The sequence below is a fragment of the Nicotiana tomentosiformis genome, chromosome 7 (genome assembly GCF_000390325.3).
Source record: "Nicotiana tomentosiformis chromosome 7, ASM39032v3, whole genome shotgun sequence".
Classification (NCBI taxonomy): domain Eukaryota; kingdom Viridiplantae; phylum Streptophyta; class Magnoliopsida; order Solanales; family Solanaceae; genus Nicotiana; species Nicotiana tomentosiformis.
Window position 1 is genome coordinate 111,433,904 of NC_090818.1, and position 72,089 is coordinate 111,505,992.

The 72,089-nt window shown below is 40.6% G+C and overlaps 3 protein-coding genes across 3 annotated transcripts; all 3 read right to left on the bottom strand.

Annotated features, from left to right (window-relative positions):
• Positions 1 to 24,315: 24,315 nt before the first annotated feature.
• On the bottom strand, positions 24,316 to 26,103 carry LOC138896205 (uncharacterized). Its single transcript, XM_070180992.1, has one exon. It carries the CDS (start codon positions 26,101 to 26,103, stop codon positions 24,316 to 24,318), a length of 1,788 nt encoding a protein of 595 aa, XP_070037093.1.
• A 14,322-nt stretch (positions 26,104 to 40,425) lies between these two features.
• Positions 40,426 to 43,781, bottom strand: LOC104114093 (heat shock cognate 70 kDa protein 2-like). Its single transcript, XM_009624458.4, has 2 exons — positions 43,362 to 43,781; positions 40,426 to 42,334 (listed from the first exon to the last, which is right to left on the bottom strand). The coding sequence occupies exons 1-2, from the start codon at positions 43,573 to 43,575 to the stop codon at positions 40,599 to 40,601; spliced, it is 1,950 nt and encodes a 649-aa protein (XP_009622753.1). The 5' UTR covers positions 43,576 to 43,781; the 3' UTR covers positions 40,426 to 40,598.
• Positions 43,782 to 65,333: 21,552 nt separating this feature from the next.
• Positions 65,334 to 66,542, bottom strand: LOC104114094 (uncharacterized). Its single transcript, XM_009624459.1, has 3 exons — positions 66,478 to 66,542; positions 65,714 to 66,383; positions 65,334 to 65,609 (listed from the first exon to the last, which is right to left on the bottom strand). Exons 1-3 carry the CDS (start codon positions 66,540 to 66,542, stop codon positions 65,334 to 65,336), a joined length of 1,011 nt encoding a protein of 336 aa, XP_009622754.1.
• Between the last annotated feature and the right edge of the window lie 5,547 nt (positions 66,543 to 72,089).

Sequence of the window (72,089 nt, forward strand, 5' to 3'; positions counted from 1 at the left end):
CTTATAAAAGTAGAAAGAAAGACGGTTTATTTTTTAACAATAGAAATATTTTAGAACTTTAAACTAAACTACGTAAATCTTCATATTGGTAAATAACGTTTCTTTACAACAAGATCTAAGGTAACACATTGTAAATACGTGACTAACATCTTATGAACTTCAATTTTCTTACCAATGTGGATATTAATATTATATTTTATAAGATAACTACACTATAGACAAAATCCAACAATCCAGAAAATCTGTCAAACTAGAAAACAACCTTCCAAAGCTATTCATCTGCAAAATAGATCAAACAGAAGATCCAATTTGTAACCTTGCGCCATAAAAGCACAAGAACTGAAAAATGAAGAGCGATATGTACTTCAAGCATAAGCATAAATAGGGTTTTGACTCTCTAATCTATACTTATGTGCAGAGGAACTAGCTATCTAAATTCTAAAACCACGAATATCAATGGACTCTTTACTTTTTAGGAAAAGGGGAATAATTTTTCATATTTTTATAAGCAGCAGGCAATTCCATAGCACCAAAGTAAAAAGAAAAAGAAAAAAGAAAAAAAAAGGGAATGCAAGCTAGGGTTGTCTGGTCATCTCCTGAATTGCCAAGTATAATGATGTACTTGGCAGCCATTGTGGCTGCCCAGTCAGAAAAAACAAAACGAACTTGGGCTTTACCCTTTGTACAGACATAGACCACACAGAGAGCACTTGTGCTGTCAGTGTCCTCGGTGGTGTACTCCGTCATAAGATACTTCCCTCCACCACCTAGTCTCTTCTCGCTGAACTCAAAATTGTAAGTCCTCCTACATCCCACAACATCGTTACCATCTTTTAAAGCCAGTTTCTCATTAGCACTCCACGTTCCGCCAATGGCATCATGCTTGTTTTGACTATTTCTCGAGGCTATCTTGTGAAGTGGGTGAAGATGTACAATTTTTCACCCTCTTCAGCAGGTAAACGATCTGAAAAAGAAAAATGCGGCATGGAAAGAAATTCCACAAAAATGTGCATAAGATAGATTGTACCTAACAAGTTGATCGGAGAAACTACATATAAATCCAAATCATATATAGTGTTACGCGGCGCCTTCCTGAAGTTCCTTGGAAGGGCGACGTAAGGCTAGGCAACCGATATCAGTACGGTTGCTGTCCGCCAACTGAGGTCTCCTCCGTACGCTAGACTAGATTGTCAGTGCCGTACGGGAAAACCAATGTCATGAGCAATTGAAAGAGAGCAGAAAAGAGAATTGAGAATGAAAGAAAGCTTGATTGCATTGAATGAAAGCTATTACAGAAAACAAGACGGTGTCGGGGGGGAGAGACACCAGTACAGAGAATTGTTTGCTTGCTTGAAAGTTTTGATTGCTTGGTCCCCCTTAATAATGCTTAAAAAAAATAAACCAAAGTTACATGACTAGACCTATGAAAGCTGGAAAATCACACTTAAAGAAAATGCAGCAAAACTACTCTATATTTACAATGAAAAGGACTTAGTCTTCTACAAAGCAGCAACAAGTCCGTTGGCAGCAACTTTGTCTTTAGCATCAGGGTCTGCGCGCGCGGCGCTGTTGGCTTTTGCCTATGGCTGGGCGCTGGAGATGGCTATCGGTGGGGCGACAGAGGCACATGCGCGCTTGTCACTTGGAGCTGCCGAGACCACGGGGCCGACCGTGGCGACGGGCGTTGGGAGACTGGCCAGGACGCCACGGGGCGCGTCCAAGGGATCATGGGGCATGGCTGGAAAGCCGCCCATGACATTCTCCCCCACCTGAGTTGGCGACGTCCTCGGCGCCTTCCTTGCAAGGTAATCATCAATCAGGCTCTTGTAGGCTTTGAGGTTTGTTCCCCTCTCCCAAGTATTCTCCTCTGCATCACATCCCTGCCATTTCACCAAGAACTCCTGGTGATCTTTTCTTGAGGCGTGAATCACTCGATCATCAAGAATAGCTTCAGCACGCCTTTTCCCGGTTGAATTGGGGCCTCGAATACTTGGTATTGTGAGTTGGCTTCGTGAAGGATCCTCCATATCTTCCCGAAAAGGTTTCAGGAGACTGACATGGAAAACATGATGGATTTTCCACCAAGCTGGAGTATTCACCCGGTATGCAACTTTCCCAATGCGCCTTTCAATGGACAAGGGTCCAATATATTTTTGCAATAGGCGAGGGTCATGGACCCCTGCAAACAAGTACTGCTTTAGAATTTTGACCATCACTTTATCTCCCACCTGGTATTCCACAAAGCGGCAATTCTGATCAGCATGCCTCATCATCCGCTTTTGGGCTTTAACAAGATAGCTCTGCACTATCTCCAAATTTTGCTTCCATTCTTTTGAGAAGCTAGCAGCCCGAGGAGATTTTGACATGTTTGGTGCGTTCACTGTGTGTGGGAGTAGTGGTTGATGTCCGGTAACAATTTCAAAAGCGCTTTTGTTGGTACTTGAGCTCCTTTGTGAATTAAAACACAGTTGAGCAGCATCCAGAAGCTTCACCCAATTGTTCTGCGATCCGGTCACAAAGTGCCGGAGATATTCCTCTAGCATGCCATTGAATCGCTCCGTCTGGCCATTAGATTGCGGATGAAAACTTGAGCTATGACTCAATTTTACCCGAGGCACTTAAAGAGTTGGGTCCAAAAATTGCTAGTGAAGCATGAGTCGCGATCACTAACAATGTCTTTAGGTAAGCCCCAATATTTGACGACATGAGAGAAGAATAGTCGAGCTGTATCTTCTGTTGATATATATTGTGGGGCTGCTATAAAGGTAGCATACTTGGAAAATCGATCCACCACAACCAAGATAGTTGTGAGATCTCCGACCTTGGGCAATCCGGTGATGAAGTCCAAGGAAACGCTTTCCCAAGGTCTTTTTGGTACAGCTAGTGGTTCCAAGAGCCCTGCCTGCGTCAAGCAGTCTGACTTATCTTTCTGGCATACTAGACAAGTCTTCACATACTGAGCGACGTCATCGACCATTTGAGGCCAATAATATGCACAGCGAAGTAATGCCATGGTGCGTTCCTCGCCGGGATGACCGGCCCACAAAGTATCGTGGCATTCTGCAAGAAGAGTCCGTCGCAGATCTCCTACTTTAGGAACATAAAGTCGGTTCCCTTTCACCTTCAGGAACCCATCTTCGGTGTAGAACTGGCGAGTCTTGCCCTGTCCTACCAGATCAACCAAATACTGTGCAGCAGGATCCTTGATGAGTAGATCATGTATCTGGTCTTTTATGGTGGTGGTTACTTCGCTTCCCTTTAGGGCGGCGAGTACACATATCGATGCTAGGTCAGCTCTCAGACTGAGTGCATCAGCAACATGATTGGTCTTTCCACTTCGGTACTCCAGGTTGAAGTGAAATTCCACTAGGAGTTCCTGCCACCTAGCCTGTCGTCCATTCAGCTTTGGCTGGGTCATGAAATGGCTAACGGCTGTATTGTCTGTCTTGACCACGAATGGGGCTCCCAGTAGATAATGCCTCCAAAGGCATAAGCAATGAATGACAGCCAATAATTCTTTCTCATGGGCGACATAGCGCCGCTCTGCATCCTTCAGTTTCCGGCTCTCGTACGCTACGGGATGCCCTTCTTGTAGCAATACTCCACCAAGTGCATAGTCGGAGGCATCCGTTTGCACTTCGAATGGCTTGGCCAAGTCAGGGAGGGCCAAGACTGGGCTACTAGACATAGCCATCTTCAATGCGTCGAAGGCCTCTGCCCGCTTGGGGCCCCAATCCCACGGGGTGGCCTTCTTGAGAAGTTCTGTCAGCGGCACTGCAATGAGGGAGTAACTTTTCACAAACCGCCGATAGAAGTTGCATAGGCCAAGGAACGACCTCAAGGCATGTATATCCTTAGGAGGCGGCCATTCTGTAATGGCCTGAATCTTCTGCTGGTCCATCTTGATCCTCCCTTCCTCGATGACATGTCCGAGGAAGTCAATTTGTTTCTGAGCAAAGGAGCACTTGGATAGCTTCGCATATAATTCGTGCTCCCGCAATCGGGCTAGGACCTTCCGCAAATGCTCCAGGTGTTCTTCTAGTGTCTGGCTATATACCACAATGTCATCCAAATAAACCACGACGAATTCATCAATGTATTCTCGGAAGACTTGGTTCATCAAGGTGCAAAATGTGGCTGGCGCGTTAGTCAAGCCAAAGGGCATTACCAGGAAGTCGTACGACCCATATCTTGTCACACAGGTCGTCTTGTGCTCATCACCATCTGCAATCTAAACTTGCCAATAACCTGTCCTCAGGTCTATTTTGGTGAATACCGTCGCACCACCCAGTCTATCAAACAAGTCTGCCATTAGGGGAATAGGGTACTTGTTTTTCACGGTGATTTTGTTTAGAGCCCGGTAATCCACGCAGAGTCGTAAACTACCATCATGTTTCTTTTGGAATAGCACAGGGGACCCGTATGGGGACTTGGAGGGCACAATGATCCCTGTGTCTAGCATTTCCGTCAATTGTCTCCGAAGCTCGGTGAGTTCGGGTTGTGACATTCTGTATGGCGCCCGGGCAGGTGGCTTCGCACCCGGCACCAACTCAATCTCATGGTCCACAGTTCGCCTAGGCGGAAGATGCTTTGGCATGTCTTGTGGCATGATGTCTTCAAATTCCAGAAGTAACTCCTTCACGGGTGCAGGAATGGGACCCGAGGAGCATTCTATATCTTCCATGCAGAGGGTAGCCAAGAATGTGGGTTCATGTCTTTTTACCCCCTTCTTCAAATGCAAGGCCGAGATGTTCTCGGCTGCCATCTTCATGGGAATGCACGGAATAATGCAGGGCTTGGCCCCATTTGCCCCCATCATCAGTAGCATGTCTGCATACGGTGCGGGCATGGTATTGGTCTGTCTCAGGAATTCCAACCCCACTATTAACTCAAAGTCATCTATGATCACTACGCGCAGGTTGAACTTTCCTTCATAAGGGCCAAGCTTCACTGGTACTTCTTTGGCTATTCCACCCACTGGTTGAGGTGGTGAGTTGATAGCCTTCACACGACCTTTGCCCTTTCCTACAACTAGTCCAAGACGCTCCACCTGAGTCGAGGCTAAGTAGTTGTGGGTGGCACCCGTGTCTATCATTGCCCGAATGGGCTTGCCATTTACCTTCATGTCAACGAACATTAGGGTCCTCTCTTGATGAGGAGGAGTCCTCAAATTCGCCTTCTTATTTCCTTTCCTAGCAATTGGACAGGGGTCCTTCTTCTTGCAGATACCGGTACTGGTTCCCGCTAAGGGCTCAGAAATAGAGCCAACAATTGCATTGAATGCACCTACTGGCTAGGTCTGGTCCGCATCATCGGCGTCGTCATCCGTCCCATCCTCAAAAGCTTGATGGGCGTTCATCTATGCATGTGGACATTCATTATTCCAATGTGGTCCGCCGCAATGACGACATCCTGAGGGGGGCTTCCTCCCCCGATCATTGTTGTTAGATGCAGCACTATTACTGCCGAAAGAGGGAGCCTTGGATTTGGGTGCACTCCGGTCTCCTCCACTTCTGCTAGGGCCACCAGTGTTTGGTTGGCCCCCTTTGTATCCTCCTCGGACAGGCTGTTGAGGCCTATCCTTCCGGGCTTCCACTTGGTAATCCCCAAGGCACTCTGCTGCTTGGATTGCCTTAGGCAACGTGTCTACCCTTTGTCTCTGCAACTCCATCCGGGCATAAGGTTTCAACCCTTCCAGGAAGGTGAAGAGTTTGTCTTTGTCCCCCATGTCACGGATGTTCAGCATGAGCGCGGAGAATTCCCGCACGTAATCTCGCACTGATTTGGTCTGGCGGAGCTCCCGCAACTTTCTCCTGGCATTGTACTCAACATTTTCGGGGAAGAACTGTAGGCGTATGGCTGCCTTCAGTTCCGCCCATGTCTCGAGGGCATCTTCACCAGCCTTGATGGCTTCGTACTTCACCCGCCACCAGAGTTTGGCATCACCCTGAAGATACATGGCAGCAGTTGCTACCTTCTTAGCTTCTTCTAGGCTTCCCACGGCATCGAAGTATTGCTCGATGTCGAAAATGAAATTTTCCACTTCTTTGGCATTCCGAGCTCCACTGTATGGCTTTGGCTCAGGAATTTTCAGCTTTTGTGCCATGGGGGCGAGGTTCACACCACCCCCAAATTGGTTTCCGCCTCCTCGAAGTAGGCCTTGTAAAGCAGCATTGACAACATTGAGCTGGCCTGTCAAGTTGTCTATGGTTTGTTGCATGGCAGTCACCCTGTCTGCCTCTTGTTCCCTGTTGGCTAAATCCTCGGCACGCTCCTGCTGGAGGACCTCAAATTTACCAAAAATTTCAGCTGCCTCTGTGGCTGCTGTTTGCCGGTCTCCTTCAGAGTCGCGACTGATGTTTTCTATGTCAACTTCGGCCTGGATGAGTCTGCAGTCCAGGTCGTCCAACCTTTATTTGCACTAGGCTGGTCTTTAGATCGGGCACCATTTCCACGATGGGCCGTAATGCGTCAACCGTTCCCTCAAGGGTCGCGATGCGATCCCCATAATTCACCATGGTCAGAAATGGTGGCAATTGTAATGTAATCCCTTGTCCGATGTCGAGCCTAGGCTTTGATACCAACTGTTACGCGGCGCCTTCCTGAAGCTCCTTGGAAGGGCGACGTAAGGCTAGGCAACCGATGTCAGTACGGTTGTTGTCTGCCAACTGAGGTCTCCTCCGTACGCTAGACTAGATTGTCAGTGCCGTACGGGAAAACCAATGTCATGAGCAATTGAAAGAGAGCAGAAAAGAGAATTGAGAATGAAAGAAAGCTTGATTGCATTGAATGAAATCTATTACAGAAAACAAGACGGTGTCGGGGGGGAGAGACACCAGTACAGAGAATTGTTTGCTTGCTTGAAAGTTTTGATTGCTTGGTCCCCCCTTAATAATGCTTAAAAAAAATAACTCAAAGTTACATAACTAGACCTATGAAAGCTGAAAAATTACACTTAAAGAAAATGCAGCAAAACTACTCTATATTTACAATGAAAAGGACTTAGTCTTCTACAAAGCAGCAACAAGTCCGTTGGCAGCAACTTTGTCTTTAGCATCAGGGTCTGCGCGCGTGGCATTGTTGGCTTTTGCCTGTGGCTGGGCACTGGCGATGGCTATCGGTGGGGCGACAGAGGCACATGCGCGCTTGTCACTTGGAGCTGCCGAGATCACGGGGCCGACCGTGGCGACGGGCGTTGAGAGGCTGGCCAGGACGCTACGGGGCGCGTCCAAGGGGTCATGGGGCATGGTTGGAAAGCCGCCCATGACAATAGGTATGCCAGGGATATGCTTCCCCTCTACTTTCCACTTGTAAATCAAATTCAACTCCCAATGTGTGGGACAGAACTTTATTCCCACACCTTTAGGCTGCTGGTGTACATTGGCTCCTTTTTCCTCAGCCTCTAGAAAAATAGAGAATTTTTTCCCCTCAAGAAAAATAGTGATGTATTCATCTACCACCTCAGTCAACCAATGACGAGGAGCTACACCACTATCACTGGATACCTAATGGAAATTCAAAGATTGTGAAAGAGAGAAACCTGAAAAAAACATAGAAATGGCATAATCGATGAATCCTCAAATCAAAGATACCTCTAAGGAAGCCAATGTCCCAAGCATATAAATCTACACTTTACTGTGTTTCAAGATATCCACAATATCGTTTGTTTTGTTCCGAAGCACAAATGCATATAACCTACAAAATTAGTTCGGACAATTTATGCGTCTAAGTTTGACTGGGCACGGATTTTAAGAAAATTTTAAATATTTTAAACTAAAGATATATGTAATGTACCAAAGTGCCCTCAAATCTTGTAGTCATAAATATGTTATGTGAAAAGTTAAAATTAAAGAGTTACTAAATAAAGAAAGAGACATTCAGTTGAAACAGACTAAAACGGAATGTAAGACACATAAATTAAAAGGAGGGAGTATTACCTTTCAAGTCGCTCCATTAGAGGCAGAAGTTGCCTCTTTGTTCTTAGACCTTCTAAGATAGGCGAGACCTTTTCCATCAAAAGGTCTGTCGTATCACTGTTCCAACTTTGAAAATTGAAAAAGAGAAAGCAGGCTAATACAAGTTTCTAATCTAGAACTTAAGAGACTGCTTAGATTATACTTCCCCGGAAGGATAATCAGATATTACTATGGATTCTTTCTTTAAAGTATTTGTTTTAGCAAGAAGAAATTGCCATAATTCTTCAGTTATAAATGACATAAATGGGTGCAATAGTCTTAGGCCATCCTCCAAACAAAGCCTCAAGGTGTCCTGAGCAAATCTTGTTGTATCAACTAATTTTGGATTATCACTAACAAAGTATGGCTTGGTTACTTCTATAAATACATCACACAACTGAAACTGCCACTACGAATATATTGATGTGGCTGCAGCCGGGAGATCGTAAGATTCCAGGGATGAAACAATTCTCACAATGGCCATGTTAAGTGCTGAGAGAATCTACTAGCAGCTAAAAGGCATTTCATCAGTAACTATCAATGTTAGAGGGATGTAAGATTCTCCTAGATTACTTATGGCAACCCTAATGGTATTCCACAACTTATCACACCATTGATGATAACTCACAGCTTTCTAGATATCCAGATTGATTTTATCACCCTGAAAAAGAAAATTGAGATGGCAATAATATCCAAAGAAATTAAAAGAAACATCTTATAAATTTTAAGACAGGGTTTGACAAACCTGGCAAGTGTATGAGACTAGAGAAAAATGAAGAGCATCTGCACCACATTCAGGAATTCCATTTGGGAAGTCCTTTGCCAGTCCCTCTTTAGCCATCTCAAACTATTCCCCATCCAAGTCACCCTCCTTTAGTATCTTAAGGAGACCAAGAGTAATTCTATTAATAACTTCAAGAGGATCAATGGTGTTTCTGTTATTCCTGCCAATATTGCTGTATTTATAAATAATAATTCTGCAAAATATAAGTTAACGTAATGAAACAGTAATTAATTCGAGCCCACTGAATTCACAGTGTTTCCTTAAGGAATTTAATCCCCTCCTTGTACCCAAGGTAATGGATTATTTCCTCCCAGGATAGAACGAATCACACACTGGTGTAGCGGTACTTCAAACCCCAGTGTTTCAGCGAACACAAAGTTCGGTAGCAAATCACACTTACAGTTGCTTTGTTTGAAGTTAAAAACAATGCATAACGAAGGAGTAGAAACTCAAAAAATCGTATGGAAATGCTGAGAGGAAGGAGTGCAATGTATAGCCAAATCTGTTGAGCGATTTCAGTTTGTGTCTTGTGTGTTGTGTGTGTCTTTCTTCAACAGCTGCTGCACATATATATAGCAGCCAGTGTTGAAGAAGAACAATCGTCTACCCTCCATGGTGGAGCAAGCATTAGCTTGTTTGTGGAGCAAGCACAATCATGGTGGGAAGAGCATTAGGCGGCTGCCTTGTGGTCAATACACGAATTGGAAAATATCCGTTATAAATGCGGATAATCTTACGTTAATATTTACTATTAACAAATAAATTTGGTCCAAAAAATTAATCAATCAATCGATCATTTGACCAAATCCAAATCCAAATCCAAATCCGAAGCCGAAGCCGAAGCCGTAGCCGTAGCCGAAGCCGAGCCGAGCGAGCGACGACGACGACGGCGCGAGGCTTGCTTTCTTCTTAACTCTTTAAGAGCTACAAGAAGAACAATTATATATATACCCACCAAAAATTTCTTCCTCTTCCAATATGGGATAATGTCTCATTGTCAAGAGGGGAAAACTTAAAATTTTACTAAAAAATTTTATTTTCCCTCCATTTCCCATTCACCCTCATTTTAAGACTATTTCATCTTAAAAACAAAACCTCAACAATCCCCCACATGAATGGGGAATGGCTATATCACGGAAGTATGCATGGAAAAACTGTGTGATTTACAAGCAAGGATTAATCGCATCTGGATAAGTAGGTTTCCCTTTGAACTTTCCGTAGTAAACTTATGTCGGATATACTCGGTCAATCGGTAGATTTGATATCTTTGAACCGTCGATCTTTGGTGTATACCTAGACAACCATAAGTCACACAATCAACCCTTAACCGTCTTTGGTTCTCATTGTTGTGTTCGTTTCAGCCATGAACACCGCCTGGTTTCATAAGTGCGTAGAGAACTGGCCTTACAAAGTTCTCCTTGAAGCGGCTAACACTTCACACTTACATAGGTAATTCCTAAACGTGTCATCCTGTAGATACACTATTTGATATACCCCGTATCAAATTTAGAAATCATTAAAAAGCCTTAATGCTTTATCCTTGGTACTGAACATTGTCTCATCACGAGAACGGATTAAAATTTTATTTGACAATGTTGAACCGTCATTAATGACTTTGTTTGATCTCCTTGAACCTAGATCTTGGGATCTCCAGTCTTCTAGGTAGAGTTACTGCCACAATGACTTGTTCTCGGCCATAGCCCCATTCCCCTTGATGATTTCTCAACTACCTCTCTAGTTAGGCCTTTTGTAAGTGGATCCGACACATTATCACTTGACTTTACATAGTCAATCATGATAATTCCTCTAGAGAGTAATTGCCTAACGGTTTTATGTCTTCGTCGTATATGACGAGATTTACCGTTATACATAACGCTCCCAACCCTTCCAATTGCCGCTTGACTATCACAATGTATGCATATTGGTGCCAACGGTTTGGGCCAAAATGGAATGTCTTCCAAGAAATTTCGGAGCCATTCAGCTTCTTTACCGGCTTTATCTAAGGCTATGAATTCAGCCTCCATTGTAGAGCGGGCAATACGTGTTTGTTTGGACAACTTCCAAGATACCGCTCCTCCATCAATAGTGAATACATATCCACTCGTGGACTTAGAATCAGTTGAACCGGTGATCCAATTTGCATCACAGTATCCCTCAATCACCGCAGGGAAATTACTGTAGTGCAATTCAAAGTTCTGGGTATGTTCTAAATATCCCAAAACTCATTTCATTGCCATCCAATGAGATTGGCCTGGATTGCTCGTATATCGACTCAGTTTACTTATAGCACAAGCTATATCTGGTCGTGTACAATTCATGATATACATTAAGCATCCCAACACACGAGCATATCGAATTGTGATATGCTTTGGCCTTTATTCTTTGCTAATGCAAGATTCACGTCAATTGGAGTCTTTGCAACTTTAAAGCCCAAGTGCTTGAATTTTTCAAGTACTGTCTTAATATAATGAGATTGTGATAATGCCAGACCTTGAGGAGTCTTATGGATCTTAATTCCCAGAATTAAATCAGCAACTCCCAAGTCTTTCATATCAAACTTGCTATTGAGCATACGCTTAGTAGCATTTATGTTGGCAATGTCATTACTCATTATCAGCATATCATCCACATATAGGCAAACAATGACTATGTGATTTGGAACATTTTTAATGTACACACATTTATCACATTCATTTATCTTAAAACCATTTGACAACATTGTTTGGTCAAATTTCGCATGCCATTGTTTGGGTGCTTGTTTTAGTCCGTAAAGAGACTTAACAAGTCTACATACCTTCTTTTCTTTACCTGGAACCACAAACCCTTCAGGTTGTTCCATGTAAATTTCTTCCTCCAACTCTCCATTTAAGAAGGCCGTCTTAACATCCATTTGATGAATTTCAAGACCATACACTGCAGCTAATGCTACTAACATCCGTATGGACATAATTCTTGTAACTAGAGAGTATGTATCAAAGTAGTCTAGACCTTCTCGTTATCTATAACCTTTGACTACGAGTCTTGCCTTGAATTTATCAATAGTGCCATCATCTTTGATTTTTCTCTTAAAAATCCATTTAGAACCCAAAGGTTTATTTCCAGGAGGAAGATCAACCAATTCCCATGTATGGTTGTTCAATATGGATTCTATTTCACTATTGACTGCCTCTTTCCAAAACAATGATTCCGAAGAAGTCATAGCTTCTTTAAATGTTTGAGGCTCATTCTCCAATAAGAAAGTCACAAAATCTGGTCCAAATGAAGTAGACGTTCTTTGACGTTTACTACGTCTTGGATTCTCCTGATTACATGTACTTTCTTTTGTTTCTTCCCGAGGTCGTTTAGATCCTTCACCAAACGACTCACATTCCTTTTTATACGGATATATATTTTCAAAAAACTCAGCATTATCTGATTCTATAACCGTATTATTATGAATGTCGGGATTTTCTGATTTATGAACCAGAAATCGATATGCTTTACTATTTATCGCATATCCTATGAAAACACAATCAACGGTTTTTGGTCCTATCTTTACCCTTTCGGGTTTAGGAACTTGCACTTTTGCCAAACACCCCTACACTTTAAAGTAATTCAAGTTGGTCTTCCTTCCTTTCCATTTTTCATATGGAATGGGTTGTATTTTGCTATGGGGCACTCGATTTAATATTCGATTAGCCGTAAGAATGGCTTCCCCCCACAAGTTTTGTGGCAAACCAGAACTTATCAACAATGCATTCATCATCTCCTTTAATGTGCGATTCTTTCTTTCCACAATCCCATTAGATTGGGGCGTGTAAGGGCCTGTTGTTTGATGAATAATTCCATATTCTAAACATATTTCTTCAAAAGGAGATTCATATTCACCACCTCTATCACTTCTTATCATTTTTACTTTCTTGTTAAGTTGCGTTTCAACTTCATTTTTGTATTGCCTGAATGCGTCTATTGCTTCATCTTTACTATTCAGTAAGTAAACATAGCAATATCGAGTACCATCGTCAATAAAAGTTATGAAATACTTCTTTCCACCGCGAGATGGTATTGACTTCATGTCACAAATATCTGTGTGAATTAAGTCTAAAGGATTTGAATTCCTTTCAACTGACTTATAAGGATGTTTAACATATTTAGATTCCACACATATTTGACATCTTAATTTTTCGCATTCAAACTTGGGCAGTACTTCCAAGTTAATCATTTTCCGCAAGGTTTTATAATTGACATGACCCAAACGTACATGCCATAAATCATTTGACTCAAGTAAGTAAGAAGAAGCTGAAATATTATTATTATTTTCAACAACCATTACATTTAGATTGAAAAGGCCCTCGGTGAGGTAACCTTTTCCCACAAATATTCCATTCTTACTAATTACAACCTTGTTGGATACAAAAAATCGCACATTAAAGGAGATGATGAACGCGTTGTTGATAAGTTCTGGTTTGCCACAGAACTTGTGGGGGGAAGCCATTCTTACGACTAATTGAATATTAAATCGAGTGCCCCATAGCAAAACATAATCCATTCCATATGAAAAATGGAAAGGAAGGAAGACCAACTTGAATTATTTTAAAGTGTGAGGGTGTTTGGCAAAAGTGCAAGTTCCTAAACCTAAAAGGGTAAAGATAGGACCGAAAACCGTTGATTGTGTTTTCATAGGATATGCGACAAATAGTAAAGCATATCGATTTCTGGTTCATAAATGAGAAAATCCCGACATTCATAATAATACGGTTATAGAATCAGATAATGCTGAGTTCTTTGAAAATATATATCCATATAAAAAGGAATATGAGTCGTTTGGTGAAGGATCTAAACGACCTCGGGAAGAAACAAAAGAAAGTATATGTAATCAGGAGGATCCAAGACGTAGTAAACGTCAAAGAATGTCTACTTCATTTGGACCAGATTTTGTGACTTTCTTATTGGAGAATGAGCCTCAAACATTTAAAGAAGTTATGACTTCTTCCGAATCATTGTTTTGGAAAGAGGCAGTCAATAGTGAAAGAGAATCCATATTGAACAACCATACATGGGAATTGGTTGATCTTCCTCCCGGAAATAAACCTTTGGGTTCTAAATGGATTTTTAAGAGAAAAATCAAAGATGATGGCACTATTGATAAATTCAAGGCAAGACTCGTAGTCAAAGGGTATAGACAATGAGAAGGTCTAGACTACTTTGATACATACTCTCCAGTTACAAGAATTACGTCCATACGGATGTTAGTAGCATTAGCTGCAGTGTATGGTCTTTAAATTCATCAAATGGATGTTAAGACGGCCTTCCTAAATGGAGAGTTGGAGGAAGAAATTTACATGGAACAACCTGAAGGGTTTGTGGTTCCAGGTAAAGAAAAGAAAGTATGTAGACTTGTTAAGTCTCTTTACGGACTAAAACAAGCACCCAAACAATGGCATGCGAAATTTGACCAAACAATGTTGTCAAATGGTTTTAAGATAAATGAATGTGATAAATGTGTGTACATTAAAATGTTCCAAATCACATAGTCATTGTTTGCTTATATGTGGATGATATGATGATAATGAGTAATGACATTGCCAACATAAATGCTACTAAGCGTATGCTCAATAGCAAGTTTGATATGAAAGACTTGGGAGTTGCTGATTTAATTCTGGGAATTAAGATCCATAAGACTCCTCAAGGTCTGGCATTGTCACAATCTCATTATATTAAGACAGTACTTGAAAAATTCAAGCACTTGGGCTTTAAAGTTGCAAAGACTCCAATTGACGTGAATCTTGCATTAGCAAAGAATAAAGGCCAAAGCATATCACAATTGGATTATGCTCGTGTGTTGGGATGCTTAATGTATATCATGAATTGTACACGACCAGATATAGCTTGTGCTATAAGTAAACTGAGTCGATATACGAGCAATCCAGGCCAATCTCATTGGATGGCAATGAAACGAGTTTTGGGATATTTAGAACATACCCAGAACTTTGAATTGCACTACAGTAATTTCCCTGCGGTGATTGAGGGATACTGTGATGCAAATTGGATCACCGGTTTAACTGATTCTAAGTCCACGAGTGGATATGTATTCACTATTGATGGAGGAGTGGTATCTTGGAAGTCGTCCAAACAAACATGTATTGCCCGCTCTACAATAGAGGCTGAATTCATAGCCTTAGATAAAGCCGGTGAAGAAGCTGAATGGCTCCGAAATTTCTTGGAAGACATTCCATTTTGGCCCAAACCGTTGGCACCAATATGCATACATTGTGATAGTCAAGAGGCAATTGGAAGGGCTGGGAGCGTTATGTATAACGGTAAATCTCGTCATATACAACGAAGACATAAAACCGTTAGGCAATTACTCTCTAGAGGAATTATCACGATTGACTATGTAAAGTCAAGTGATAATGTGTCGGATCCACTTACAAAAGGCCTAACTAGAGAGGTAGTTGAGAAATCATCAAGGGGAATGGAGCTATGGCCGAGAACAAGTCATTGTGGCGGTAACTCTACCTAGAAGACTGGAGATCCCAAGATCTAGGTTCAAGGAGATCAAACAAAGTCATTAATGACGGTTCAACATTGTCAAATAAAATTTTAGTCCGTTCTCGTGATGAGACAATGTTCAGTACCAAGGATAAAGCATTAAGGCTTTTTAATGATTTCTAAATTTGATACGGGGTATATCAAATAGTGTATCTACAGGATGACACATTTAGGAATCACCTATGTAAGTGTGAAGTGTTAGCCGCTTCAAGGAGAACTTTGTAAGGCCAGTTCTCTATGCACTTATGAAACCAGGCGGTGTTCATGGCTGAAACGAACACAACAATGAGAACCAAAGACGGTTAAGGGTTGATTGTGTGACTTATGGTTGTCTAGATATACACCAAAGATCGACGGTTCAAAGATATCAAATCGACCGATTGACCGAGTATATCCGACATAAGTTTACTACGGAAAGTTCAAAGGGAAACCTACTTATCCAGATGCGATTAATCATTGCTTGCAAATCACACAGTTTTTCCATGCATACTTCCGTGATATAGCCATTCCCCATTCATGTGGGGGATTGTTGAGGTTTTTTTGTTATTTAAGATGAAATAGTCTTAAAATGAGGGTGAATGGGAAATGGAGGAAAAAATAAAATTTTTGAGTAAAATTTTAAGTTTTTCCCTCTTGACAATGAGACCATGTCCCATATTGGAAGAGGAAAAGATTTTTGATGGGTATATATATAATTACTCTTCTTGTAGCTCTTAAAGAGTTAAGAAGAAATCAAGCCTCGCGCCGTCGTCGTCGTCGCTCGCTCGGCTCGGCTCAGCTCGGCTTCGGCTTCGGCTTCGGCTTCGGCTTCGGATTCGGATTCGGATTCGGATTTGGATTTGATCAAATGATTGATTGATTAATTTTTTGGATCAAATTTATTTGTTAATAGTAAATATTAACGTAAGATTATCCGCATTTGTAACGAATATGTTCCAATCCGTGTATTGACAACCAGCTGCAATAGCAGCCGCCTAATGCTCTTCCCACCATGGCCAAGTGCTTGCTCCACAAACAAGTTAGTGCATGCTCCACCATAGAGGGTGGAGGGTCGTTCATCTTTAAAGCTGACTGCTATAAATATGTGCAGCAGCTGTTGAAGAAACACACCAAACTGAAAACGCTCAACTTTGGCTATACATTGCACTCCTTCCTCTCAGCATTTCCATACGATTTTCTGAGTTTCTACTCCTTTGTTCTGCATTGTTTTAACTTCAAATAAAACAACTGTAAGTGTGATTTGCTATCGAACTTTGTGTTCGCTAAAACACTGGGGTTTGAAGTACCGCTACACCAGTGTGTGATTCGTTCTATCCTGGGAGGAAATAATCCATAACCTTGGGTACTAGGAGGGGATTAAATTCCTTAAGGAAACACTGTGAATTTAGTGGGCTCGAATTAATTACTGTTTCATTACGATAACTTATATTTTCCAGAATTATTATTTACAAATACAGCAATATTGGCGGGACTAACAGTTTCCCGTATGGTTTGACGGATATGGTGTTTTGATTGATATTTGTAGATTTTAACTCTAGTTCTTTGCTTGAATTCGTTTATGGAGCTTTGAATTGTTTACAACTTTATTCACCAATTTATTTAATCGAAAGAGGAATATTGTGGTGACTATCGTGCATTATTTTATTTGGTTTAATTCAATGATTCTCTTAAGTAATCGAAAGAGCTTGTTGAATTGTTGATTAAATCAAGTTAGGAGAATATTCGAGAGACGTTTTTCTAAAGACTAATCCATTAATGCATGCTTGCATATTTTCACAGTGCTTATATTAGTTCATCTCGTAGAGTTAAGATTTAATCGAGAGAGGAGTCTTGACTACACGTTTGAACTAATCATCGAGTGAATTCGTGAGAATCATTAGAACATTAAATGGAATTGAACTAGAGTTGGATCCCAAATAGCTATCTTGCACCTATCCTGTCACGACCCTTATTTCTTCCATTGATATTTCAATGTTGCTCAACTCTTGTCTTCCAGTGATCAGTTGTTAATTGTTTTAGTTTCATAGTTAATTTTAGTTATTAATTATCCCAACCTACATGTCAATCATCCTGAATAGCGTTAAGTTAGGAATTACTTGAACATTGTTTAAATTCAATCTGTGTGGAGACGATAATCATAAATATACTATCTTTGGCTAGCGAGCATAATTTCGTGTTGTGTTTTGCGCTCGTCAAATTTTGGCCCCAATACAGATAAAGGAAAAAGGCCAGATGAAAACCAGTACATGTAGATCTTAGGAGAGCTCAACAATCTCATTCTCGGGAAATTTCCCACAAGCCAAACGCAAAGCCTCTTCTTCATTTCCAGCAACCATCTAGCGATCGTCATGGACACCAAATTCCTCCTCCTGATCATGCAGTGTCACATACTATGTAGGAATACGACGACTCAGGGGCGGACACACCCTTTTCCAAGCGGTGTCAAGTGACACCGCTTGGTCTAAAATTTTACTAAATATACTTATAGAAAAATGAAATTATTGGATATAAATATAGAATATGACACCGCTTATTATTATAGTGATTTATTCTTTTGTTCATTTCTTCAAACCCCACCAAAGATGCCTTGAGATGCACCAATCACACATATTTTCGAGATGCCTCATTCATTCAGCAACATATTGCTCTGGGTGATTTCAACATCCGTAGTCGTATCCAGAACCTGTTTGGCCATACTTTTGCAGTTGACAAAACACATATTCAAGGAATGATTCTAAGCAATGAAAAATACAATAATTATTATCCGCAACGAGTGTGTACACCAAAATCAATATATTTTACAATGGTTAAGTGATTTAATGAAGTAAATATACATGTTAATTATCAACGGTTAAGTGGAAAATATTGGTATGCAAACACATGGCATACATGTATTGTATATTGTAAACACCCGGTGCATGTAAGTTTTTACCCAACAACTATTATCTACATTCTAATAAGGTGGTATAAATTACCTTAACAACACCGGTCCTAATGTTCATATCTACAAGTATTTCATCACAAACTACTGGAAGCTTTCGTCCATTAAAATGATGAATAGCAAATTTTTCATGAAGATGACTGTATCTACTAAGGTTATTTACTGTGGGACTATGCTAGTTGAGGATATTCGTCGAAATTATGGTACTATATGACCTTGAAATTTGTTTTCGACTGTTGCTTCTGAGGTACCAAAGTCCACCAATCCCGAAAATCTGTCAAACAAGAAACAACCTTCCAAAACCATTCATCTACAAAATTGATCAAACAACAACAACAACCCAGTATAATCCCACTAATGGGGTCTGAGGAGGGTAGTGTGTACGCAAAAGGGTAGTGTGTACGCAAACCTTACCCCTACCCTGGGGTAGAGAGGCTGTTTCCTATAGAAACTCGGCTCCCTCTCTCCAAGAACTCCCCACCTTGCTCTTGGGGTGACTCGAACTCACAACCTCTTGGTTGGAAGTGGAGGGTGCTCACCACTAGAGCAACCCACTCTTGTTGCAAAAAATTGATCGAACAGAAGAACCAATTTGTAACCTTGCATCATACAAGCGCAAGAACTGAAATATAAAGAGCGATATGTACTTCAAATATAAGCATAAATAGGGCTTTGAAAAAGATGCAACCTTTAAGCGTTAGCCAAGACAAGCTACAAACGATCATACAAGATAAAATTGAAAACAATACAACCTTTAATCGTCAGCCAAGACAGCTACAGTAATCATACAAGAAAAATGAAAACATGTAGAATTTTTAAATGTTAGGCAACACAATGTGCAATAACAAATACACAAGTTCGAACATATTACAGGAGGATGAGTTATAAGTTTAAAGGAGGGGACAGTGCCAGGGATAGGCAGCTCGACAAGTTGGGCAGGTTTTGTTGTTTCCAAGGCAAGAGACACCTTATATGAAAGGCATGAAAACAAGGATTTTTGGTTACTTCCTTAACGTCGTTCAACTCTTCATGACAAACTGGGCAAATGTCGTCTGCTAATAAATCTTTGAAGAAATTGGGGATAATTAAGAGATGGCTGGATTTCCACTAATCCTCTTGGTACATCCGCTGCAATGGGTGGTTTTATTGGTATAATTCCACCCGCACCAGCATATTGCCTTAATTCGCTGAGATAGTCGAACACATCATTGGTGTAGCAATGATATGGATCGTTTGTGCGCTCTTTTTTACTCATAGTGCTCTCCCATGTTTCAGTCTATTTTGAACAGACAAACACACGGAGCAAAATGAGAGTTCTGTTCGAAATACAGGGTAACTGTTTACCCGTAAAACGGTACAGTTGAATTTATACGTGGTTTCTAGACAAGTGAATTAACTTGATCCTGAAATAATGCAATAATTAAAGAAATGTACAATACTTAACCTTAAAATATAGATGAAACAGCAGAAATAACAGTTCCGGGAACAAGGTTTCCGGGCACAGCAATGATTGTCACGCCCCAAACTAGGGGAGGCACGACTGGCACTCGATACTGTATTCGATCGAGTTAGCCACTAAATATACTAGCTAACTAGACTGGGGGCCCAACAGATCGGGCAGCACAACATCTGAAATACTAAGCCTGGACGGTAAGGTTATGACATGAATAACAATAAGCCATATAAACATAGGTAGACAAGCCAAAATAATAAAATACTAGCTGGCTGACGAGGCCGCGACTAAAGACATACATGCCTACACACATATATATACATGCCAAGCCTATGGGCTGGAGACTGAAAGCAGCAAAAAGAAACCCAGAATATTGTGTCCACAATAGCCTCTAAGAGTGTCATAAGCACTGTCGGGATAAGGCCCCAACTATACCCCAACTGTACAACAAAAGTAACCATCCTATGAAAGCTCCAGGAAGAGGTGGAGCTTACCAACTCACAGCTGAACCCCGAAATCCTAGCGGAGGGGTCGATCAGAGTCCCTACCTGGACCTGCACGCACGAAACAAAAATGCAGTGTCCCCAGGCAACGGGACATCAGTACGAATAAAAATGTACTGGTATGTAAGGCAGAAAGTAGAATCATACATAGCTGATGTAAAAAGGTAATAAAGATACCACCTGACACTGAAACTCTGATAGCCTCCATGGCTGACATCCGACCTCATAGTAATAAAATATGCATGGTATGCTTGTGTAATCGTATGTCGTGAATACATATATATTAATGTAAATGCATGACATACCCAACCAAATGCTAGCAATGGCGGTCTCTCCCGATAGCTAACCGGTATCATATTGCCAATCTGTGGCCATCTGTACAATATATATAGTCTTTCGGGCAAATAGGCCCCTTACCTCCGATTATAGCTCGAAGTCCATGTATAATATGTCATGTATGATATGAACTTTGAATGCACATAATAGGCCATAACAAGAACTTAGCCAACATTGGCTCATTGGTACTCTTATTCTCATAATCTCATAATCACCTTCGTATCGCATACAAATGTCTCGTGGAACCTCGTATCTTTTTTAATAAGTTTGAAAACTTAACTCGACTTTTAGAAAGATAACTTAACTCTGAATATGTTCATAAAGGGATTCCTTAAACATGAACCTTTGTTTAAGGGATTCCTTTGACTTAAAGCTTTAGTTTAGTTCCTTGATATTACCACACATTTTCATTCTTATTCTCCCAATGTGCTATACCCAATCATATATACCTAATATAACCACGCCACGTTACGTATATTACATAAGAGAAGAGAGAAACACCTGGGGTCTCATAGTCTCCCCCCCTAAGAACATTCGTCTGCGAATGGGTCAAGTCAATTCTTTGGTTTCATTTCTTGTCCGCTAATACGTTATTTGCGAGGCTATATTTGTTACATTTGCAAAGCATAAATCAAATTCTGTAGATTCCAACTACTAGGCTTCGTATAGCTATCTCGCAATAAAAAATTTAAATTGCACTTTCAAGTCATTTAAAATTCAATTAAGTTGCTGTAAAGAAATAATTGGCAATTATTTAAATGCGACTTACCTTAAGTCGTAAATAGGTGGGGGTACTTCTTCCTCATTTCCTCCTCAGCTTCCCAGGTCATTTCCTCGATGTTGTTATTTCGCCATAACACTTTCACGGAAGCCACTTCTTTAGTTCGAAGCTTCCTTCCCTGCCGATCTAAAATAACTACTGGTACCTCTGCATAAGATAAGTCTTCAGCAATGTGAATATCCTCAATGGACGTAATATGTGAAGGATCTCCAATGCACTTCCGCAACATAGATACATGAAACACAGGATGGACTGCTTCCAATTCTAAAGGCAAATCAAGCTCGTACGCCACCCTACCAATCCTCCGAATAATCTTATACGGTCCAACATACCTGGGGCTGAGCTTCCCCTTCTTTCCAAATCGCATGACGCCCTTCATAGGCGATACTTTCAGGAAAACCCAATCTTCTACATCAAACTCTAGGTCTCGTCATCGAACATCTGCATAAGACTTTTGCCGACTTTGTGCTGTACGCAGCCGGTCTCTAATAAGTTTTACCTATTCCATTGCTTGCTGGACTAAGTTAGGACCTAGCAACTCTGCTTCCCCGACCTCGAACCAACCGATCGGCGACCTACACTTCCGCCCGTATAGTGCTTCGTAAGGAGCCATCTGAACACTAGCTTGGAAGCTGTTATTATAAGCGAACACAATAAGAGGTAGATGATCATCTCAACTTCCTTTAAAATCTAGCACGCAGGCACGTAACATATCCTCAACTGTCTGAATAGTACGCTCTGCCTGTCCATCAGCTTGCGGATGAAAAGCGGTGCAAAGATTTACCTGCGTGCCTAGACCCTTCTGAAAAGATTTCCAAAAATATGCTGTAAATTGAGCCCCTCGATCAGAGATAATAGATAATGGCACTCCGTGAAGGCGAACAATCTCTCGAATGTAAAGCTTGGTATAATCCTCGGCTGAATATGTCGTCCTGACTGGCAGGAAATGAGGAGATTTTGTAAGCCTATCAATAATTACCCAAATATAATCATACCTCCATGGAGTGCGAGGCAAACCAGTGATGAAGTCTATATTTATCATGTCCCATTTCCATAATGGAAGCTCAATACACTGAGTTAGGCCTCCATGTCTCTGATGTTCGGCTTTAACTTGCTGGCAGTTGGGACATTGGGCTACCATCTCCGCGATATCCTTTTTTATTCCATTCCACCAATAGATCTGTCGAAGGTCCCGATACATCTTTGTCGCTCCGGGATGAACTGCATATCTAGAATAATGGGCCTCCGAAAGAATCTTGGCACGGAGCTCTCCTACTGACGGTACACATAAGCGGCCCTGGTATCTAAGGACTCCATCTCCAGTTAGCTCAAATAAAGGTTGTCGCTGTTGTGGAATACTTTCCCTCAGTTTTATAAGCTCAGGATCCTCGTGTTGTCAGTCTTTCACTTCAGTAACAAAAGAAGATTTTACCGTATTCTAAACGAGAATGCGTCCACCCTCTGCATCTACCAAACGCACCTGCAAACTAGCTAGCTGGCATAGATATTTGGTCATCTTGACCTTATCAGCTTCAACATGGCTTAGACTGCCCATTGACTTCCGGCTAAGGGCATCAATAACAATATTAGCTTTGCCGGGATGATATAAAATATCAACATCATAGTCCTTTAGTAATTCTAGCCATCTTCTTTGTCGTAGGTTCAGCTCCCTCTGTTTAAATAAATACTGAAGGCTCTGGTGGTCGGTGAAAACATCAATATGAACCCCATATAGATAATGCCGCCAAATCTTTAGGGCAAATACAACTGCGGCTAACTCAAGATCGTGCATAGGATAGTTCTGTTCATGTTTTCGCAACTGTCTGGAGGCGTACGCGATAACCTTACCATGCTGCATAAGAACATAACCTAGGCCAATTCTCGAGGCATCACAATATACAACATAACCCTCGGTGCCATCCGAAAGAGTCAAGACAGGTGCCGTAGTAAGCCTTTTCTTTAGTTCCTGAAAACTTTGTTCACATGCCTCAGTCCACTAAAACTTAGCTCCCTTATGTGTCAGTTTCGTCAATGGTGCAGAGATAGAGGAAAATCCCTCCACAAACCTTCGGTAATACCCTGCCAAGCCTAAAAAGCAACGAACCTTTGTCGGATTCAAGGGCCTCGGCCAAGTCATCACAGCTTCAATCTTTTGGCCATCAACCTTGATACCATCGCCGGTAATAACATGACCAAGAAAAGCTACAGAAGTTAGCCAAAATTTACATTTAGAGAATTTAGCATATAACATGTAGTCCTGGAGAGTCTGCAATACAGCTCGCAAGTGGTCCGCATGCTCGGCTTTCGATCGTGAATATATCAGGATGTCGTCAATAAACACAATCACAAATTCATCCAAGAATGGTTTGAATACCCGGTTCATAAGATCCATAAAGGCTGCTGGGGCATTTGTAAGCCCGAAAGACATGACAAGGAATTCAAAATGGCCATACCTCGTCCTAAATGTTGTTTTTGGGATGTCAATATCCCTGACTCGTAGCTGATGATAACCGGATCACAAGTCGATCTTCGAAAAGCATTTGGCACCTTGTAACTGGTCGAAAAAGTCATCAATCCGTGGAAGAGGATACTTATTCTTGATAGTGACTTTATTTAGTTGCATGTAGTCAATGCACATCCGCAAGGACCCATCTTTCTTTCGAACAAAGAGCACCGGAGCACCCCATGGGGATGTACTTGGCCTAATAAAGCCTTTATCGAGCAAGTCCTTCAGTTGTTCTTTCAATTCCCTTAGCTCTGCAGGAGCCATTCTGTAGGGAGGAATAGATATAGGCTGCGCATCAGGAAGCAAATCTATAGCGAAATCGATTTCCCTTTCGGGGGGAATTCCTGGAAGCTCGTCAGGGAATACCATCGGGAATTCATTCACAATAGGAACCGACTAAAGAGTCGTTGGCTCCTTTTCTATATCCCTAACATGAACCAGATGGTATATACAACCTTTAGCAATAAACTTCTGAGCCCTAAGGTATGAAATAAACTTACCCTTGGGCGTGGCTGCATTACCTTTTCATTCAAGGACAGGCTCACCAGGAAAATGAAATCGGACCAACTTTGCACGACAATCAATATTAGCATAACAAGCTGCCAACCAATCCATACCCATAATGACATCGAAGTCTAGCATAACCAATTCAACTAAATCAACAGAGGTTGGACGGTCATTAATTAACACTGTACAATCTCGATAGACATGATTAGCTACAATAGAGTCTCCAACTGGCGTAGACACCTCAACTGGCTGTGGCAACAACTCAGATCTCATGTCAAGCTTACCAGCAATAAATGGAGTAATATATGAAAATGTAGAGCCGGGATCCATCAATGCATAAATGGCATGAGAATGTTTTGTCAATATACCTGTGACAACATCTGGGGATGCCTCTGAATCTTGTCGGCCTGTGAGTGCATAAAAGCGGTTCTGGCCACCACTAGAACCTGAGGTGTCTCCTCCACCTCTCCCCCTACCACGGCCCTGAGTAGACTGTGGACCTGGTCGGGGAGCACGGACTAAGGGCGAAGAGGCTGCTGTGAATCCTGAAGGCTGAGTTGGTGTACCTCTGCCTAACCCCGGGCACCGGCTAATATAATGTCCTGTCTGCCCACAATGAAAACATGCACTCGAACCCTGTCTACATTGCCCGATGTGTAGCTTACCGCACTGAGTACATGGAGGAGTAAGATGTCTCATCTGTGTAGAACGCTCCTGTCGATGGCCCTCAGGCTGGCCTGAGCTCTGCCCCGGTCCTGATTGAATATAATGATCAAACCGCTGGCCCTGCATCTGTGGTGGGAAACTACCTGCTGACCGAGGTGGATATCGATGGAGTGGGGGCCTAAAATCAACTCGTGGCTCCCTATAAGACCCCATAGTACGAGCCCTCTTACTCTGCTCCATATCCCTGCGAGTATCACGAATCCGACGGGAAAGGTCCTCTGTAGTCTGAGCGAAAGCCTGTATGTGGGAAATATCTACATCATCCAATAGGGATGCAACCCTACAGTCTCTAATCAGATGATCCCCCAAACCATCCACATAATGATGAACTCTAGCCCTTATGGTACGTACTATATCTGGTGCATACCTTGCCAAAGAATTAAACTTATGGCTATAATCCCTCACACTCATATCCCCCTGCTTTAGGCTAAGAAACTGGTCAAGACGGGCCTTTCGAACCTCCCGTGGCAAATAATGGGCTAAAAAAGCCTCAGAGAAATCCTCCCACTCTGCTGGCAGAGCACCAGGTCCTCTAGATCTCTCCCATGCCTCATACCATAGGACGGCTACATCACGTAGTCGAAAAGAAGCCAACTCCACAGCCTCGGTGACGGAGGCATACATCACCCTCAATACTCTATACATATGGTCTATAAAGTCCTGGGGATCCTCAGTGGAACTGGATCCTGTAAATAATGGAGGGGCCAAGTGAAGAAACTCTCGTACCATCGAGCTTTCTATCCGATCTCTCCGGGCATCTGCTCCTGACTCTAGCTGTCGCTCATGAATAGAAACCATCCTAGTTAGCAACTGAACAGCCTCCCTCATCCCCTGCTCCCCAGTCTCTGATGGTGGAACAATAGGTGCTGGAGGTCCTGTGTCTCTAGCTGCCTCAGGTACCAATAGAACTGGTGAGGCTGGGGGTACTGCATCTCCCTGGGCTCCAACAAGTGCTGGGGAAGCTGAAACTAGGGGTACTGGAGACTCACTGTGAGCCTCTAAGGGAAATCTATCCCTCTGACCCGGTGGGGAACGACTGGTACCTTCTCCCGGATCCATACCTATCTCTCGCTGTGCCATATCCTGAGCCTAGGTAGCCTGTTAGATAGGAAACACAAAGCACGATTTAGATTTCATATGTTCTTATAACTTCGCTCTATAGCACGATCTATTAATTGAAAGAAATGTAACTATTCCTAAATGCCTCATAGCCTCCTGATTATAAGTGTGGTGCACAACACACCCATAAGCAAGACTCTACTAGACACGGCTTGTGGACTCCCTGGGATACGACCTGCTCTGATACCAAGTTTGTCACGCCCCAAACTAGGGGAGGCACGACTGGCACTCGATACTGTATTCGATCGAGTTAGCCACTAAACATACTAGCTAACTAGACTGGGGGCCCAACAGATCGGGCAGCACAACATCTGAAATACTAAGCCTGGACCGTAAGGTTATGACACGAATAACAATAAGCCATATAAACATAGGTAGACAAACCAAAATAATAAAATACTAGCTGGCTGACGAGGTCGCGACTGAAGACATACATGCCTACACACCTATATATACATGCCAAGCCTATGGGTTGGAGACTGAAAGCAGCAAAAAGAAACCCAGAATATTGTGTCCACAATAGCCTCTAAGAGTGTCATAAGCACTGTCGTGATATGGCCCCAACTATACCCAAACTGTACAACAAAAGTAACTATCCTATGAAAGCTCCAGGAAGAGGTGGAGCTTACCAACTCACAGCTGAACCTCGAAATCCTAGCGGAGGGGTCGATCAGAGTCCCTACCTGGACCTGCACGCATGAAACAAAAATGCAGTGTCCCCAGGCAACGGGACATCAGTACGAATAAAAATATACTGGTATGTAAGGCAGAAAGTAGAATCATACATAGCTGATGTAAAAAGGTAATAAAGATACCACCTGACACTGAAACTCTGATAGCCTCCATGGCTGACATCCGACCTCATAGTAATAAAATATGCATGGTATGCTCGTGTAATCGTATGTCGTGAATACATATATATTGATGTAAATGCATGACATACCCAACCAAATGCTAGCAATGGCGGTCTCTCCCGGTAGCTAACCGGTATCATATTGCCAACCTGTGGCCATCTGTACAATATATATAGTCTTTCGGGCAAATAGGCCCCTTACCTCCGATTATAGCTCGAAGTCCATGCATAATATGTCATGTATGATATGAACTTTGAATGCACATAATAGGCCATAACAAGAACTTAGCCAACCTTGGCTCATTGGTACTCTTATTCTCATAATCTCATAATCACCTTCGTATCGCATACAAATGTCTCGTGGAACCTCGTATCTTTTTTAATAAGTTTGAAAACTTAACTCGACTTTTAGAAAGATAACTTAACTCTGAATATGTTCATAAAAATCTTAAGGTGCTTCACTTAGTCCTTATACCTGATTTCTTGATAATTAGTAAAAGAAAGTATTTCAAAAAAAATCAAATGTTTTAGTAGTTTAAACATAAAAATTATATTTGAGAATTTTGAAATCGACGTGTCACTTTAGAGATTTTAAAATACACTTTAACAAGGAAGAAGGACTGATTGCAAATACTAAATGCCTTTATTTTTAAGTCACACAACCCAAAGACGAATAAGAATTCATATATATGGACATATATTTAAGAAAGCCGACAAAATGACATATATAGATGTCGAATACCCTTTTTAACCGAACGAGTAGAATATCAACCTAATAGCATCATGAAAATACTTCAGCTACGATGCCAATGCCTTTCACAGAAGGTCTTTCTAGCAACAGAATAGTAAAATATCACATTTGGCGTCTTAGGAATTTCCCAAAATTCGTGCTAAAAGGAAGGACGAAGCTTAGCCTTAACATACCTCTCCAACGAACGTCCGAATGCCTATAGTTCCTTCATGAAAGTTGTTCCTTACGTCCTAAGCTTCGAAACCACTATATATATGCAGCTTATACGCACCTATAAACAGTTCATAAATGAGTTTAAATCGGCAGATTTGCCATATGACCCTAACTTGACGAAACGCCCGTAGAACTTTGTAAGATTATTACCTTGGCAAACCAAGTATAAATCCTGAAGAACCAGCAAGAACAACAATTTCCTATCTTCCAAAAATAGCTCCAAACACAGCTAATAGAAGGGGAAAACGATTGCAAAGCGTAGAGATTGTGCTTCTAGGCACGGGGGCAAACTTTAACGATAGAAATCGTTAAAAACGCACCTTAATCACTCAAGAACACCATAAAACCCTCTCTTAAGCTTTCTCACTGTTTTGGGACGAAGATGAAATGTTTTGGGGTCTTAAAAGTCGGATTTTTCGACTTATACCATTTGTTTGACCCGACCCGGTTCGCGACCCGATTTCAGCCCGGACAGTCCGCGGTAAAACAGTCATAACTGTTTACTCCAATATCGGTTTGATGTGAGATTTCTTTGGTTGCAAACTAGACTCGTAGACCTTCTATTTGGTAGGTTGTGGGTCCCATAACTCTTTATATATTGGGAGAAATGATCTGATACATTTGACCCAAAGTTTAGAAAATTTATTAGAGAAATTTACGATAACTTTTGCCGACCTTTATTTCGCAACTTGCTTGACTCCAAAACTTAACATGTGACCAGTGTGATATTATAATACCTCATAACACATTATTCTTAGCATATTATACACTCTTAGTCTTATCCCATAGGTGCAAGTTAACTTAAACCTTCCGAACGCGCGGGGTGCTACCCGAGCCATTTCTTTAACCATGAACCTTTGTTTAAGGGATTCCTTTGACTTAAAGCTTTAGTTTAGTTCCTTGATATTACCACACATTTTCAGTCTTATTATCCCAATGTGCTATACCCAATCATATATACCTAATATAACCACGCCACATTGCGTATATTACGTAAGAGAAGAGAGAAACACCTGGGGTCTCACAATGATGATATAAAAAAGTGGAAAAGTAAGATTGTATTAAGCTTTGAATAGAATGTAGTGTAACTTTTGCCAGAAAATTCGTGTCCTTTACAATGATAACTAGGCTCACTATTTATAGTTGTGTCTAGGAAGGGAGGTCCTATGATCGTGCTATCCTTTAATGTCAATTATGAGGGTCATTGACGAAGATGTAACGATGAACATAAATATCAAATTTTCTGTAATGGGCCATCGCTCTTAATGCTACAGAATATTCCTTATTAAATGCTACTAGACGTAGAACATTTAATACACCTTTATGAAGGAAGACTATCGCTGCCATGAGTTGGATATCATTGCTTCTGATCTATTGGAGCGAGTGACACTTCCCAAGGAAGGTTTTATATACTTTTATACGTATCCCTTTACTTTGGGTGCGTTTTCTTTGAGTGGAGAGCTTGATTCCGTGATTGCGGAGTTTTGCCTCCACTACGAGGTGTGTTTGGTATAGGTAAGTCCTTTAGTATGGAGGACGGTCGCCTGCCTTCGACGCTTGTATCGGGAGACTAAAGAAGAGCTAACATTAGCTCGTATGATGAATCTCTACTCCCCCAAAATTTTCTGTGGGGGTATGATAAACCTCTGCAAACGTGGTCACCATGCTCTGTTGACTAGCACGGATGATGATAACGATTGTGGGTGGACGGAATGGTTTGTTGCAGTTGTCGCCAATAATATCATTTCGACAATGGCTTCATCCTTTTCGGCCGCTTGGAACCGCACTCGTAAGATCTTTATTTAATATATTTTCTTTCACTAAATATTCTTCTATGGCCGTATCGACTCTTAAATACGGGTGGAAGGCCCGAAACTCGTTTGTGGAAAGAAGTAGCCCTTAAATACAGGTGGAAGGCCCGAAACTCGTTTGTGGAAAGAAGTGGCCCTTAAATACAGGTGGAAGGACAAAAATCATGGTAATTTTAACTTACTTTGCTTCCATTTTTTATATATATGGAGAACTTGGTTGAACCCTTCTGACTTGTTCACGAAATTAGGTCTACCTGCGGGCTCTGTTGTTGTCCCTGAGGAGGACGTCTTGGTTGATCTTGCTGATGCAACGAGGCTGCTTCAGGAGGCACTTACTCAAACAGGTATCTCCGGGCCTATTTTGGGCGCAAACACTTCATTACGAAGTCCTCGGCCGGAGGATAAAAAACCGAAGAGAAGACGTTCCTCCGCGGCCGGGGAAAAGAATAAGAGGGCAAAGACTGATGCCCCCGAGTCATCTCCGGTGGAGATGGTGATGGGTTCTCCCTCCGGCCGGTCATAGACATCGTGATGATTGATGATGAAGAAGAAGCTAGTGATGAGGGAGCTTCTGTACATAGAAGGCGACGATCCTCATCGTCTCAACAAGATGCTCGACCTGTTAAGATAGTTACACCAACTGAGGATGATGTCTCGGCACTTTTGGGAGAATTTGATTTGGTAGTTAATGCCAACTCCCTTTTTCGGGACCCAAGCGTTGTGTCAGGTACTACGGGGCTGAGTACCGAATCCCTGTCGTCTTTTGTTGGCGAATGTCCATCCACCAGCTCTGCATTTGATGTAACTGCTTCTCACCATTCGACTCCATCAGCTTCATCTCCACCTTGACCAACACCAGCAACTGCTACATCATTTCCACCTTCATCCACTCTTCCACCAGCAACTGCTATATCATCTCCGCCGGCCGCACCTGACCATGGAGAGTGTGTTCCTCTTCCCCAGTCCCTAGTTCATGGGAATTTGGGGCAAAATTATGATGCCTCTTCCAAAGATCCACAAAGGAGGAGGAATATTATCATTTCGGTCTCTACCGAGCGCAACCTACTCTCCCGGCCGGTGGAGCTTGCTAACTATCTGAAGCCTTTGGCTTTAGAGAAAGATTGGGAAAGGATTCAAGTACTTTCGGGGGAGTGTTTGTTGAACAATGCCATGCACAATGCCGCAGCGGTGCGTTCCTTTCTTCCTTTGTTATTTCTTCTACTCTTCTATGAATGTATTCTAAGTTTTACTTCTTTTAGTTTTGTAGGCCAACTTTCTTGCTTCTGAGGGCCTTTAGAGGTTGATTCGTGAAAAGGAGGAACTTGCCTCTGAATGGAATCAGCTTTTGGTGGAACGAGACCAAACTGTTCTCCACCTCTCGGAACTAGAAACCAAAGCTACTGAGGCCATTATGTTGGAGGCTCGTTTGCAGCAAAGCGAGCAAGAAGTGGTAACCCTCATCCAATAAATTGGCCCGCTGAGGGTTAGATTTGATGAAGCCAAGGCCAAATGGGCTGAAAGTCAGGACGTCGTTCTTGCTGCAACCGAGCACAAGGCTGCTATTGCCGAAAAAGTGACTGACTTAGAAGAAGCCTTGAACTCCAACATTGAAGAGCTTTCTATTGTGAGGGCGAAACATGCCCAGTTAGAAAAGAAGTACATGAAAACTATCAAGCATAATAGGCTCTTTAGTTCAACTGTCCGCGACCTTGATGTCAGCCTCAAATCTGCTAGGTCCGCCCGGGAAAACCTTTTTGTAGCGCCGAGAGGCTTCCCTCATTGTTGAAACAACTTACGTCATGTACAGCATGAGGAGAAAAACCTTGGAAGAGACCAAAGCTGGTGTCATTGACTTTGATGCCGAAATTGCTAAGGCACGCGAGCTTGAGTTGGCTGCTAAAAATGGACTCCCATCAGGGTCTGATGTACCTAGCACTTCTGGTTCTGGTTTCGAGTTTTCGGGAACTGAAGAAGAATCGGAAGATGATGATGCCGAAGGCCAAACTGATGAAAATGTTGAGCCATCGGTGGACCCACCTACTTCTCCCGGGGATGCGGACACTTCTCTTCCTCCTGGTTCCGGAGACACTGCAGTTTAGCTTTTCTTTTCTTTTTCCCCTTTTGTACTTTTACCGTTTTGGCACATTCTTGTAAATAAAGACATATTTTTGCTCAAGTATTGTTTGAGTCTTACTTTCGTTTGAATATCCATGCAAGTCTTTAACCTTTGCATTTGCTTAAGAATTCTGCGCATGTTTTTTTGTTCGCTCTTTACTATATGTAGCCTCGGATGCATTTTCCTCGAAGCACTTTAGTTCCAAGCATTATCTCTTTTACGTGAGCGTTTCTATAAGTATTTGCGCAAGTTTACTTTTTGCATCCTTTCGTGTATGTCTTCGGGTGCATTTTTCTTCGAAGGCATTTTGATTCTGGGCACAAATTCTTTCGAAACCAACCCTTTAACGTGAGGGTTTTCATAAGAGAGGGCCCTCTTATGTTTACGGTGCTCTAGAAGAGGACGTCTCCTGTTCATTACGGCACTAACATTTGAAGTACTTGTTTAACTTTCAAATGACAAAATTAGATCATCTTTCAAACAAGAAGCAAGATAAAAATAAAAGGATTTCATTTCACATAATTCCTTCTATTTTCAAAAGTACACAAGCATTTATTATGCTAAGAAATTGCCATTACTTGTGGCTATCTTGTACAACTTATTTCTACGATGTTGGCTGCGCAATCCCCGGTCTCGATGATGTATTTGGTTTTCGGATTTTTATTTCCCGGTTGACGTGGCAGTCAATGTTGTCGTATCCTTATATCATCCCCTTTAGTGTTCAAATGCGAAGAATGTGAATTGGAACACTGTAAGTCTTGTGTCTTCAAAGATTCCACCAATGAATTTCTAGATAATCCTTAACTCGGCAACATACCTTACTTCCCTTTAGGAATCCATGCTATCGAGCGAAAGAATATCTAACAATTCTCTAGTGGTTTGTGCTCGTGAACGGTCAGGTAACCTCTGTTCGGTAGCAAACTTAACTTCCTAGTAGGAATTTGCTATCGAACAAAGATTATATAACCGTCCTCGAGTGGAAGCTTGTTTGTTTGCCTTTCTATCAAAGGTCATATTGTTCCTGTCTTCGTAGTATGCTTTCTATCAGTGCCTCACTAAAAATCTTGCTAGAAAAGCCCAATTTGGACAAAAACTGAACTAAGGGAAAAAGAGTGCAACACATACTTTTCGCTTGAATAATGTTCATCGGCAATAATATCTTTTGAGGTGTGCCACATTCCAGTTGCTAGGCAACTTGTCTCCATTCTGGTTCTCCAACTCGTATGAACATTTCCCTGTGATAGCTGAAATCCGGTAGGGACCTTCCCACGTTGGACCTAGCTTCCCCGCGTTGAGCTCCCGGGTATTTTGGGTTACTTTCCTCATAACCAAATCTCCTACTTTGAAATAACGGAGGTTGGCTCTTCGATTATAATATTGCTTCATTCTCTGCTTTTGATCTGCCATTCTTACACGCACCAAGTCCATGCGTTCCTCGAGCAGTTCCAAGTTGATTAACATTGCTTCGTTGTTCGATTCTTCATCTGCCCGAAAATATCTCAAAGTGGTTTCACCCACTTCTACCGGGATTAGGGCCTCAGCACCGTACACAAGGGAAAAAGGAGTTTCTTCTGTGCTCGATTTGGCCGTTGTTCAGTAGGCCCATAGAACTCTGGGCAACGCTTCGGGCTATTTGCCTTTTGCTGCTTCCAACCTTTTCTTGAGGTTTTGAATAATCACTTTATTTGTTGACTCTGTTTGACCGTTTGCACTCGGATGATAAGGAGAATATGTGATCCTCTTTATCTTCATGTCTTCGAGGAACTTTGTAAATTTTGCACCGATAAACTATGGCCCATTGTCGCATGTTATCTCTTTTGGTATTCCGAACCTGCAAATTATATTTTCCCATAGGAAATCAACCACTTCGCATTCTCCAATCTTCTGATAAGGACTTGCTTTCACCCATTTAGAAAAATAGTCAGTAAGAAATAAAAAAACTTACCTTTCCGGGAGCCGATGGCAGTGGTCTGACGAAGTACATTCCCCATTTCATGAACAGTCGTGGGGACAGAACCGAATGTAAGGGTTCTGCGGTTGGTGTACTAGTGGTGCTTAGCGTTAGCACTTATCACATTTTCGTACGAAGTCTTTGGCGTCTTGTTCCATGCGAGGCCAGTAATATCCTGCCCGTACCAACTTCAGCGCCAAAGAATCTGCGCCTGAGTGATTGCCGCATATCCCTTCGTGGACTTCTCTAGTGACATAATTAGCTTCTGACGCTCTTAAGCATCGGGCCAAAGGGCCTTGGAATGATTTTCTATACAATTGTCTTCTCTTGAACTATAACATGCAGCTTTGGCGCGTAACGTCCATGATGCTTTGGGGTCTTCGGGAAACTTTCCGTGCTCGAGATAGTCGATTATTTCATTTCTCCAGTCCCAGACCAGACTAGTCGAATTTACCTCATAGTAACCATCCGTATCCAGGACTGAGTTCATCAATTGCACTGTCATCCCGGACTCCGATCCCTTTATTTCCGTCGATGATCCTAAGTTAGCTAATGCATCCGCTTCTGCGTTATCCTCCCTCAGGATATAAGTAATTGACCACTCTCGAAATCGTGCCAAAAGAGCCTGGACCTTTACCACGTATTGTTTCATACGTTCTTCTTTGGTATCAAAGATCCTGTACACCTGATTTACCACTAGCTGCAAGTCAAATTTGATTTCGATAACCTCGGAATCAAGTCCCCGGGCCAATTCGAGCCATGCAATCAAAGCTTCATACTCTACTACATTGTTAGTTAAAGGGATCGTTCTGATGGATTGCCTTAAGGTTTGCCCCGAAGGCGTGATTAAAACTATTCCGAGTTCGGACCCTTTTACGTTGGAAGCTCCGTCCGTAAATAAGGTCCAAACCCCCGATGTCGTTTCTGTCACCATTACCTCCTTGGTTGCCAGAGGCAGTAGTCCCGAACTGAAATCGGCCACGAAGTCAGCCAAGACTTGCGACTTAATTGCAGTCCTTGGTTTATATTCTATGTCAAACTCACTCATTTCGATGGCCCATTTGTCCAATCTTCCCAAGAACTCGGGTTTATGGAGGATGTTCCGCAAAGGAAAAGTAGTCACCACAGCTATCGGGTGGCATTGGAAGTAGGGCCTCAGCTTCCGAGCGGCGACTACGAGAGCTAAGGCCGATTTTTTCAAATGTGGGTAGCGATTTTCTACTCCCGTTAAAATTTTGCTAACGTAATAAATGGGAAATTGCATACCTTCATCCTCCTAGACTAAAACCGCACTTACCGCAACTTCTGAAACTGCGAGATAGACTAGCAATGTTTCACCTTCTTTTGGTTTTGAGAGCAATGGAGGGCTTGATAAGTACTTCTTCAGGTCCCTCAGAGCCTGCTGGCACTCCGGTGTACATTCGAAATTATTTTTCTTTTTGAGCAGTATGAAGAAGCGATGACATTTTTTCGACGATCGGGAAATGAACCTACTCAAAGCTGCTAATCTTCCTGTGAGTCTTTGGACTTCCTTTATGTTCAAAAATTGATTCGGGATATCCTCTATGGCCTTGATTTTGTCGGGGTATACCTCGATTCCCCTTTGTGAGACCAGAAATCCCAGAAACTTACCAGAACTGACCCCAAACGCGCACTTCTCGGGATTAAGTTTCATGTTATGCTTCCTCAGGATGTCGAATGTTTCTTCCAAATGCTTAAGGTGGTCAACTGAATTCAAAGACTTAACGAGTATATCGTCTATATAAACTTCCATAGTCTTTCCTATTTTCTTTTCAAACATCTTATTTATGAGTCATTGATAAGTGGCTCCGCATTTTTCAACCCGAAGGGCATCACATTGTAACAATATGTAACGAAATTTGTTATAAACCAAGTCTTTTCCTGATCTTCCGGGTTCATTTTGATTTGGTTGTACCCGAAATAAGCATTGAGGAAACTCATTAACTCGTGTCCGGTCGTGGCATTAATCATTTGATCGATATTTGGCTGTGGGAACTAGTCTTTCGGGCACGCCTTATTAAGGTCTTTATAGTCTACACATATACGAAATTTATTGTTCTTATTAGGAACTACTACTACATTGGCTAGCCAATCCAGATATCTTACCTCTCGGATTTAACCGATATTAAGCAAGCGGGTTACTTCTTCTTTGACGAATTTATTCCTAGCCTCGGCAATACAGCGTTTATTTTATCTTATCGGAGGTACGTTGGGATCCAAACTCAGCTTCTGCACGGCTACTTCCATCGGTATACCTGTCATATCCTCGTGCGACCATGAAAAACAATCGGCATTAAATTTAAGGAATTCAATAAAATCATACCTGAGCTCCGGGTGCAGTCCTGTCCCCAAGTGGATTTTTCTTTCTAGGAATTCTTCGGACAATGCAACTTGCTCCAGTTCCTCCGCCATGGACTTCGTTGCATCTGTCTCTTCTGGAACTTGGAAATATCTCGGGACCTGATAATGTTCTGACGACTCTGCTCCCGAGCTAACTTCTTCTAACTCGGGAATAGGTGTCGGTTCCTGTAATTGATGTGACGTGTGCTCCTTCCCTTTGCTACTGGAAACCGAAATTGCATCCATCTCCCTTGTTGCTGGTTGATCACCTCTCATCTGCTTGATTCCTTCGGGCGTTGTAAACTTCATCAATTGGTGATATGTTGAGGGTACAGCTTTCATCTCGTGTAACCATGGCCTTCCCAGGATGATATTGTATCCCATGTCACCATTTACTACTTCGAATAGGATTGTTTTCATTACTCCTTCAGCGTTCGTGAGCAGCAAAATATTTCCCTGGGTCGTCACGCTCGCAAGATTGAATCTAGCGAGCAGCTTTGTTGCAAGAATAATGCTTCCAGTGAGTTTAGCTTGCTCCAATACTCTCTATTGTATGATATTAGCCGAGCTTCCTAGATCCACTAGAACACGTTTAATCTTAAAATCCAACACATTTAAAAAAATTACCAGTGCATCATTGTATGGCAATAGCAATTCGTCTGCGTCCTCCTCTGTGAAAGTGATATCATCTTCCTGGAGTCTTTTACTATGAGTTATTGATACTTTCGTCTTCTTCGCTACCAAAAAGGTGACCTCGTTAATCTCATTCCCTCCGATGATCATATTGATCATCTGGCATGGGGGTTCTTCTCCTACTTTCGAAGGTTCCGCATTGTCTCTGTTACGACCATAATTGTTCTTAGCTCGGTCACTCAAGAATTCTCTGAGGTGACCATTCTTCAATAGTGTTGCCACATCTTCCCGAAGGTGTCGGCAGTCCCCTGTTCGGTGATCGTTCGTCCCATGGTATTCACATCATAAGTTAGGATCCCTCTGGCTGGAATCGGATCTCATAGATCTCGGGAATTGTGCCTCTTTAATGTTTCTCATGGCTGACACCAACTCCACTATACTGACGTTGAAGTTATATTCCAATAACTTAGGGTAAGAAGGATCCCGAGACCCTGACGTCTCTTTATCCTAAAGTGATCTATTGTTTCGACCACGATCGGTCCCTCTGTCAACGGTGAACTTGTTTGCTGCCCGGAAGTTTCTACCACGGCCTTCGGTCCGCTCGTAGGGCAAAACCTGGCCCCTCAAAGTCCGTCTGTCCGCGTCATAGTCATCCTTTAATTTTTCTCTACTCTTCTCCCGACCTTTGGCCGATGATGTTGAACCGACCTGGTCATCTTCCATCCTTATCTTTGACTCGTACCGGTTGTGGACATCTACCCAAGTTGTTACCTGAAACTCAAGCAGGCCCTCCTTCAGCTTTTGGGAAGCGTCTGAGCTTCTCGGATTCAATCCTTTGGTGAATGCTTCAGCTGCCCATTCATCCAGGACAGTCGGGAGAAATATTCTTTCTTTCTAGAATCGGGTAACGAACTCTCGTAAAAATTTGAATTCTCCATGTGCGATCCTGAATATGTCGGCCTTCCGGGCTTGTAATTTTCTTGCCCCGGCATGAGCCTTGATGAAAGAATCCGCGAGCATCTCAAATGAATCTATGGAATGCTCTGGTAATAATAAATACCACGTTAGAGCTCCCATCATGAGAGTTTCTCCAAATTTCTTTAGTAACACAGATTCAATTTCGTGAGGAGCTAAATCATTTCCTTTTACCGCTGTTGTGTAGGTGGTAATATGCTCTTGTGGGTCTGAAGTCCCGTCATACTTCGGCACTTTAGGCATTTTGAACCGCTTTGGGATTAGTTCTGGTGCCGCACTCGGCTTGTACGATAATTGAGTATACTTCTTCGAGTCCGGGCCTTTCAATACTGGTGGCGCGCCCGAGATTTGGTCCATGCGGGTGTTTACTTCCCTCATAAACCTTAAAAATTCATTCTTGAACGGGTCGTTATCGTTGTTGAAGCGTATCCGCTACCCCCAGCCCCGTCGGAGCCAACTTCACCCCTGGGAGTATTGTTGTCAACTTTCTACGTTGTTTGGTTTGCGGGAACACCGGGAGGAATTAAATTTCATCTGTTTGCATTATTCGAGGCCCCCGATAGCGCCTGCTTCAGCTCCGGCATAACCTTATCCTGTCGCGTGAGATGTCCTAGAATGATCGTTTGTTGCTCTTGCAGGACCCTCACCGCATCCACGACATGCTCCTTATTAGCATCATCGGGAGTTGTCTGCCGAACCTGTCGAGGGTACTGTCTGTCATGCACCGGCGTGGCGTCGTTCCCCTCATTGCGGGTGTCACTGATTAAATCGTCGAAATGAGGCTGAACCCCTCGAATTTCAGGGTTGTGCGTGTTGTTAACAGTGTTATCTGCCATTTTTTGTGATTTTTTCTAAGACAAAATAATTAAATCACGTTAGTAAAAAAAGGCAATGATCAATTTAATTGCACGGCTGTCTAGGCCCCACGGTGGGCGCCAAACTGTTTACCCGTAAAACGGTACAGTTAAATTTATACGTAATTTCTAGACAAGTGAATTAACTTGATCTTGAAATAATGCAATAATTGAAGAAATGTACAATACTTAGCCTTAAAATGTAGATGAAACAGTAGAGATGTCAATTCCGGGAACAAGGTTTTCAGGCACAGCAATGATGATATCAAAAAGCGAAAAAGTAAGGTTGTATTAAGCTTTGAATAGAATGTAGTGTAAGTTTTGCCATAAAATTCGTATCCTTTACAATGATAACTGGGCTCACTATTTATAGTTGTGTCTAGGGATGGAGGTCTTAGGATCGTGCCCTCATTTAATATCAATTATGAGGGTCATTGATGAAGATGTAACGATGAACATAAACGCCAAATTTTCTGTAACGGGTCGTCGCTCTTAATGCTGCAGAATATTCCTTATTAAATGTTACCAGACGCAGAGCATTTAATACACCTTTATGAATGTTATCCCTTCAGGTGACAAGCGGAATTGTTGCGTTCGGTCTTCAGCCATCCCCGTCTTGGGTCCCATGTGTCATTCCTTTAGATGACCACGTGTCATATCATATTTCACCATATACAGTAACGTTGGGACAGATCAATGTCAGTAAAATCGACAAAGCGGGTATGGGAGATTTTAAATCCAATGACATAGGTAGGTCGAGGTCGGGGTAGTAAGCCTGAGAATAATCAAATCGGGTTAAAAGGTCAGAAGATATTTGTTTCCCCAAACGTTTGACAATTTCGGGCAGGAATTGAAGCGTAGCAGATGCAAGGGTGGAAACTAATGTTGCATCCTTGTTCAGTAGCTTGGACTTATCAAAAGGGATGACAAGGGATGGCAAGATCTGCCAACACAAGGCTGAACCCGTCATGTACGCGCTACTAATTGGTAACACGCATAGCGCTTCCGACTCTGATATTTAGGAGTAGTATGTGTTGGTTAAAGGTTTAAATGATTTTAAGGTTTGTTTTGGCTCACATTGGTACTTAAGGTTTAAATGATTTTAAGGTTTGTTTTGGCTCACATTGGTACTTACTGTTAATATATGCATGCGGTTCATATGAGTTTAAATTTGCTATAGTCTACAATTTCTTATAGTTAAAATCTGATATATTTTCAGATCAGTTGAGGAATTGGGATAATCTTTTACAAAGTGAAAATGGAAGTTTCTTTTCACGAACTACGCCTCTGTTCTCAGAGTCATTGATGTGTTTTGCAAATAGGCCAAACTGAAGTACTGAACCTTGAAGACTTTACTAGTAACCTTAGGAGCTTCAGATACTTTGGCTAGTGTAAAATCAGTTTTTCAGAAAGCAGTTAAATTAAGTCTTATGCAAATTTGCTCAAAAAAGCACTCAATTTCGTTGTCTAAGGTCGACTTGTTATATCTAGAATCTCTAAATATTAATCGGTATCCTAATTCACCTGGTGGGAACTCCTAGTTAGCAAAAAATACAGAAATCTCCAATACGTATAAATAGGAGACTCTGAAGATTAGACGCCGTTGCCGTCCTTGCGCTCAGTCGTTGAACTCAAATTTTCCATTTGAGGATATCTTCTTAAACAAAAGAGAGCAGCACCCAACACCCAGAGTGCAAAATAACAGACAGTAAACAGAAAGCAAATAAAGAGTAACATAATGACACGTTGCTCAAAAGAGCCAAGCTTAAAACAAAACCAAAATTATAGATCCGAAAAATGATAATAAGTGTGCTTGATAAACAAGCCAAAATACGCAAAAGTATGACCATTAACTAACCAAAGCAGAAATCATAAAATATAGTTTCTTGGAAATAAAATAACTGATAAAACCAAAAACAGAAGAGGAACACCAACAGCTTAGTCGACCTCCTCAATCTTGGGACCAGCACCGCTGCCACCGCTGGGAGCTGGGGCATCATCATCCATGGCACCGTCCATGTCACCACCTGCACCTTGGTACATCTTGGCAATGATTGGATTGCAGATGCTCTCCAATTCCTTCATCTTGTCCTCAAATTCATCCGACTCAGCAAGCTGGTTGGCATCAAGCCACTGGATGGCCGACTCAATGGCTTCTTCAATCTTCTTTTTGTCAGCTTCAGGCAGTTTAGATGCGATCTTCTCATCCTTCACGGTGTTCCTCATGTTGTATGCATAGTTCTCCAAAGCATTCTTTGCCTCAACCTTCTTCTTGTGCTCTTCATCCTCAGACTTGTATTTCTCTGCTTCCTGAACCATCTTCTCAATCTCCTCCTTGGAAAGTCTGCCCTTATCATTGGTGATGGTGATCTTGTTCTTTTGTCCAGTGGTCTTGTCCTCAGCAGAAACATTCAAGATACCATTGGCATCAATGTCAAAGCACACTGTGATCTGAGGAACACCCCTGGGAGCAGGAGGAATGCCAGAGAGCTCAAATTTACCAAGCAAGTTGTTGTCCCTGGTCCTTGTTCTCTCACCTTCATAGACCTGGATCAACACACCAGGCTGGTTGTCCGAGTAGGTTGAAAAGACTTGCTCTTTCTTGGTTGGGATAGTGGTGTTTCTAGGTATCAACACAGTCATGACACCACCAGCAGTTTCAAGACCCAGGGAAAGAGGGGTAACATCCAACAGCAACAGGTCTTGCACCTTCTCGTTACCTTCACCACTCAAAATTGCAGCTTGTACAGCAGCACCATAGGCAACAGCTTCATCAGGGTTGATGCTCTTGCACAGTTCCTTTCCATTGAAAAAGTCTTGCAGGAGTTGTTGAACCTTGGGAATTCTAGTAGAGCCACCAACAAGTACAACATCATGGATAGTGCTCTTGTCCATCTTAGCATCTCTCAAACACTTCTCAACTGGTTCCATACACTTTCTGAACAGATCCATGTTAAGCTCTTCAAATCTAGCACGGGTAATGGTGGAGTAGAAATCAATACCCTCATAGAGAGAATCAATCTCAATGGTGGTCTGAGCAGTGGACGAAAGGGTCCTCTTCGCCCTCTCACAAGCAGTTCTCAACCTTCTAAGTGCCCTAGGATTACCACTGATATCCTTCTTGTTCTTCCTCTTGAATTCCTGAACAAAATGGTTGACCATTCGGTTGTCAAAGTCTTCACCTCCAAGGTGAGTGTCCCCAGCAGTAGCCTTCACCTCAAAGATACCTTCCTCAATGGTAAGGAGAGATACATCAAAGGTACCACCACCAAGATCAAAGATCAACACATTCTTCTCACCAACACTGGTTGCCTTCTTATCGAGACCATAAGCAATGGCAGCTGCTGTAGGCTCGTTGATAATACGCAACACATTAAGACCGGCAATAACACCAGCATCCTTGGTGGCCTGACGCTGAGAGTCATTAAAGTAGGCAGGCACAGTAACCACAGCATTCTTAACAGTAGAACCAAGGAAAGCTTCAGCAATCTCCCTCATCTTTATGAGCACCATAGAAGAGATCTCCTCAGCTGCAAACTGCTTCTCTTCACCCTTGTAGTTGACAACAATCATTGGCTTATCACCAGGTCCAGGAATGACCTTAAATGGCCAATGCTTAATGTCACTCTGTACCGAGGCATCAGCAAATCTCCTACCAATCAGCCTTTTTGCATCTGCATTGTGCATGATACACAGTTAACACAGAGCATGTGAATAGAGATATAGACTCAAGAATAGATATCCAGAATCAACCACAGCTTTGCTACAACACAGCTTTGATATAAAATATAAGCTTAACACACCAGACCTCTCCAAGTCAGTTCTTACCAACCTCAACTACAGCAAGAACTAAACCAGCTGAATATACAAGGACAAGGTTTGGGGTTTAGCAAGTCAAAACAACATCATATAGTTGAAAAATTTTTAGGTCGCTTACTTAATCTAGTATTTATTAATGAGAAACTTTATCAAGTCCAAATTAACTCAAATATTAGTCTAATCAACTCTCTATAAGCACAAGCAAATATTAGAAAGCTACTAAGCATCTTTCTAAAAAGCCTGAGTCTAACTACAGATACAAGATCTTGACGTTATAACACTAGGCTAACCAAAGTAGCAAACCGCAATCAACAGATCAGTTACAAGACATGACACATACCACAACATTTAGAATGTGAACAAGGTATGACTAGATTTAGTTGGTTTATGTCCAAAAGTTAGTAACATACATAAAAATAAGAATTGCACAAGTATGCATGAAAAATCTATGTAGAAACTTTTCGAGTAGTCCCTGAATTTTATAAACGTTAATTAACAATAAATCTAGTCCTGATTCGCATGAAAAGTAATCTAAAGACTCTCAATAAGGGAAAATCGTCAAACAAATCAGAAAGAACATAGTAGTATAAAAAACAAAGAAGAATGCAGCATCGCAAATCACGTATAAAAACTTTTCCCAATTAAAATTAAAAACAAATAGATCTAGATGATTTAGACCCAAAATCTAGTAATCAAGCTAAAAGTTTTCGGTTTGCCTCTGAACACATAAATTTAAATTTTCACTAGACCTAGTCCGATTAAGCACGACAATGTAGTCAAATTGACCCTCAATAAGCTAAAAAGTAAAATAAATATGAACGAACATAGCAGCAACGTAAATACAGATCAAAACTTATTGTAAAGAGCAGATCGAGATCTTACCAAAGACAGTGTTGATTGGGTTCATAGCGACCTGATTCTTGGCGGCATCACCAATGAGACGCTCAGTATCAGTGAATCCAACGTAAGACGGCGTCGTTCTGTTACCTTGATCATTAGCGATGATCTCAACACGATCGTGCTGCCAAACTCCGACGCAAGAGTACGTGGTTCCGAGATCGATACCGATCGCCGGTCCTTCACCTTTTCCTGCCATATCTACTGCTACTCTCTGTTTCTCTCCTTCGTTTAGTGTCGGCAAGTTTTGGGAGAAAAAGGAGAGGCGGCAAATAGGTTTGAAGAACTAGGGTTTGTAAGGAGGACTAATGTGAAGAAAAGACGATGACTTTATAGTAAGAGTCTGGTTCTGGAATGTTCGGAAACCCTAAGGCGGAAGTGAGTTGATGACCGTTGGAGTTATGTGATGATACTTTGACGGTCTGTGATTCGTTCCTTTTTCTTCGTGGAAAAGGCCTCCCCCGCCAGCCAGATTTGACTGGTGTTATAATTCGGCATATTTGAGTATTTGTTGCTTCCACTTGACTCTTTAATCTATGGGAAATATTTTTTGAAACACCTTGATTTGCACTTGGTAATTAAAATATTACAGTTTTAAAATAATCAAAATTTAGTTATTATTTTATTTAAAAATAAAAGTTAAATAAAAATATTATTAAAATTTTTAATATAATATACTGGAGTTCGAATTATTTATATATGAGATTCGAGCATAATGTGTTGGAGTTCCAACATAATATGCTGGAAGTTTATACGCATGAGCTTCATAATCCGGCATATTATGCTGGAACTTTCTGTATTTCAGCTATGGTATTTTTATCCAAATTTTAACTCTGCACAAAATAGTGATTATTTTTCAATGACTTTACAAACGCTAGTTATTATTCGATTAGCAATCCGAACTGACTAGCCTATACTATTTTCACTTAAACTCTTGGGTGTGAAAACATTACTTTCTTGTTTTTTGAATGGGGAAAAAAGTTAGTATATGTACGACTTTTCTCATCATAATTCTAATTATAAGTATTATATTTCTATTTTTCCTTGAAATTTATATTTTATTCCTTTTTTTGTTCCTTACTTATTCTAATTATTTTATCCATTACTTAGTATTATTCAATTATCATACAAATATTTAGTGACTTACCACTTTAATAATTAATTCATATCTTAGAATAATTTATGGTTTTCAAATAATTATGCAAACAATTAATTTGACGACGTATAGATACTCGTCACCTCGCTTATATGTCGTTCACATGCAATTCATATAACAAATAATTTAAGGGTTCTATTCCCTCAAATCAAGGTTAACCACGACACTTACCTCGCTTTGCAATTTCAATCAATTATTCGGCAACAACTTTTCCTTTTGAATTTGTCTCCAAAAGTGTCAAATCTATTCACAAACAATTCGATATACTCAATAAGAATCATAGAAATTAATTCCATATGAATTTACTAATTTTCCGGATAAAATTCAAAATTAACTTTAAAAATTGACGGTAGGGCCCACGTCTCAAATCTTGGAAAAACTTACGAAATTCAAACACACATTCCGAGACGAGTCCAACCATATAAAAATTATCAAATGGACCTTCAAATCTTAAATTTTCGTTTTTGGAAGATTTTATAAAAATCTGATTTTTCTCCCAAAATTTCACGGATTCATGATATAAATGAGTATGGAATCATGAAATATAATCAATATAGGATAAGGAACACTTACCCCAATGTTTTCCCATGAAAATCGCCCAAGAATCACCTTACTCGAGCTCAAAAATGGAAAATAGTTGAAAATGGGACGAATTCCATTTTCTAGAACTTAAGTTCTGTTTCTCGAATTTTTTACTCATTGCGATCGCTGAAAATCGTTCGCAATCGCGTAGAACAACTTTTGCCCAGGTTCGTTTAACTCAACGCGATCGCGTAAATGGCCATGTGATCGCAGAGAACATTTTCTCAACCTTACGCGATCACGTACAGGCTTATGCGATCGCGTAGCACAATTTCAGTGCTTCAGCTTCTATCTCATTCCTTCTACGCGATCGCAGCTTGGTCCTAGCGTTCGCAGTACCTTAACTTTTTTAACTGTACGATCGCGTATAATACTATGCAATCGCATGGTATAAATTTTCATCCGTGCTCAACAAGCCTTTGCGATAACGGATGAAGCCACGCGACCGCGATTAAGGAAACCAGAACTGGAAATACCAGATTTTTTTCAAAGTTTCAAAACACTCGTAGCCTATCCGAAACTCACTCAAACTCTCGGGGCTCCAAACCAATCATGCACACAAGTCCTAAAATATCATACGAACTTGCTCGCGCGATCAAATCGCCAAAATAACACCTAGAACTACGAATAGAACACCAAATCGAATAAAATTTTCAAGAAAACTTTAAAACATATATTTTCACAACCGGACGTCTGAATCACGTCAAATCAACTCCGTTTATCACCAATTGCGGCAGACAAGTCCTAAATATTATAGTGGACCTATACGAGGCTCCGGAACCAAAATATGAACCCAGTGTCAATAAATCCAACATCAGTAAATTCTTAAAAATTATTAAGCTTTCAAACTTTTAATATTTCATCAAAATTCCATATCTCGGGTTAGGGATCTCGGAATTCGATTCCGGGTATACGCCCAAGTCCCAAATCACGATACGGACCTTCCGAAACTGTCAAAACACTGATCCGAATCCGTTTGCTCAAAATGTTGACCAAAGTCAACTCAATTGATTTTTTTTAAAGCTTTATTTCATATTTTAATCTATTTTTCACACAAAAGCTTTTCGAAAAATTATACGGACTACGCATGCAAGTCAAGGAATGATAAATAGTGCTTTTCGAGGTCTTAGAACACAAAATTACTTATCAAATTTAAAGATGACCTTTTGGGTCATCACATTCTCCATCTCTAAAATAAACGTTCGTACTCGAATGGAGTTAGAAAAAGTACCTGAGCTGGAGAAAATGTGTGGATATTTAATCCGCATGTCCGACTCGGACTCCTAAGTGGATGCCTTTACTGGTTGACCTCTCCATTGCACCGGAACTGAAGGATAACTCTTAGACCTCAAATGCCGGACCTGCCGGGCTAGAATAGCCACCGACTCCTCCTCCTAAGTCAAATCTTTGTCCAATTGGACTGAGCTGAAATCTAACACATGGGACGGATCACCATGATATTTCTGAAGTATAGACACATGGAACATCGGATGAACCGCTGATAAACTAGGTGGTAATGCAAGCATGTAGGCTACTTCACCCACCCTTTCAAGAATTTCAAAGGGTCCAATATACTTAGGGCTCAATTTGCCCTTCTTTCCGAACCTCATTACACCTTTCATAGGTGAAACCCGGAGCAATATTCTTTCTCCAACCATGAATGCAATATCACAAACTTTACGGTCGGCATAAGTCTTTTGCCTAGACTGGGATGTGCGAAGTCGATCCTGAATAATCTTTACCTTATCCAAGTCATCCTGTACCAAATCGGTACCCAACAACCGAGCCTCTCCCGGTTCAAACCAGCTAACTGGCGAACGACATCGCCTTCCGTATAATGCCTCATATGAATCCATCTGAATGCTCGACTGGTAGCTATTATTATAAGCAAACTCCGCAAGTGGCAAGAACTGATCACAAGAACCACCAAAGTCTATAACACAAACGTGAATCATATCTTCTAATATCTGAATAGTGTGCTCTGACTCTCCGTCTGTCTGTGGATAAAATGTTGTACTCAACTCAACTCACATGCCTAATTCACGTTGTACATCCCTCCAGAAGTGTGAGGTAAACGGCGTACCTCGATCTGAAATAATAGACACTGGCACACCGTGAAGGCGGACAATCTCACTAATGTAAATTTTAGCTAACCTTTCTGAAGAATATGTAACTGCCACTGGAATGAAATGTGCTGACTTGGTCAACCTCTCCACAATGACCCAAACTGCGTCAAAATTATCTCTGAGTCCATGGGAGTCCAACAACAAATTCCATAGTGATACACTCCCATTTTCACTCAGGAATTTCTAACTTCTGAAGCAAACCACCAGGTTTCTGATGCTCGTACTTAACTTGGTGACAATTCAGACACTGAGCTATATATGCAACTATATCCTTTTTCATTCTCCTCCACCAATAATATTGTCGCAAATCTTGATACATTTTGGCGGTACCTGGATGAATAGAATACCTGGAACTATATGCCTCTTCAAGAATTAATTTACGAAGCTCGTCAACATTAGGCACACAAATACGACCCTGCATTCGTAGAACTCCATCTTTCCCTACAATAACATGTTTGGCATCACCGTGCCGCACCGTGTCCTTAATGACAAGTAAATGAGTATCATCATACTGCCGCTCTCTAATGCGATCATATAAAGAAGACCGAGCGACTGTGCAAGCTAGAACCCGATTGGGTTCTAAAACATCTAACCTCACGAATTGATTAGTCAAGGTCTGAACATCTGCAGCTAACGGTCTCTCACTAACCGGAATATACGCAAGACTACCCATACTCACAACCTTTCTACTCAAAGCATCGGCCACCACATTGGCCTTTCCGGGGTGATACAAAATGGTGATATCATAGTCTTTCAATAATTCCAACCATCTTCTCTGCCTCAAATTAAGATCTTTTTGTTTGAACAGATACTGAAGGCTACGATGATCAATAAATACCTCACACGAGACACCATAGAGATAATGCCTCCAAATCTTCAGCGCATGAACAATGACTACCAATTCTAAGTCATGAACAGGATAATTCTTCTCGTGAACTTTCAATTGCCGCGACGCATATGCAATCACCCTATCATCTTGCATGAATACTGCACCAAGCCCAATGTGAGATATATCATAATATACCATATACGATCCAGAACCTGTGGGTAATACCAACACTAGCGTCGTAGTTAAAAGCGGTCTTGAGCTTCTGAAAGCTCAACTCACACTCGTCTGACCATTTGAATGGGACACCTTTCTGGGTTAGTCTGATCAATGGGCTTGCTATAGATGAAAACCCTTCCACGAACCAACTATAGTAACCTGCTAAACCTAGGAAACTCTGGATCTCTGTAACTGAGGTAGGTCTAGGCCAATTCTGAACATCCTCAATCTTCTTAAGGTCCACCTTTATGCCTTCTGCCGATACAACATGCCCCAAAAAGGCAACTGAGCTTAACCAAAACTCGCATTTTGAAAATTTAGTATATAACTGAGTATTTTTCAAAGTTTGAAGCACACTCCGAAGATGCTACTCATGCTCCTCTCGACTGCTGGAGTAAATCAAGATGTCATCAATGAATACAACCACAAAAGAATCCAAATAGAGCTTGAACACCCGATTCATCAAATCCATAAATGTTGTTGGGGCATTTGTTAACCCAAATGATATCACTAGGAATTCGTAATGCCCATATCGAGTTTGAAAAGTTGTCTTAGGGACATCAGATGCCCTAATCTTCAACTGATGGTAATCAGACCTCAAATCGATCTTCGAAAACACCTTGGCACCCTGAAGCTGATCGAATAAGTCATCAATTCTTGGTAGTGGATACTTGTTCTTGATAGTAGCCTTGTTCAACTGCCGATAATCTATACACATTCATATTGAACCATCTTTCTTCTTTACAAATAATACTGGTGCACCCCAGGACGAGACACCGGGTCTAATGAATCCCTGATCAAGCAAGTCTTGTAACTTTTCCTTCAATTCTTTCAACTCCGGCAGGGCCATACGGCATGGTGGGATAGAAATGGGCTGAGTGCCCAGAGCTAGATCAATACAAAAGTCAATATCTCTGTCGGGTGGCATCCCCAACAAATCTGCAGGAAATACTTCTGGAAATTCACGAACAACTAGTACTGAGTCCATTGAAGGAACATCCAAACTGGGATCATGAATATAAGCCAAATAGGCTAGACACCCTTTCTCTACCATACGCCGAGTTTTCATATAAGAAATAAATCTGCTAGCAGAATGACCAAGAGTTCATTTCCACTCTAACTGAGGTAACCCCGGCATGGCTAGGGTCACTGTCTTGGCATGACAATCCAATATAGCATGATAAGGTGACAACCAATCCATACCCAAGATGACATCAAAATCTACCATATCAAAAAGTAGAAGATCCACACTAGTCTCAAGACTACCAATAGTAACCACACACGAACGATAGACATGATCTACTACAACAGAGTCTCCCACCGGTGTAGATACACATACAGAAGCACTCAGAGAATTACAAGGCACAACCAAATATGGAACAAGATATGAGGACACATAGGAATAAGTAGATCCTAGATCAAAACTGAAGAATCTCTATGGCAAACTGGAATAATACCTGTGATCACAGCATCAGATGACTCAGCCTCAGGCCTAGCTAGAAAAATATAAAATCGGGGCTTAGCCCTACCACTCTAAACTGCGTCCCTGGGACGGCCTCTAGCCGGCTGGCCTCTACCTCTAATGGTCTGACCTCCACCTCTAATGGCCTGACATCCACCTCTAGCTGTCTGACCCCTACCTCTAGCCGGCTGAGCAGGCGATGAAGCAACCGGTGCCGGTATGATGTCACGAGAATCCTGCCAAGATCTGTTACTCGCCAACCTAGGGCAATACCTTATGATGTGACTAATGTTCCCACACTCATAACACCCATCTTGATGCCGTGGCTGTTGAAGAAGAAGCTGACCCAAATGGGCCGGATAACCGTTGTAGTAACTATGGAGTGGTGGTGCACTGATAGGAGCTGAATGTGCACTAAATGCTGGCTGCCCATAGTAAGGCATAATAGAACTGTGACTCCCTACCAAAATTACCCCTGCCTCCAGACGAGGCACCACTGAAACCACCGAACTGATGAGGCCTCTTATCAGACCTCTGCCTTCTCTCATGTGCAAGAACCATCTCAATCCTCCTCACGACATTAGCAGCCTCCTGAAATGAAATCTCACTTATGGTCTCCTTGGCCATTTGAAGCCTGATAGGATGAGTGAGTACCTCAATAAATGTCCTCACTCTCTCTCCCTCAGTAGGTAGTAAAAGGAGAGCATGATTGGCCAAATCCACAAAACGGGACTCATACTGAGTAACAGTCATACTGCCATGTTGTAGACGCTCAAATTGCTTGCGGTAATCCTCTCTCGGTGTGATAGGAAAGAACTTCTCCAAAAATAGCTGAGAGAACTGCTCCCAGGTAAGAGTAGACGATCTAACTATTCCGGCAAATATATAATCTCTCCATCACCTCTTGGCGAAACCCGTCATCTGAAATACAGCAAAATCAACCCCATTGGTCTCAACTATACCCATGTTCCGTAGCACCTCATAGCAACGGTCAAGATAATCATGTGGGTCCTTAGGAGGTGTACCACTGAAGTGAACTGGAAAGAGCTTAGTGAACTTATCCAGTCTCAATAAGGCCTTAAAAGACATGGCGGGCCTATCACCGGTCTGTGCCGTAACAACTGTCTTAACTACCCCAACTGGCGGGGCTGCTGGAGCCTGATTCTAGGGAGCCATCTGTTCCGGAGCGGGAGTAGTGGGAGTTTGTGCTCTTCCCCTAGCCTGTGAGACGGCTGGTGCCACTGGAAATGTACCATTCTAGGCCACGCCCTCCATAAGACTCACCAAACGGCCTAGAGCGCCCTGAAGCACTAGAGTAGCTATGAATCCTTACGGGACATGAACTGGTCCAACTGCTACATTTTGAACTGGAATCTCCTACTGAAGATCCACCTGAGGTTCTACAACAGGTGTAGGTGCTCGAACTCTAAACTGAGCTCTACTTCTGTCTCTGCCTCGGCCTCTAGCACGACCTCGACCTCTACCCCTGGCCATAGTTGCCACCGGGGGCTCTGGTTCCTATCCATCGGTAGATGTATTATGTGTTCTCACCATCTGCGAGAGAATAAGAGTAGAATGATTCAATCATCGATGATAGAATAAAATCGCACGACAGAATAAGAAAGAAGTGATATTGTTCCTAAACTTTATAGCCTCTAAGAGATAAGTACAGACGTCTCCGTACCGATCCTTCAGACTTTACTAAGCTTGCTCGTGACTTGTGAGACCTATGTAGCCTAGTGCTCTGATACCAATCTGTCACGATCCAAACTAACCCCTGTAGTAATGGCGCCTATCGTGAAACTAGGCAAGCCAACTTATTTCCAAAACAAACCGATATTTTTATTTCAAAGATAATTTCAATATTATTTAACATAAAAACCTTCTTAAAGGAGTTCAAATCAAAATAAAAGTGCGGAAGGAAAAGCCCGACATCGGGGTGTCACTAGTCATGAGCATCTACTACAATCTGTCTAACAATATCAAGGCTAACTAAGCTTGGAAAATAGCTAAATACAACTAGAGAAAGATAAGAGAGAGAAGAGCAGGGGCTGCGATCGCCAACATCTACCTTGTTATCTCTGAGAAAATCTGTAACAAGAAAAAAAAATCAACAACCGCTACCATGTCCAGCTACACCTGGATCTACACACAAGGTGCAGGGAGTAACATGAGTACGCCAAATCAGTAAGTAACAACAATAAATAAAGACTGAGCAGTAGTGATGAGCAATAAAGCATATAACATTCATATCATGAAAACTGAATAAAGTACAACATGCTTTAAAAACCAGTGTTTGATTCAAATCATCTCGTTTAAACCCGGTTCCAGTAAAAATCATTTAAAGATATTTTTCCAACAGTTTTTCAAACAAAGGCTCAATGCAAGGTGAGCAAAAATAATGAAATCATAAACAGCCCCTCGGGCAAAACATCATTAATATACAGCCCCTCGGGCAAATCTCACAGCCACTCATGCCACTCGGGCATACCTCATAATCACTCTTGCTACTCGGGCATACCTCACAATCACTCATGCCTCCCAGTCACTCAGCACTCGGCACTCATACTCAGTAGGTACCTGCGCTCACTGGTGGTGTGTACAAATTCCGGAGGGGCTCCTTCATCCCAAGCGCTATAATCTACACGGACAACTCACGTGCTATAATAATAAAGTATGCTGCAGACGGGCAACTTCGATCCACACTCATCCTCACAAATCAGGCCCTCGGCCTCACTCAGTCATAAACCTCTAAGCAACTCGGGCATTTCAGTAAAATAGGGCATTCATCCTGAAAAATATTTATATGCATCAAAATAGAGTCATAAAACTGAGTTATGCGGTAAACACAATAGACATGACTGAGTATAGATTTTCAATCGAAAACAATGAGAGGATGGTAAGAAACAGCCCCCAAGGGTCCAAACAGCATTGGCGCAAGGCCCAAACATAGCATTCAACCCAATTTATAGAAATTCTTTCTAAACATATAAGTATCATATTGTTTCAACAAAGTATGCAACTTTACGGTTGCTACGGGACGGACCAAGTCACAAATCACCAACAGTGCACACCCACATGCCCGTCACCTAGTATGTGCATCACTAAAAATAGTAGAATGATGCAAATTTTGGGGTTTCATACCCTCACGACTAGATTTACAATCGTTACTTAATATACGCTAATGGAATGAATTCCACAAGAAAAGCTTCAAAATTAGACCAAAACCCGAAATTGGCTCAAACCCGGCCCCTGGGACCACGTCTCGAACTCCGACAAAATTCACAAAACTAGAAAGCTCATTCACTCACGAGTCTAACCATACCAAATTCATCAAAATCCGACATCGTTTGGTCCTTCAAATCCTTAAATTACTCTCCAAAAATTCCAAGCCCTAACCCCTCATTTTCACTAATTACAATGATTAAACAACGGAAAAATCACCATATATACGAGTATTAGGCTCAAGTAACTTACCTCAATGAAATCCCCTTGATTCCTTCTTCAAAACCCTCCAAAAACCGAGTTGAAATTGTGAAGAATGACCAAATATTTGCGAAGGGTTCAGTTTATGCCTTTCTGCCCAGCGAAACCGCATCTGCGGTCTAGATAGCGCACCTGCGGCCTCCGTTTCTGCGCCCAAAAGCCCGCATCTGCGGAAGTCACTTAAGGTCCTAAAACCCGCACCTGCGATCACCTCTTCGCACCTGCGGTCTCGCAGGTGCGACCCCTCATCCGCTTCTGCAATAAAACCCTAGGTTTCCAAACCCCGCACCTGCGACTAAATTTCGCACATGCGAAACTCGCACCTGTGGTTCCCAACCCGCAGGTGCGGCCACACCAGAACAACAACACCAACTGTATTTTTCCAACTTCAAACCTCCCGTTAACCATCCGAAATCATCCTGAGGCCCTCGGGACCTCAACCAAAAATACCAACAAGTCCTCTTTCAACATACAAACTTAGTCGAACCTTCGAATCACTCAAAACAACATCCAAACACCAAATTACCCTCGGATTCAAGCCTAAGAACTTTTAAATTTCCAAATTCAGCAACCGATGTCGAAATCAACCAAACCACGTCCGAATGACCTCAAATTTTGCACACACATCACAAATGACACTACGAACCTATTCATTTTCACTAATTATAATGATTAAACAATGGGAAAATCACCATATATACGAGTATTAGACTCAAGTAACTTACCTCAATGAAATCCCCTTGATTCCTTCTTCAAAACCCTCCAAAAACCGAGTTGAAATTGTGAAGAATGACCAAATATTTGCGAAGGGTTTAATTTATGCCTTTCTGCCCAGCGAAACCGCATCTGCGGTCTAGATAGCGCACCTGCGGCCTCCGCTTCTTCGCCCAAAAGCCTGCATCTGCGGAAGTCACTTAAGGTCCTAAAACCCGCACCTGTGGCCTCGCAGGTGCGACCCCTCATCCGCTTCTGTGATAAAACCCCAGGTTTCCAAACCCCGCACCTGCGACTAAATTTCGCACATGCGAAACTCGCACCTGTGTTTCCCAACCCGCAGGTGCGGCCACACCAGAACAACAACACCAACTGTATTTTTCCAACTTCAAACCTCCCGTTAACCATCCAAAATCATCCTGAGGCCCTCGGGACCTCAACCAAAAATACCAACAAGTCCTTTTTCAACATACAAACTTAGTCAAACCTTCGAATTACTCAAAACAACATCCAAACACCAAATTACCCTCGGATTCAAGCCTAAGAACTTCTAAATTTCCAAATTCGGCAACCGATGCCGAAATCAACCAAACAACGTCCGAATGACCTCAAATTTTGCACACACATCACAAATGACACTACGAACCTACTCCAACTTCCGAAATTCCATTCCGACCCCGATATCAAAATTTTCATTGCCGACCGAAATCGCCAAATCTCTAATTTCGCCAATTCAAGCCTAATTTTATCACGGACCTCCAAATCACATTTCGGATGTACTCCTAAGTCCAAAATTACCTAACAGAGCTAACAGAACTATATAAATTCCAATCTGAGGTCAAATACTAAAGAGTCAAATTTTGGTCAACTCTCCCAATTTAAAGCTTCAACAATGAAATTTCTTCTTCCAATTCGATTCCGAAATACCTGCGACCCAAAATCGACGATTCACACAAGTCAAAGTATATCATACGGAGCTACTCATGCCCTCAAACAATCGAGCAAAGTACAAATATTCAAAATGACTGATCGGGTTGTTACAAGGTCCAAGTTAAAACTGCAAATAAGCTAAAATGTTGCAGTATTTAGTGTTCCAGAGGTGACGAAAAAGTGTCCAACTAATTGAAGCTTGACATGTTTAGATGGTCAGAATGAAGAAGAGGTTGAAAGTACTGAAGGTGAATTAATACCACTCCACGAAACTTCATCAGAGTTTTGGGAAAGAAAATTATTTTTAGTGGGGAAATGAAAGGTCCCATGGAGAAAGAAGAGAAAGAATGATAATCTCATGTGAAGAAGGATAAATGTGCACTGCTGGAGAAATGGAAGGTACTAGAATAAATGGAAGTTTCATTCTTTCTAATTAGAATCGGGAAATTTATCTGCAGGACTGCATATGTCGAGGATTTTCAACTAGGGAACTATGATATATGGTCTCTGTCTTTTGAAAAACCAACAATTTTTCTTAAGTTCAAATAAGACTTGTATTGTCTATTGATTAAGTTGCTTTCCTCTTTTTCAAAGTTAGTAATGTTTGACTATAAATATATATTTTTAGTGCATTGCATATCTTACATTTTAGTATTTTAGCGATTAATTGTGCGATGTTTGAGTTTACTTGAGTTATTTTTATATGTAGGACCATTGGAATGTATAAAGGAATGAAAGTTGCACAAAAATATGTTGAAGACATAAGAAAAGAGCACGAAAATGAGAAAATTGGAGCAAGGCGAGGGTACCTCGCCCCGCATGGTTTAAGGCGTGCTCAACCTTGCCCTAGACCTCGCCTCGCCTGGCTTATGGCGCGCTACAAACCAGGCCTCGCATGGCTTAAGGCCTGGTTCCCCAATTCGCAAATAAATTATTTTCTACTCTGTTTTGAATTTGAAGACTTCAACCCTAGCCTATAAATTGTCCCTTAACATGTCTAAGAGGGGGGTATGATGTTTTTTTAGGGGAACTTTTGACCAAGAGAGAGAACGGAGCCGCCGTGGAGGCCGGATTTCATCTTCTTCTTTTTTTCCCCTATACTTAGTAAATTTTATGTTTCTTTGGATGATTTATTTTTTTTCTACAATGTCTATGTGGAGCTAAACTTCACGTTCTAAGGTTGTGGTCCTTTCATGACTATTGTTATTCGGATATTGATTTTGATTTCTTGATTTGTCATATGGGTTTAATTATTTTATCCTGCTCTTAATTATTTGATTGCTTGATTACCAATTAAATACTATCTACGAATCTAGATTTGAACTCGAAAGTAGAATCTCTAGATTGCATATAGAATTGAATAGAGCAAGTTCTTGAATCCAGACATCAGGGGATAGATTCGTTGTTAGGATAGACGTATATTAATTGTCTTGCTTGGTTATTATACGGTAATTATGAATGTATTCTTGTTGAGTCTAAGACATATAAGTGTTAAGTTAGCTTGAACAGGCGAGAAAGAGATCGACAGATTCTTATGCGCAATATTAACCCGTCAATTCAATTGAAGAATACAATAGGATTGTTAGATAGCCCATAACCCTAGATTGTTTTCATTTTATTGATAACATAAAAAAATTTGATCTTCCTCTTTTAAAGTTCATTATTTATTTTCTTTTTATTTTCATTAGTTTAGAGTCAAACACTTCTAAGCTTAATTCTTGTGTAGATAATTAAGATAGTCTAATTTAGTTAATAGTTAATAACAAGTCCTCGTGGGTTCGACATCTGACTTCTAGTCACATTATTACTTGACGACCGAGTATACTTGCATGTGCGTTTGGCCACAATAATTACAAAGGTATTTTCAGGGCTAGAATAGTGATAGGGTGGAGCCTTTGATAGAAAAGATCTTGTTCATTGTAGAAGGTCTAAGATTAAGAGGAAACTTGCCCCCAATGGAAAGACCTAAAAGGTAAAACCAGTCATAATTCTGATGAATATTTATCGTGGAAGGACAATTAGGAACTTTCTTAATAGTCCAAATTAATTTCGTAGGTGAGCTGCATTTGTCCTTTGCCAAACAAATGATATTGTAGATGTCCCAAAGAGTTGTGAATTAGAGATTTGTATGCTTGTCTCATTGGCATCGCTAGAGGTATATCTTTTACTTTGTCTGGTTTCGTATCTCTTTGGTTTGAGGATTCATTAGCTTGTCATTTTTATATCTTTATTTTTCTCTCATTTAACAACCTTGAGTTTGCATTAGGTCTCGGGTGATAGAGATGCATCTGATTTTCATTGGTTGACAGAGGAGAAAAGAGTCACTATTTTATTAAGAGGCCGAGGAAAAAGAGTCACTATTTTATTAAGAGGCCAAGGAAAACGAGTCACTATATACCGAGAGTGTGGAGATATCCCAGCATCACACATGTAGAATTGTTGTTGGCCATGCGTACTCACAATAAGCTTGATATGGGGCTTGGTCAGGAAAATAACTTTGCTAAGCTTGTGGCTACGAGTGTTTTTCCTTTCAGACTCCGTAGTTATTAGTCGAACACCCATTTGATCTATATTCGACACAATTTTGGTCGTGAGACCCCATTTATTATTGTATATGCTATAACAATAACGATAATAATAAACCTAGTGTAATGCCACAAGTGGGGTCTAGGGAGGATAATGTTTACCTAAACCTTATTCTTATCTTGTGAAGGTAGAGAGACTGTTTTCGATAAATTCTCGGCTCTTATTATATATGCATTGGGGCCTTCGCTACATCTTGCAAGGAATAAAGCCTAAAACTTTTGAAGAGTTGGCCACTCGTGCACATGATATGGAATTGAGTATAGCTATAAATAGAGACCAAAGGTTTCGTGACTTTGAGCCTAGTGATGAAATAAAAGAAGACGATGCTGAGAATGGGGCAAGTATTTATCTGAAGATGAAACTGAAGAGTCCATGCATGATATAACCTCCTTGATGCATGAGCCTAAACTACAAGTTGTAGCGCTCCTCGACGCATGAGCCTAAACTGCATGTTACAACGCTCTTTGACGCATGAGTCTAAACCGTATGCCAAAGTGCTCTTCAACGCATTAGCCTAAACTACAAGTCGCAATGATCCTCAACGCGTGAGCCTAAACTGCATATTGCAATGCTCCTTGATACACGATCCTAAACTATATGTCACAAAATTCGTCAAATTCGAGCCAAATCTTCAAGTTGTAAAGCTCCCAAAATTTGAGCCAAATCATCAACTTGCAAGGCTCTTCAAAATTCGAGCAAAGTCTTTAAGTCACAAAGCTCTTCAAGTTCGAGCAAAATTTTCAAATTGAAGAGTTCTTCAAATTCGAGCAAAGCCTTTAAGATGTCAAGCTATTCAAATTCGAACAAAGTCTTCAAGTTGCATAGCTCCTCAAATTCGAGTAAAGACTTCAAGTTACATAGCTTCTCAAATTTGAGCAAAGACTTCAAGTTGCAAGCTCTTCAAATTTGAGCAAGTCTTAAAGATGTAAAGCTATTCAAATTTGAGCAAAGTTTTCAAGTTGCTATACTCCTTGTCCGCACGAGTATAAACTGCATAAAACAAAGAACTTATACTTCTTTTAAACTATTAATGACTTGATCCTCTTTTTGGGGTACGTAGGAAACTTAGATTTCTTTCTAAGTTCAGACATTTAAGCGGGAAAAAAGAGAGTCAATTCCTTTTCATGATAGCCAAAAGAGGATGCTAGCTCTCTGTATGCAACATGCGCTTCTTTGAAGTAGTTACTCCACGTCAAAGCTTAAAGGATAATGCGCCATGTTTTCTTTCATCCAGCCGCATGAAAATAAATGCTTCATGTGCTTCTTTCGATAAAGGTTGAAGGATGAGATGCTCTCCTCCATATCTCGAAATATGGAGTACTACATGTATCTTTTTATCAAGTCGTGCGAAGGAGGTTCTATCCAATTCTTCTCCAAATTTTAAGAAAAGGTTGTTCTACTCCAAAGCTTGAAGTTTAGGAGACCCCATGCATTTCTTCGACAAGTTGAAAAAAGAGGTGGTTCCATGCCAAAGGTTGAAAGATGGTTGCTTCATGTGCTTGCTCGCGAAGGAAGTAGTACTCCAAGTGTCTCGCCAAGCCAAAATAAGGGGAGATATGCCACATGCGTTCTCGCCAAAGGTGAAAAGAAGTCGCTCATAAATGTTCCCTTCTCCAGCCGCAAAAGTAGGGATACACCATGAGATTCTCTCGCTAGGATGCAATAAAGAGATGAATGGTCTGGCATCATTCATGTGGACCTCTAGTGAATATTTTTATGGATATCAAGACCGCTAATACTCTATTGAAAATCTGCAAAAGAGAAATAAAAAAAATTTGGAGCCCCCGGTGCCAATGACACGAAGCTTTTGGTTTTGTTTAGTTGATCGGTGCCGAATGACATGGAGCTTTAGCTTAGCAGCAAGTACCGGTGTCAATGACACGATGCTCCAATACAGATAGTGAATATTGTGACATGCACTTCTCCACCAAATCTTGAAGGATGTAATGCTCCAAAGATTATTCCGTCAAAGCCATGAGAAGGATGCTCCATGAACTTCTTCGTTAAGTTGAAAGAAGTCATCCATGCCAAGACTCAATGGATAGGAAGTTCCATGCACCTCTTCGCCTGCAAAAAAAGATAGTGTTGATCATGTAATCCTTTAACGTGATCTGTCACAGAGAATTCACCATGCTTTGAAAGTACGGGGGAAGGGGAGGGGTGAATTGTAATCTATTTAAAAATCTTAGTTGACTAATTATGAATTTAGTCAACTGGATTTTGCGTAGTGATTGATTGCAGTGGAGATAAACTAAGGAAATAGAAAGGTAAAGAAGACACAACAGTTTTTATGCTGGTTCAGTACCGGTGTGGTACCTACGTCCAGTTCCCTTAGGTCACAAGAGTTCTCTTAGATCTTTAATGAATGTTTACAGCAATGATGGTTTTAGTATGTTCACCACCAACGATATACAACAACAATGATTCTTTCTAATATTGAAACAACTCTCATTTTGTGTTCTAACTCTTCCTATCTTTTATGAAACTTGTAGACTCAGGAATATAGTATTTGTACTAAGAACTAGAAAGGCTTAGAAACAGATGATGTAGTTGTGTGCCTTTTGATGTTCTTCTACTTCTTCCTTTATAGCTTGATGAGTCTTGTGTTTCCTTATCTTCTGGGATTGTATGGCAGCAATTTTAGGAGTCCTTTCCTTGTGAGGCATATACATCTAAGAGAAAGACCCAAGGATAGCCTCATGAATCTAGCTTGAAATGGTAGCTAGATTCATTCTTAATCTTGACGAATTGCTTCCTCAATTTCTCCTTGATTTGAGCTTCTGCAGATTCTTCTGGATTCGATCTCTAGCCATGATTAGCTCTCTTCCCATTCTTGCGCGCTTGAGAATCTTTGGCAATGGTGACTGATTGACTTTCCTTCTTTGTTCTTTGATTGATTGATTCATTTTCCATTTAAATGAGAGTTCAAAATACATAGCCGTTGAATATGGTCTTCTTTCCTTTTATCAACATCCTTTCTTACCAAATCTGCACACAACGAGATGTCATTAGTCACGGCTTCTTTTAGATTATTGATCATTATTAAAATTCTAAACTTAATAATCTCCCCCCTTTTGATGATGACAATAATCTAAAAAGAGTTCGACTAATTTATGGGTACTTCCCTTTGTTTTTCAAGTGTATTCCCCCTGTCTTGGAGCTGGTTCTTATGTGTTTCTCCCCCTATCTTGTACCTGAATTCTTTTTCTTTCTTCTCCCCCTTTGACATCAATCAAAAAGAGTTAGAAGAACAATTTGCAATAATAGTACTAGTTAAGCAGACAAAAATTATATACAGCTAAGCAGTTATACTGAGCATAGTCGACTGGCATGCTCATCCAAGACACAACCAAAAGAAATAGTTTTAACAACCACCACAAAAAACAAAATAAAAAGATTGTCTAAGCCTCTCAGACACTTAATTCCTTTCAAGGAAATACTTCAGGGTGTTGATCACTTTAGTGCAGAAACTGTCATAAGAAGCATCAATATCTTTGGTGACTTTGGCCAGCTTCTCATTTACATCCTGCATACCCCTGATCCCTTGCCTACTTGTGGCTTGGAGAGTGATCCTTAGCTTAGCCATGTCTGCTCTAGTTTCCTTGGTTACTGCTCTGATCTTGTCCACTTGCTCCTGCATAGAGGTTAGTAATTCCTTGATACCTGCAATGTTTTGGTGCATTAGCAGCAGCTGATATGAGGAAGAGGATTTGCTGGCTTCAGATTTGATCCCCCAATGCTCTGATGAGGCATGAACTCCGGTGCTTTGTCTTTCTTAAGCCATTTTCCCTCAATCAAGTTATATCCCATCATGGCAAAGGCAGTCTTGTCATAGGTGCCGGAGATAGTTTTAGGAGTATAGAGAGACAGATCCACTTTCATAACTATCAAGACGTGAGAGATTAGTAAACCATAGGGCAAACTGTTCACAGAATATGAGATATCCCTGATGCTTTCAAGCATGTACTGACGTACCCATGCAAACCAGTTGATAGCTTTCCTATTTACCAAACAATACAAAACAAGCACATCTCTGAGAGGCAGAGTACTAAGTGAACTAGTACGGGATGGCAAAGTGGTAGCGATAATATGGGCTAGAACACGGTGTTCAAATTTCAATTTTTTTGGACCAATATCAGGGGGGTTGTCAGACGACACACTTTTGGCTTCCTCAAACGACACTTCAAAATTATCTGGCCAGGAGTGTTGTACAAAGAAACTGTACCCAACAAACTTTGTTGCAAATATTTTCTCAAACTGATAAGAGTCAAGGATAATACAAGTTCCTAAAACCATGGATTCTAGATCATCTTTATCATTCACAAACAGATTTGCACAAAACATACGCACATGCTCTTCATAGACAGTATCACCAACAATAGCAAATAGAGAGACAAGTTTTTGAGTTTCGAAAACAGATATGACATCACAGTGAGAGTTTTGCATAGATTTTAAACTTACAGTGCGGCCAAAAGTAATCGACCTTCCTTTGAAAGCAACAAACTTAGCCTTCTCTTCAGGGCCATTGAAGTTCATCTTGTCTTCAGGGCCGAACTCTACACTTTCAGTTTTCCCCCTTTTCTGAGAATATTGTTTGGGGATGGACTCCATTGGATGTTTTCCCGCTCTCTTTTGGGAGATAAGAATGTCTTCATGAGAATCACTGGAATCTTCCTCGGTCAGTAGATGGTCTATGCTTTTTGAGGATTCTACATCAACAGGATCATCTTTATTTTTCTTGAAGTGATGGCTTCTTCTGGGTATGGAGGATGAAGGAGAGGGTTTGGTTTTGGCCATGAGTAGGAGAGAACAAAGAGATATAGATTGAGTTTCTTTGATAGAATGTGAGATATGATCGAGGGAGAAGGGGTTAAAAAGGGTTTGAGAGGACGCCTCGATTCTCTGAGAGACGTGTGAAGGGCAACTGAAAAATTACCTTTTGCAAGCCCACCGCCAGTTCACAATTAATGCTTGTACAGACTAATCAAGTACTTAAAGATTTTTGGGGCGAAAATTACGAGAAAATATATGGAAAAAATTAAACTAAGACAATTATAGAAAATATTAAGCACAATTATACGGGAATTGTATGAATACCAATTTTGTTACGAAGGAAACAAAATCTTTCTTTAAGCAAAGGTTTTGTAAGAATATCCGCTAACTGATTTTCAGTATTTACAAATTCTAATACAATAAAATGATGCACATAATTTTTTGATAGACAAATAGCACTAGTATTATCACACATAATAGGAACACATTTAAGACGTAAATCATAATCTAATAGTTGATGCATAATCCATAATAGTTGTGCATAGTAGTTGCCTACTGCCAAATATTCCGCTTCAGTAGTGGATAGTGCTACACAACTTTGTTTCTTGTTGTGCCAGGATATAAGAGATTTTTCCAAGTAATTGGCACGTTCCACTTGTTCCTTTCTTGTCAATTTTATCTCCTGCAAAATCTGCATTTGAAAAACCTTTGAGATCAAAGATATCTAAACTTTCGTACCATAATCCATAGTCGACTGTCCCTATCAAATATCAGATAATACGTTTAACAACAGTCATGTGGGACTCTTTAGGAGATGATAGATATCTTGCACATTTGCAAACGTTGAACATAATATCTGGTTGACTAGCAGTAAGATAGAGTAGGGAGCCAATCATACCTCGATACATTGTTTCATCAACACTCTTACCATCTTTATCGTCATCGAAGGTGGTTGATGGACTCATAGGTGTTCCTATGGCCTTTGCGTTGGACATGCCAAATTTTTTGATGAGTTCTTTTATGTATTTTGTTTGACTAATGAAAATCCCTTTATGTACTTGCTTAATTTGAAGCCCAAGAAAGAAAGTTAGTTCCCCCATCATACTCATTTCAAATTTCCCTTTCATGATATTTGAAAAGTCCTTGCACAAAACAGAGTTAGTGCTGCCAAAAATAATATTATCTACGTAGATTTGTACAATTAAATTACCTAGATATGATCATTTGATAAAAAGAGTAGTATCAATATTACCTCTGTCAAACCCATGTTCGACTAAAAATGAGCCCATCCTTTCATATCAAGCTCTAGGGGCTTGCTTTAGACCGTACTGTGCTTTGGACAATTTGTAGACAAGATTTGGAAATGATTCATTTACAAATCTTGGAGGTTGCTTAACAAATACTTCCTCAGAGATGAACTCATTTAAGAAAACACTTTTCACATCAATCTGAAATAGTCTAAAACATTTGTGAGCAGCATAGGCTAATAGAATGCGAATTAATTCTAACATGGCAACAGGGGCGAAGGTGTCCTCGTAATCAATTCCCTCTTATTGTGAATAACCATGTGCGACCAGTCTAGCTTTATTTCGCACAACTTGTTCCGATTCATTCAACTTATTTCTGTACACTCATTTGTTTCCAACAATGGATGCATTTGGTGGTTTAGGAATGAGTTCCCATACCTTATTTTTCTCAAATTGATCAAGCTCTTCCTTCATTGCAGTTATCCAACTTTTGTCCCCAAGTACCTCATCCACCTTTTTTGGTTCGAATTGGGATATGAGAGCAATATTCGATGTTTGCTTTAGTGATCTTCTAGTTTTCATTCCTTCCTGAGGATCTCCAATGATGTACTTATGTGGATATCCAGGCTCACTTTTCCATTCATTTGGAACAACTGATACTGGCTCCTCTTCAACAAAATTTGTTTGATCAGTTGTAGAAGATCCCTGATTTTATATAGGACTGTTAGTCGACTGATCTTGCTGATCAGTTACTTCATCAAGAGTGTTCTCACCTGTATTGATAGACTTTGGAACTATGGAAATTTCCTCATCTTCAGGAAGTTGTTCATTTCTTAAGTGAGGGTTAGTGTCCACAAAAACAATGTGTATAGATTCTTCAATAGAAAGAGTACGCTTATTAAAAATCCTATATGCTCTACTAGAGGGAGAGTATCCGAGAAAAATATCTTCATCGCTTTTGGGATCAAACTTACCAAGATTGTCTTTTCCATTGTTGTGTATGAAACATTTGCAGCCAAAATGATGAAATAACTTATGTTGGGTCTTTTTCCTCTCCATAGTTCATATGGAGGTTTCTTGAGAATAAGTCGAATTAGGCATCTGTTGATGATGTGATATGTTGTGCTTACAGCTTCTGCCCAGAAGTGGTGTGGCAGAGAATTTTCCACAATCATAGTTCTTTCCATATCTTGCAAGGATCTATTTTTATGTTCTACCACTCCATTTTGTTGTGGTGATCTTGGAGATGAAAAATTGTGAGAGATCCCTTGATCATTGCTGAAGTTCTCAAATGCTTTGCTTTCAAATTCTCCTCCATGATCACTTCTTATGGAGGATATGTAGTAACCTTTTTCCCGCTGCACCTTCTTGCAAAAGACTTCAAAATTCCTTAATGCCTCATATTTATTACTTAGAAAGATAACCCAGGTAAATCGAGAAAAATCATCTACTATAACAAAGGCATATTTTCTACCACATATGCTAGCAGTTCTAGTTGGACCAAAATTGTCCATATGCAGGAGTTGAAGAGGCTTTGTAGTAGAAACAATGTTTTTAACTTTAAAAGAGGACATGGTTTGTTTTCCTAGTTGACATGCACCACTAATTTGATCTTTTGAAAAATCTAGTTTTGGAAGACCAATGACAAGATCATTTCTGGAAAGTTTATGAATAGTATGCATGCCGGCATGACCAAGTTTTCTATGCCATACCCAATGATCATCAATCATAGAAGCTAGACAGATTTGATTACCAAGACTATCTAGGTTACTGATGGTATAGACATTCATGTCCCTATTTTTAGAGAGAATAACTTTACCCGATTCATCTTCAATGAACCAACCATGTTTTTAGAAATGAACCTCATAGTCATTGTCACATAGTCGACTGATACTGAGAAGATTGTAACCAAGTTCATCAACCAGGTACACTTCGTCTACATCACATGTTGAGCTGAGGGGAACTCTTCCAACTCTAATTACATTTCCTTTTGATTTATCTCCAAAGGTGATTATTCCTCCATCTAGTTTGGTGACTGTTTTGAATAGTTGTTCGTCACAAATCATATGTCTGGAACACGCGCTATCAAGGTACCATTTCCCTTTTTGATTCTTCTTGCGATGTTCCTGCAAAAAAAAGATTACTTGTTTTTAGATACTCAAGCCTGCTTGGGTCCTGAATGGTTAGAGCTTTGAGTATTAGCTTGACTAGAGGGGCTGGGTCGCCAAACCCATCTCTTATAGTTCTTGAACCTGCAATGGTTAGAGATGTGATTGAGTTTTCCGCAATAAAAACAGGAGGGATTATTGGGATTCTCATAGCCTTTTTCTCCTCTGATTTTAATCATGCATTGGTTAGTGTTATGACCATTTTTGCCACAATGAGTACACGCAAAAAGATTTCTAGTTCTAGTTGGAGATGTATGAGGAGCAATCTGATTTGATCTAACTGAACTATGATTGGTGGATTTTCGCAATCCATTCAGTTGAAGTTGAAGTTCATTAACTTCATCTTGAAGCATATCTCTCTCAATTTCACACACTTCCAACTTCAAAGCCCAGTCTTTCTTTTCTCTTTTGATTTTTTTGAGTTCATTTAGAACTCTCTCAATGTCTGCAAGAGCAATATCAATAAATTCTTGGAGTTCTTGACAGTTAGGACATGTAGGAAGATGTATCTCACTTGTTCCTTCATCTTCCATGGGACCAAGTTCACCTAAGTCCTCATCGTTATCTTCTTTCATAGCTATGAAACACATGTTGGCAATTTCCTCATGATCAGATTCTTCTTCATCACTCTGAGCTCCAAAAGACTTCTTCTTTTGAAAGTTCCTGCTTAGTTTCTTTTCCAGTTTAGGGCATTCGGCTTGAATGTGTCCATGTTTTCCACACTCGTAGCATCTTCCATTATTTTTATCATTATCATTGTTTATCTTTCCTTTTCTAAAGTTTGATTTACTTGTTCTGCTATTTATGTTTTGATCACACGGCAAACCTTAATGTCATATGCCATGGTGTAGGTTTCCATGTCAACTTTCTAGTGAGAGAAGTGCTGGCCATTGAAGTACGTGGGTCGTACTTGAGAGGTTCCTTCTTGAAATAATGCTCCAACAACTGTATTTGATGCTATGATCTTTTTCTCACTTGCAGTTAAGCAATATTCGTGAGTCCAGCTCTGATACCAATTGAAAGTATAAGGGGAGGGGTGAATTGTAATCTATTTAAAAATCTTAGTTGACTAATTATGAATTTAGTCGACTGGATTTTGCGTAGTGATTGATTGCAGTGGAGATAAACTAAGGAAATAGAAAGGTAAAGAAGACACAATAATTTTTATACTGGTTCAATACCGGTGTGGTACCTACATCCAATTCCCTTGAGTCATAAGGGTTCTCTTAGATCTTTAATAAATGTTTACAGCAAGGATGGTTTTAGTACCTTTACCACCAATGACATACAATAACAATGATTCTTTCCAATGTTGACACGACTCTCATTTTGTGTTTTAACTCTTCCTATCTTTTGTGATACTTGTAGACTCAGGAATACAATGTTTGTACTAAGAACTACAAAGGCTTAGAAACAGATGATGTAGTTGCATGCCTTTTGATGTTCTTCTACTTCTTTTGTTTATAGCTTGATGAGTCTTCTGTTTCCTTATCTTCTGGGATTGTATGACAACAATTTTATGAGTCCTTTCCTTGTGAGGCATATACATCTAAGAGAAAGACCCAAAGGTTGCCTGATGAATCTTGCTTGAAATAGTAGCTAGATTCATTCTTAATCTTGACGAATTGCTTCCTCCATTTCTTCTTGATTTGAGCTTCTGCAGATTCTTCTGGATTCGATCTCTAGCCGTGATTAGCTCTCTTCTCATTCTTGCACGCTTGAGAATCTTTAACAATGTTGACTGATTGACTTTCCTTCTTTGTTCTTTGACTGATTGATTCATTTTCCATGTAAATGAGAGTTCAAAATACATAGCCGTTGAATAGGGTATTCTTTCCTTTTATCAACATCGTTTTTACCAAATCTGCACACAATGAGATGTCATTAGTCACGACTTCTTTTAGATTATTGATCATTATTAAAATTCTAAACTTAACATGCTCATCGCCAAAGCTGCAAAAAAATAAAAAAATAAATGAAGTATGATGCTCGAACAATCCTCCTGATTTCAACGCTTGATTCAAAAATTTGCTGCAACCGTATCAACAAGGGTAGAGCTTCGAGTTTTATGCATGTTGTAGATCTCAGAGTCTTCTTTCGAATGCTGCAAATAGCTCATGATCTGGACACTCTTATCTTGAGATATGAATTTTACTGTGAGAGTGCGCAAAGCTGTAAGCTGAACGAGCCAGACGTGTAGATCAACTTAAGAGCTTAATTCCATCCAATCCAGAATGACTTTGGCTATGAATTTATGATATGTTGCGGTCCCGTGAGTCTAGTTTCAGTAGAATCAAACGGCTTACAATTTGGGGTCTCCTAAAATGAGATCTGAATTGTTTTCCACAGACGCACAAAGCTGACAGCTCCATGTAGCTTCTGCAACCAAAAAAAAACGTGAGTAACTTTAAAAAAAAAATCAAGAAGAAGAGAATAGTAAGAAAACAAAATGGAAGCCCAAGCCCTTTCTTGGGAGAACGTTAACTCCCCGTATGAGTTAATGTGGAGACTATAACAGTAAGCTACATAAAGTTTTGAGGAGAAAAGTTTGGAGGAACACTTGCTATTTATAGTTATATTTGTTAAGCCGGTTGTGCTTTCATTAACGTGTAGGAATTTTTCTTTCAAGGAAATGTCTTACATGGTAAAGGAAAAGTTTTGAGACAACTGCTCAAAAGGGCACCACGACATGAGTTTGGTTTGAGTTAAAGGAAAACTAGACAGCTAAAACTACACTTATTTTGGACTGGGAGAGATAATTCTCTAATATCACCCTAAATCAATTGAATGATAACTTATACTGTATAACCTTTTCTCCTTTTTAGCAATGACCCTCTTATGGAGCTCGCTCGCTCGCAAAGTTCAGAAGAACTTTCCGTCATTAGTCAAACTATTTTACTTTTTTAGAGAAAGTATCTTTTTGTAGATGGACACTAAAAAATAAAAGGCAGAATAGATCGACAACCCCTTAAAGTTGTCCACACTTTTAACTTAAACACTTCATCTTAAGTATATTTCATTTGAGCACTTTAACCAAGCATTTATTGTGTCATTTAGACACAAAAAGCTGAAGGCAACCAAATACAAAAGGTGCGTGTACCTCACATGTAGAGTGATGAATAAGACGAGGACAAGTGGATTTAACTTAAACAAAGGTAAAAGAATTGAAAAAAATAAATAAAAAAAGAGAAAAACTACCCCACCCATCATCATAATCACCAACGGCCCCTCCTCACCAGCAAAATCAATTTTCCGGCCATGTTTGTTCTGCTTCACATTATTATCTTCCACACTCATTTCTTCTGACATTTTAAGCCATAGATGCAGTACCATTCTTCCTCTTTCTCACACCATCTCACTCTTTCTTCTTTTAGATCTGAACTCATTTTCTTTAAATATTTTCGAGTGAATCCCTAAAAAAATACTTCTGCCATTTCCAGCCATTTTCTATCATCTTTTAAGCCACTTTTGTGTTATTTTTTAGTGATGGATTTGGCCAACTTGGAAGAAGAAAACATATTAGGTTTGAGTTTCTTCATTCCTGAAAAGAGCGTTGAAAGGCAGGCTATTGGTGATGATGGTGGAACACCTGGGTTTGACATTTTTCTAATCCTTTCCTTTACAGAATTGGGCTTATTTTGTTTGCATGTTTTGAGTGTGATTTGTGTGTGTGATATATATATATATATATAGAAAGAGAGAGAGAGAGAGAGAGAGAGAGAGAAGAGATTAAAATATTTGAAGAAACCAATTGCCGGAAAAATTTGTTGGTTATTCCATACTTCCCAACGAAGAAGGGTGAGGTAAGAGAGGAAGATAAGAAAAGAAAAGAACAAGAAAAGAAAAAAGAAAAATAGAGAAAAAGGGTGAGTATTTTTTTTTCGCTTGAAAAATGTGAGAAACACTTGCCTTGCCATGTCAGCCTTTTGTGTCTAAATGACACAGTAAATACTTGGTTAAAGTGCTCAAATGAAACATATTTAAGATGGAGTGTTAAAGTGAAAAGAGTGGACAACTTTAAGAGGCTGTCGATGCATTCTGCCAAAACAAAAATATAATGTACAACATTATGGACCAGCATCAACACGGAAAGGAAAAACTATGTGAAGGTCGACTTCCTTTTTAAAGATCACTCAACGATGTAGAAAATCCCCTTTTTTAGGAACTACACCTTCTCTAAGAAAATCACTGTCCTCAGTTTCCTTGCTATCATAAATATGTGGGTTCTCTTTCCACTGGGAGACCCTAATTAATTATTCTCTCCGGTCCATAATAAATGAATTTTTAACCTTTTTATGTTGGTCAAAATAAGTGTCATTTTCACTTAATAAAAAATAAATTAACTATATTTTTTCAAATTTGTCCCTATTTACATATCCCAATGAGTCAAGTTAACAATATACAAAATTTAATTAAGGGTAATTTAGTCAATACTTATTTATTTTCTAGGAGTTTGTATTTTATTAAGGGGTGTGCCAAATACAAAATAGTCACTTATTATGGACCGGAGGAAGTATTATTAGTTAGAGTATTATTATTATTATTATTATTATTATTATTATTATTATTATTATTATTATTATTATTATTATTATTATTATTATTATTATTATTATTATTATTACTGCGTATAATGTTTTAGTCCGTGGGACCTTACAATTAACCAAATAAGTTCCTTTATTTTACCTTTTGATTATTTACTGAGGTTGTCTGTTGATACGGAAGACCATTTATTATGATTTGCTCATTCTGTAAAAGAAATTGAATACTCAAATTCAAGTAGATTTGAACGCAGACTTGCAGATTTAGAATAGGGTTACGAAATGTTTGTTTTAACCAAAAGTATTTTAAGGCATTAAGTTCAATTTTGTGCACACCTCAATTATTCCACTTGGTAACTATTATCTCCACTATCACATATATTATTAGGGAAAAAACAAGCACTAACAAATGCACAACAATTTAGCAGCAGAATAAATGCCCAAGTCTAAACTTCTCAATCTATTTGAACCAAGAGAAGACAGTAAATTCAAACACAACGATATCCGGGCAGCAAGTATATCAACCGAACAAGCTAAATATGACAATGCAAAAATAAATAATTGCAAGAGATACCAAAATTTACGTAGAAAAACCTCTTTAATGTGAAGAGTAAAAATTTTATGTGACTAAAGTGCAGCTACATCAATAAGAGAGTTACACAAATTCTCCAAAATGGATGTTTACCCTTGAAAACGGATAACAATTAAATTTATTTGTGATTTTAAGGATACGTGGATTAATTTGATATAAACGATAAATTGCGTAAGAAACGGATAAAGGGGGTAATAAATTATCAAACCACTTGAGAAGGGTGATACTGGACTTAACAACAACCTTAGTGAAATATCCGCCCTCGATCCATGACTCACAATGACCAAGCACTGATGAACAAGAACGAGAACTTTGAATAACAGAGATAATAATAATATATTGCCTTGATATGCATGTTACAGTGTCCCCAATAAATAATCAGATCCCTATTTATATAGTAGGGGAGTTTTATCTTAAGTACAACTCTATGAAAGGTAAAAATCTTCCGTTTAACCAATCACTGGTTCTGTGCCGATACGTGCCGAGATCCACGCCGTGATATCCGGCTGGTCACGGATATCACAACTTTTTGTTGGTCGTGCTCAGTTACCTGGTAGTGTCTTCCGAGGCCTTTGGGATTCGAACCGAACTAGGGGTTATGGACCTGATACTTCTCGAGGTCGGGCGCTTTGCTCGGACCCCGGCTCGAGGGGCTCCTTGTCTCGATTCTGGTTCCCTGCCGTCATACCTCTTGCTCCGTTTGCTTCATCGGAAGACGAGACATCTCATGGGCTCGATTTTATCCGTATACAGATAGTCCCCTTATTTCTCGAAGAGTACTTTTACGAAAATGACATGAGCACCTCGATTCCTTCCCCAACACGTCGTAGCAGAAACGACAAAAGATTCGAAACATCCCATCAGATTTGTCATAATGGCTTCAAATGCGTGTCAACAATTGGCATTAAAGTCCTTGGAAACGAAACGACACGAAGCCCCTATAAATATTCCCTTTTTTCGTTCATTTTTTACTTTTGACCAAGCTTATACCCTCGTACCTTCAGGATATCACTTCCTCTCTTCCTACATTAACATTTTTACCTCCATTCTTCAAGACATTTTAGCAAATTGCAAGTTTTCGTTTATCTTTTACCCGAACCAGTACGTTTAATTTTCTTAGCAAGCTTTTGTTCTTCATCTCCTAATCTTCCTTTTCTCTTATTCTAACTTAATTAACAATGGCTAAGACTTCTAAGACTGTTCCCCAAAAAGTTGTTACTTCCTTTTCAAGGCCGGCCGCCGAAGCTGAGGAGAACGCTCCCGATGTGGTTGATCTTGAGAGGTCCGCTCCGGCCACGGCTACCG

What these genes read in the sequence shown, in the direction of transcription:
- LOC138896205 (XM_070180992.1), bottom strand. Translation starts at nt 26,103, where the DNA reads ATGGCACAGCGAGAGATAGGTATGGATCCGGGAGAAGGTACCAGTCGT.
- LOC104114093 (XM_009624458.4), bottom strand. Translation starts at nt 43,575, where the DNA reads ATGGCAGGAAAAGGTGAAGGACCGGCGATCGGTATCGATCTCGGAACC. An exon ending in CCCAATCAACACTGTCTTTG is followed by an intron (nt 42,335 to 43,361) that starts GTAAGATCTCGA and finishes TGCACAATGCAG; the next exon opens with ATGCAAAAAGGCTGATTGGT.
- LOC104114094 (XM_009624459.1), bottom strand. Translation starts at nt 66,542, where the DNA reads ATGGCCAGCACTTCTCTCACTAGAAAGTTGACATGGAAACCTACACCA. An exon ending in CCATGGCATATGACATTAAG is followed by an intron (nt 66,384 to 66,477) that starts GTTTGCCGTGTG and finishes AAATAATGGAAG; the next exon opens with ATGCTACGAGTGTGGAAAAC. An exon ending in TCAAGAACTATAAGAGATGG is followed by an intron (nt 65,610 to 65,713) that starts GTTTGGCGACCC and finishes TTTTTTTTGCAG; the next exon opens with GAACATCGCAAGAAGAATCA.